General features: G+C 50.4%; 4 protein-coding genes, 1 long non-coding RNA gene and 1 other non-coding gene across 12 annotated transcripts in view; 5 read left to right on the top strand and 1 right to left on the bottom strand.

Annotated features, from left to right (window-relative positions):
- Positions 1-10,634, top strand: part of LOC100028103 (receptor tyrosine-protein kinase erbB-3) — a 16,406-nt gene extending 5,772 nt beyond the window's left edge. Inside the window, exons 4-28 of the mRNA XM_001378179.5 lie at positions 275-400; positions 999-1,064; positions 1,250-1,368; positions 1,512-1,653; positions 2,154-2,267; positions 2,392-2,512; positions 2,877-2,950; positions 3,108-3,198; positions 3,400-3,605; positions 3,753-3,885; positions 4,095-4,185; positions 4,482-4,636; positions 5,002-5,055; positions 5,345-5,486; positions 6,048-6,167; positions 6,481-6,579; positions 6,777-6,962; positions 7,041-7,196; positions 7,368-7,443; positions 7,606-7,752; positions 7,885-7,982; positions 8,068-8,256; positions 8,376-8,447; positions 8,637-8,937; positions 9,128-10,634. Coding sequence (XP_001378216.1) covers positions 275-400; positions 999-1,064; positions 1,250-1,368; positions 1,512-1,653; positions 2,154-2,267; positions 2,392-2,512; positions 2,877-2,950; positions 3,108-3,198; positions 3,400-3,605; positions 3,753-3,885; positions 4,095-4,185; positions 4,482-4,636; positions 5,002-5,055; positions 5,345-5,486; positions 6,048-6,167; positions 6,481-6,579; positions 6,777-6,962; positions 7,041-7,196; positions 7,368-7,443; positions 7,606-7,752; positions 7,885-7,982; positions 8,068-8,256; positions 8,376-8,447; positions 8,637-8,937; positions 9,128-9,660 — 3,611 coding nt within the window. The 3' untranslated portion in view covers positions 9,661-10,634. The remainder of the gene's footprint in view (positions 1-274; positions 401-998; positions 1,065-1,249; positions 1,369-1,511; positions 1,654-2,153; positions 2,268-2,391; positions 2,513-2,876; positions 2,951-3,107; positions 3,199-3,399; positions 3,606-3,752; positions 3,886-4,094; positions 4,186-4,481; positions 4,637-5,001; positions 5,056-5,344; positions 5,487-6,047; positions 6,168-6,480; positions 6,580-6,776; positions 6,963-7,040; positions 7,197-7,367; positions 7,444-7,605; positions 7,753-7,884; positions 7,983-8,067; positions 8,257-8,375; positions 8,448-8,636; positions 8,938-9,127) is intronic.
- On the top strand, positions 9,602-9,659 carry MIR12397 (microRNA mir-12397). The gene has a single exon (NR_162971.1). It is a non-coding gene; the product is annotated as a microRNA mir-12397 (primary transcript).
- Positions 10,635-11,922: 1,288 nt separating the features above from the next.
- On the top strand, positions 11,923-19,179 carry PA2G4 (proliferation-associated 2G4). The gene is made up of 13 exons (XM_001363534.5): positions 11,923-12,300; positions 13,910-14,038; positions 14,292-14,397; positions 14,550-14,619; positions 14,889-14,981; positions 15,648-15,711; positions 15,914-15,992; positions 16,080-16,158; positions 16,282-16,415; positions 16,897-16,991; positions 17,144-17,271; positions 17,395-17,448; positions 17,677-19,179. Exons 1-13 carry the CDS (start codon positions 12,213-12,215, stop codon positions 17,740-17,742), a joined length of 1,185 nt encoding a protein of 394 aa, XP_001363571.1. The 5' UTR covers positions 11,923-12,212; the 3' UTR covers positions 17,743-19,179.
- Positions 19,180-25,162: 5,983 nt separating this feature from the next.
- On the top strand, positions 25,163-26,921 carry RPL41 (ribosomal protein L41). Its single transcript, XM_056800612.1, has 5 exons — positions 25,163-25,239; positions 25,408-25,584; positions 25,705-25,729; positions 26,255-26,277; positions 26,566-26,921. The coding sequence occupies exons 1-5, from the start codon at positions 25,163-25,165 to the stop codon at positions 26,606-26,608; spliced, it is 345 nt and encodes a 114-aa protein (XP_056656590.1). The 3' UTR covers positions 26,609-26,921.
- A 2,119-nt stretch (positions 26,922-29,040) lies between these two features.
- LOC130454351 (uncharacterized) lies at positions 29,041-45,653 on the bottom strand. 7 transcript variants are annotated; one of them, XR_008912000.1, is made up of 8 exons: positions 44,629-45,128; positions 41,082-41,275; positions 40,231-40,945; positions 39,844-40,068; positions 39,603-39,744; positions 38,311-38,580; positions 33,127-33,378; positions 29,041-32,380 (listed from the first exon to the last, which is right to left on the bottom strand). It is a non-coding gene; the product is annotated as an uncharacterized LOC130454351 (long non-coding RNA). The 7 variants fall into 7 exon arrangements; XR_008911996.1 differs by lacking the exon at positions 44,629-45,128 and having other exon boundaries at positions 41,082-41,925; XR_008912001.1 differs by having other exon boundaries at positions 33,127-38,580; positions 39,603-40,068; positions 41,082-41,278; positions 44,629-45,653.
- On the top strand, positions 45,342-64,336 carry ESYT1 (extended synaptotagmin 1). The gene is made up of 31 exons (XM_056797915.1): positions 45,342-45,719; positions 47,590-47,631; positions 47,909-48,043; positions 48,168-48,241; positions 48,395-48,467; positions 48,635-48,724; positions 49,121-49,176; positions 53,326-53,449; positions 53,545-53,721; positions 53,890-53,972; positions 54,163-54,211; positions 54,327-54,413; positions 54,512-54,604; positions 54,842-54,913; positions 55,309-55,395; positions 56,465-56,614; positions 56,802-56,957; positions 57,282-57,458; positions 57,564-57,646; positions 58,033-58,081; positions 59,352-59,441; positions 59,556-59,651; positions 59,744-59,815; positions 59,893-59,979; positions 60,128-60,268; positions 60,381-60,523; positions 60,637-60,735; positions 60,828-60,959; positions 61,052-61,157; positions 62,464-62,513; positions 63,223-64,336. The coding sequence occupies exons 1-31, from the start codon at positions 45,342-45,344 to the stop codon at positions 63,260-63,262; spliced, it is 3,291 nt and encodes a 1,096-aa protein (XP_056653893.1). The 3' UTR covers positions 63,263-64,336.
- Positions 64,337-67,399: the final 3,063 nt, after the last annotated feature.

The raw sequence follows: 67,399 nt of genomic DNA, 5'->3' as shown, positions 1-67,399 counted from the left end.
CTTGCTCCATTCCTCTTCTACTGGCTAAACCAGATCTAGGACAGGTGTCTGGGGAACCAAGAGATGCTTCAGCCTCATTCCCTGTCCCCTATCCCAAACCAGAGCCCTCTCCTTTGCAAGTTGGGCCACTTCTAGCCAAGCCCATTTCCTTGCCCCCTGTGCCCTTTCAAATACCATCTCAAAGCCAGGGGAAGCTGGTATGGAGAAGAGCTCTAACAAGCAAGTCACTTTGGTCCTAGAGATTTCAACTGCCCCTACTAATCTTTCCCTCCAGAGATCCTGGCTGGGGGTGTTTACATTGAAAGGAATGATAAACTTTGTCACATGGACACAATTGACTGGAGGGACATCGTGAGGGACCCACAGGCTGAGATTGTGGTCAAGGATAATGGCAAAAACTGTGAGTCGCTCCCCCACATTCCCATGAAGTCTCCCCTCCCTTCATCCTCAGGACCCTAACCCCTGGATCCATGGCCCTAGATGGGTTCATCCCTCATGATAGTCCTCAGGCCCCAGTGTGGTCTAACATCTCCTACAAGAAGATGGGTAAATTCCCAGTATGCAATACTTCTTAATGGCCCAGCACTGCTCTTCCTTCCCCCTCTGGAAAGTAGCAGAAATAATCCTGCATGTTCCCTGGCAGTTCTACCCAGCCAGCTGTCCTACCCCCAGGACATTCATGTGGGCCCTTGAAGACTCTTAAATCAGCCCTACACACACACACATCAAATGAGCATGCCTACCTCCTTCCTTCCTATTGGGCAGTCCTCTCCCATCCCCTCTGACCTCCTCCTCTGCTGGCATGCCCTCCTCCACAGTGGGCCCTCACACCAAGCTGACTTAAGTACTTGAAGGAGGTGTTAAGGGAATTGAGTCTGGACAAGGCTGAAGGGAGGGTGACTAGCCTTCCTAGCTCCATCCCTCTGGAAGGCACAGCTACACAAGACATGGACAGGAATGCTGACGGTTTCCTTGTTTCTGCCTCTTTCCCCAACCAGGTCCCCCTTGTCACGAGTCCTGTGGGGGGAAATGCTGGGGTCCTGGACCAGAAGACTGCCAGACATGTGCGTACCCTTCAACTTCCATGTCCCAAGTCTTCCCCTATGGCTTGAGCTAGCTAGGGAGAAGGGTAGGGAACAGGCTAGGGGGCTGGGAGGACAGTGGATTGGGGATGAGCCCAGGTGGGTGTTCCATTTGTGGTGGGAGAGATCCTGTAGGTCACAGCTTTTCCCTTTCTTCCCCAAACCAGTGACAAAGACAATCTGTGCCCCACAATGCAATGGCCACTGCTTTGGACCCAACCCCAACCAGTGCTGCCATGATGAGTGTGCAGGTGGATGTGGAGGTCCCCGGGAGACAGACTGCTTTGTATGTACTGGGGTGGTGGCTGGGGCCTTTTTGGTGTGGGCCTGGGCCTGGGCTAGTGTTGGAGTGGGAGGCCTGGGGCTGGGGCTGGGGGGAGCGAATGAGTGGGCAGCAAACTTCATCCCAACTCTGTCCACCTTTCCTAGGCATGCCGACACTTCAATAACAGTGGAGCCTGTGTGTCTCTGTGCCCACAGCCCCTGGTCTACAACAAGCTCACCTTCCAACTGGAGCCCAATCCTCACACTAAATACCAGTATGGAGGGGTCTGTGTGGCCAGCTGCCCCCGTAAGTGGCTGCAACTGGCAGAGAGAAGAAACCTGGGCAGACTTGGGTGGAGTAGGAAGAGGGGAAGTCCCTCCAGGGTGGTATGTGTGTTCATGGGGACAGTGGCAAGTAGAGTGGAGAGAAGGTTCCAAAAGGGAGAGGCACACGGATTAGGACCCCAAGAGGGGGGACTCTTGGGGAGGAGCTCAAGGGCCTTTTGCCAAGGACTCGGGGTAAAGGGGCCTACATCCTCTGGAGGCAATCAGGACACATGACTGGGGACAGGAGGGACAGGAGTTCTCTCTGTTCAGAGTATGCTGCATAGGGGACAAAACTCTGCTTTGGGAGCCAGAGGACCTTACAAGGGATGTTTAGCTCTTTGAGTTCTCTGATCTACCAAAAATGCAGGCAGCAGACTCCATGCCCTCTATGGGCCCCTTCAGCCTCAATCCCATGAAGGTCTGATGGAGGACCCTGCAGTTCCCCTCTCTCACTTCTCACCAACTTCTCTCCTTCCACAGATAACTTTGTGATAGATCACACCTCCTGTGTCAGGGCCTGTCCTGGGGACAAGATGGAGGTAGAAAAGAATGGATTGAAGATGTGTGAGCCCTGTGGAGGGCTGTGTCCAAAAGGTGAGTCTGTTCTTGTGGTGGGCAGACAAGATTTATTCCCCCCAAATCTCCTTGGAGTGCCTCCCATCAAATGGCTCTGAATTTCCCTTGAGTCCCCCTCATACAGCCCTTTTTGTGTTTGCAGCCTGTGAGGGGACAGGCTCAGGGAGCCGATTTCAGACTGTAGATTCCAGTAACATTGATGGGTTTGTGAACTGTACCAAGATCTTGGGCAACCTGGACTTCCTTATCACTGGACTCAATGGGTTAGATGCTTTCCTTCTTCAAGCCCCTTCTGGGTTCTCACACACCCTTCCCAGCCTCCTCCTTAGCCCAATTCTAAGAGAAGGAAGAATCCTGGGAAGTCAAGAATGCAATCTCCTCCCTGCTCCAACACTTCCTCTGAGGAGGGACTTGTGCTTTTCAGGGGGGCTGCCATTGTGGGAAAGCTCTTCCTTGACTTGGGCTCCTTCATTTGTATTCCCTCCTGTCTACCAGTTGCATCCAAGTGATGTCCCCTGGGGCTAGCTCTGGTCCTTAGAAGGAATGAAGATCTAATCCCTCTTTCAGCTCAGCTTGGAACTATCCCAGCAAGACACTCATGTTGTGTTGTCCCTTGTCCTCCCCCAGAGACCCCTGGCACAACATACCAGCCCTGGATCCTGAGAAGCTCAATGTTTTTCAGACAGTTCGGGAGATCACAGGTAAGTGGGGTCTGGGAAGAAGCAGCCCAGGAGCATGAAACACTGACTGCTGGGAGGATGGATTGTACCCCCAGGTGCCTGGGGAGAGACCCAAGTGAGGGGAGCTCCAGAGGGGAAAGAGGAGCAAGTCCATGGGGACATCTCCCTTCCTCTGCAGGTTACCTGAACATCCAGTCATGGCCTCCCCACATGCACAATTTCAGTGTCTTCTCCAACCTAACCACCATTGGAGGCCGGAGTCTCTACAAGTGAGTCTCTGACAAAGGCAGTATCGCCCGAATTTGGGGACACCTGTGTTTGGGGGGACCCTCTGGCGGGCATCGGGCTTACCCAAAGGAACCAGGCTCAGGAATTTGGGGTCATTGGGCAAAGGGACAGTCGTCGATGGTCATGGCCCCCCAAGAATTCTCGGGGACCATCTTCCTTATGTCGTCCTTCCCCCTCCCCAGTCGGGGCTTCTCACTGCTGATCATGAAAAACGTGAATGTGACATCCTTGGGCCTGAGGTCCCTGAAAGAAGTCAGTGCTGGGCGTGTCTATATCAGTGCCAACCGGCAGCTCTGCTACCACCACTCTCTGAACTGGACCAGGCTGCTTCGGGGACCAAAGGAAGGGAGGCTGGACATCAAGCACAACCGGTCCAAAAAGGACTGTGGTAAGGGGACAGGCAGTGGGGATGTGGAAGTCTGAAGGGCATGGGAGGAGGAGCAGGGCAGGAAAGATGCTGAGCTGGGAAGAGTGGGTGTGATTTGGGAGGCAGACTAAGGAGGGATCTTCTTCTGACCCTCTTCTCTTTCTCCAGTGGCAGAGGGCCGAGTGTGTGACCCGCTATGCTCCTCCGGGGGTTGCTGGGGCCCTGGGCCTGGCCAGTGCTTGTCCTGTCGCAACTACAGCCGAGGGGGAGTCTGTGTGACCCAATGCAACTTCCTGAATGGGTACTGAGGGAGGCTAGAAGGGCTTCATGGACACAAAGGGGCAGGCAGGAGGGGCTGTGTGGGTGTGGGTGTCATGTATATGGCTGGATGCCCCACAGTGACTCTGGGCCTCTTGATGGGGTGGGTATTCTAGAAGGCTGGGGAGTGTGCAAAGGCCTTATGAGGTCCAGAACCTGAAAATGACCCCCTCTCTTTGGCCCTACCTCCAGAGAACCTCGAGAGTTTGCTCACGAGGATGAGTGCTTCTCCTGCCATCCTGAGTGCCAGCCTGTGGAGGGCAATGTCACCTGCTATGGCTCGGTACAGTATAAGCCCCAGAGTTCCTTGGACAGGGAGGGGGCTACTGAAGGGGCTGCAGAGTCTTCATTTTGGCAGGAACTCTCCTGCCACTCTCCAAGCATTTACTAAGTGCCAGATAAGATGCCAAGACTAAGACTATCAACACAAAAGTGAGACAGGCAGACTGAACAATGTTGGTATTGGTGATAGAAGTGGTCACTACCTGGGCCCCTCACCCTGGCTGGGAAACCCCCTGGATCAGCTCAAAGGAATCTCAGGCATCAGTCCTTCTTGACCTTTTCTTCCAAATCCCCTAGGGCTCAGATGCTTGTGCTCAGTGTGTCCACTTCAGGGATGGGCCACACTGTGTGAATACCTGCCCCCATGGCCTCCTGGGTGCCAAAGGACCCATCTACAAGTACTCTGATGCTCATGGAGAGTGTCTACCTTGCCATGAGAACTGCACTCAAGGGTCAGTAGCCAAGTAGAGGAAACAGATGGAGGATGGAGAAGGGGCAAGAGGGTTCATAGCTCTGAGCAATAAAAAAGGTTAAGAAGAAGACAGGACCCAAACCCAAAAATAAGCTAAGAGATGTATGAGGGCTGGGATGGGGAGGTTCTGTCCCGTCAGAGAAATCAGGCCTCGGAACTAAGGTGAATATGGACAAGAAAAGGAAAAATGGGGCCCAGAGGGAAAAGAAAGGATCATTTATAAGCTCCAGAGTGGGTAAACCCTGGTCAGCTCTGGGACAAGTTTAGTGTGGAGGAGAGCTCATAGAATGGAATGCCTGTGGTCCAACTCCCGAGCCTACTAAGGTGGTTTTACTCTTATCCCAGGTGTAAGGGACCAGAGCTCCATGACTGTTTCGGTCAACCAGAGGGCTTCAGCAGGTAGGATGCAACTCATTGATGATAAGAAATTTGCAGGAGGGGAGGGGATACAGGAAAGGGAAGTCACTGAGAAGACATTGCTATTTTTAGGCACACCCTTGAATTTAACTTGGCGTAGGCTGGGTTATTCAGGAGTATGCTAACCTTTCGTATACAGAAGCAAATGTCTAGAAGATATGCAGGTGGGGGTCCTTCTCTGGCATCTCTCATTGTTATGGGGCTATATGTGGTTTATTATAAATACTGAAGCTTTATTTTGGGGTTGAGTATTGTTCCCTTTACCTTGCAGCAAGACCCATGTGGCTGTGGGCCTGGCTGTGGTAGCAGGGCTGGTGGTGATTACCTTGGTCTTATTGCTTGCCTTACTCTACTGGCGAGGGCGAAAGATTCAGAATAAGCGGGCAATGAGACGCTACCTGGAACGGGGTGAGGTAAATGCTTTTAGCATACTTCAGGGACCCCAGAAGTTCCCACTGAAGAACACCAGGCTATTGACCCATTATGTCAATTCTTAGTCCCCTCCCTTCAAGGAAATGGTATAGTGCATTAGAAAGAAAATTTGAACTGGGTTCAAGTACTAGTTGTGTGGCCTTGAACTCAGCAGGCCTCCCAAGCCTCAGTTTCCTCATCTATAAAATAGGGATAAGATCTGCCCTATCTCACACAATGGTTTCGAGGCTACAATGACATAATGTGATCGAGACTTCTTGCTCCCACCAAACCCCCCACACCCCCGCAGCCAGAAAAACTTCCCTTTAACCTCTGTTAACCCTTTCTTTTGATCCCTGACAATCTGGGGCCCTTTCTCAGCTAGCGCCCTTAGTACCTGCCCTCTGATCCTGGCAGATTCCCTTTCTCCCAAAGATTTTTATGATGTTCTTCCTTCTGCCACTGTGAGTGTTAGCTCCCTCTTCATTCCCTGCTCTCCTGGGTGATGGGAAAGGAGTCAGTCCAGGAAGATTTTCCTAATTGCTCATCTCTGTCTGCTACAGAGCTTGGAGCCTTTGGACCCTGGGGAGAAGGCCAACAAGGTCTTGGCCCGAATATTCAAGGAAACAGAGCTGAGAAAACTCAAAGTGCTTGGCTCAGGTGTCTTCGGAACTGTGCACAAGGTGAGGGGAGTACAAGAATTCCTAAGGAGAGAAGCTGAGGTACCAGGCCCAGAAAAGTAGGCATCATCAATGGGAGAGGAAGAATGGCAAGGGCTGATCTAGGGAGGATGCTGGCCTTAAACTGATGTGATGCTCCCTGGGCCAAAATAAAGGGAGACAGTCAGGATGGAGTCGAAAAAGCATTGCTGGTTCTGTCACCACTTGTGTGTGTGTGACTTTGTATAAATCATTTGCTCTCTTTCTGTAAAATGAGGATGTGGGCTGGGTGATCTCTAAGGTCTTTTACAATTCCAGAATCATATGGTTCTTCCAGGGCATTTGGATCCCAGAAGGCGAGTCTATCAAGATCCCAGTCTGCATTAAGGTCATTGAAGACAGGAGTGGTCGGCAAAGTTTCCAGGCTGTGACTGATGTGAGTGGAGAGATGGTGTGTCAGATGAAGCCTGGGGATGATGCTAGAAGAAAAAGCAGCATTAGGAATATTGATATTTGGAGGGGGGTGTGGAGGGAACAAGAGGGTGTTCCTATTCGTCGAGGTATGAAAAGGTATGTTTGTGAGCGTCCCGGCGCACATCTGCCTTTGCCTGAATCCATCTTTGTATTCTCTAGCACATGTTAGCCATTGGCAGCTTAGATCACACCCACATTGTTCGGCTGCTGGGGCTATGCCCAGGGTCATCGTTGCAGCTGGTCACCCAATTTCTGCCACTGGGATCACTGCTGGACCACGTACGACAACATCGAGGGGCTCTGGGACCTCAGCTACTGCTCAACTGGGGCGTGCAGATCGCCAAGGTGAGGACCTGGGGTGAAGAGTGGCAGATGGGCAGTCTCCTACGAGCTCTCGATTGAGCTCCACCTCCCCTCTTACAGGGCATGTACTACCTGGAGGAACACGGCATGGTGCACAGAAATCTGGCTGCCCGCAATGTGCTGCTCAAGTCTCCAAGTCAAGTGCAGGTGGCTGACTTTGGGGTGGCAGATCTGTTACCCCCTGACGATAAACAACTGCTGCACAGTGAAGCTAAGGTAGGGGTGGGCCTTGGGGTACAGAGGGCACTGGTGCTGAAGTAACTGGGTGTGCTGGAGCCTGGCCAGCTGGGACTCAGGAGGCCAAAGGGTATTGGGGTGGAGGAAGGAACGTGTTCAGGGGATCCCTGGAAATAACGGCTGACATCCTCTCCACCCCCAACTAACCAGACCCCAATCAAGTGGATGGCCCTGGAAAGCATCCATTTTGGAAAATATACACACCAGAGTGACGTCTGGAGTTACGGTCAGTGCTCACCATTTCCCCGACCCCACACATTTCAAACGTCCCCTGAACTCTCTGGTTTCTCTGCCCTATTAGGCACCAGATCCCTGTCTTAGGTTACCCCTTTCCCCAACCTAAATGCTGTGTCTGACGACTCCTCCTGACTGCCTTTGTTCTGGCCAGGTGTGACAATATGGGAACTGATGACATTCGGGGACATACCCTATAAAGGGCTTCGACTGACTGAGGTGCCTGACCTGCTGGAGAAGGGAGAGCGTCTCCCACAGCCACAGATTTGCACTATTGATGTCTACATGGTCATGGTTAAGTGTGAGTCATCCCCTTACCAATCTTTGCCCCCTCGGGGGCTTCACTGACCCTAACTCATTTGACTTTCTACCTTCCACAGGGCCTATGTTAACAATAGCTCTTTTTTATGCCCGTCTCCCTTATCTCAAAAAGGCTGGATGATTGATGAGAACATACGACCAACATTCAAAGAACTGGCTAATGAATTCACCCGAATGGCTCGGGATCCACCCCGCTATCTGGTCATCAAGGTGAGAAGCTGACCGTGGATAGAGATCAAGTGGGAGGGCTAAAGCCCCCAGTCCCTTTAACAACCTATCCCTCAACTCCAAACAGAGAGATAGTGGTTCTGGGCTGCCTCCTGGGGCTGAGCCCCCTGCCCTTACTGACAAAGAACTGGAGGAGGTGGAGACTCTGGAGCCAGAGCTGGAGCTGGAACTGGAGCTGGAGGAGGAGGAGGAACTGGCCACCACACTAGGCTCTGCCCTCAGCCTGCCACTTGGCACACTGTCCCGACCCCGTGGGGTAAGGCATTAGCTTCTCGCCCTCCCCCCAAAATGTCCAACACTGTATATAAATAGAACTAAGTTCATCAGCATCCCTGTTCTGGGTACCACTCTTGTCTTCTCCATTTTTCTCCCCAGAGTCAGAACTTTCTGAGTCCTTCCTCTGGATATATGCCAATGAATCAGAGTAACCTTGGAGCCACTAGACAGGTAAGACTTGCCAATCCCTATAGAAGGGAAAGCTGTTGGGAGACTGAAGATCCTTGGGATGTAGCAGGGAGTCCACTGAAAAGACAAGGGCTTAGGGATTGAAGGCTAGGATTATAGCCCTGAGGGACCAATGAACCGCCAGGCCACTTAACCTCAATCCCAACTATGAGCGTGTGTTTTCTTCCTTAGGGTTCTATGATGCGTGGGAGTGGTGAACGATGCCCTTGCCCAGCCTCTCTGCACCAGAACTCACGAGGCCGACTCGCATCAGAATCCTCAGAAGGCCGAGGGACAAGCTCTGAGGCTGAGTTCCAAGAGGCAGAGTCTGTATGTGGAAGCCGGAGCCGAAGCCGGAGCCCTCGGCCTCGAGGGGACAGTGCCTATCATTCCCAACGCCACAGCCTACTCACCCCACTCACCCCACTCACTCCACCAGGGCTAGAGGAAGAGGATGTCAATGGTTACGTTATGCCTGACACACATACCAAAGGTACCTGGATTTGGGTGGGGACTTCTAATGTTCTGAAATCTCCTCTGAATTTTTTCACTATCTTATTAACTCTCATTCTCTCTGATCCTCTCCCATCCTCATCTTTTCCATGACTCCATCCACAAAGCACTTTGTGGATACATCCCCCCCACTGCCCTACAAGTTCTTTCTCTATTCCTACTGCCCCCAGGTATTCCCTCTTCCCGGGATGGCACGCTGTCATCATCTGTGGGCCTCAGTTCCATTCTGGGTACAGAAGAGGAAGAGGAAGAAGATGAGGAGTACGAATATATGAATCAGAGAAGAAAGCAGAGTCTGCCAAGACCCCCTAGGCCAGGATCTCTGGAAGAGCTGGGCTATGAGTACATGGATGTGGGATCGGACCTCAGTGCCTCCTTAGGCAGTACCCACAGCTGCCCACTCCATCCTGTGCCTATCCTGCCTGCTACAGGAACTACTCCCGATGAAGATTATGAGTATATGAATCGTCGACATGGTGGAGGAACTCCGGGAGGGGATTATGCAGCCATGGGAGGTTGCCCAGAAGCAGAGCAAGGGTATGAGGAAATGGGGTCATTTCAGGGCACTGGGCACCATGCCCCTTGCATCCATGATGCCCACCTCAAGCCCCTTCGAAGCCTAGAGGCCACTCGCTCTGCTTTTGACAACCCTGACTACTGGCATAGTAGACTTTTCTCCAAGGCCAGTGCTCAGGGGACATAACACTTCCTCCTTGGGACATTATGGGGGATTTTTATGGCAGCTGGCACCTCTAGAGGGCACCCCTCTTTACTACCCTCTCAGTGCTATCTCCCAGTATTCCCTCTATCCTCAGGCTCTCCTCTCATCCCTTGGAGGTTGTCTTGATTCACTCCTACTTGGTGGGAGGGGGGATGCTTTTAAATACCCCCCCCCAAACAAATGTAGTGTTATCAATTCTGCACTTTCCTCTCTAGCTCCTCCAAAAGATCTGGTGAGGGTGGGAGGGTTTCCTTCATGCTGTGTGCCATCCCCACCTCTATGCTACCAAGATCCCTTAGGGGGAATCCCTGGAGATATGAAGAATTCCTGTGTCCTTATTCTGCTATTCAAGTTTTCCATTTAGTATTTCTGGGCTCTTAAGAAAACCTCTAGGTAAGGTGTAGCTATTTGGTAGGGAAGGGGACAATTTAATTCCTACCTACCCACACAAAGGCAGGAGCTGGACCAGCTACTTACTACCTCCCTAGTCAACAGAGCTCCAAGGACAGAAAGAAGAAGGAGGTATAGAAAACCATAAAGACAGGGCCCTTGAAAGTAATTTCTTTAAAGTTTACCATCACTGACCAAGCAGTCACACATACATAAAGCTGGAGCAGCAGAGAAGACCGGCCAGGAGGGAAAGGCCTCCTACCTCCTACATTTATACTTAACCACACTTCTGTGCATGTGAAAAAACTACCTTCATATAATCCAAGGGCTTCCTATTATCCCAAATCAGATTCACCAGAGTCCCTAAAAGCAATTTTCCTGGACCATGCCCAATCCAGTAATAGTGAGGGACCTCCAGTTGGCATGGTAGGAGGGTCCAAACTCCCCAATACCCATCTCTTTTTGGGGGAATGGGAGTGGGGTGGAGAATCTCAGGTGTGTCACTGAAGGAGCTGTATTTTTTTGTTTGTTTTTATACATGTTGGAATAAAAATGCCAAAGTTTTATCATCTTTCTATATATGACTAGTAGGAATTTACATATGGGACTTGATTAAGAAATCCCTCTTCTTTAACCTCTGCACCCCATCACAATAAGAACTCAAAGTTCCTGAAATTGGAGAATCAGAATCTAGGGCCTTTTAGGTCCTACTGTCAGTCAATAATCGTTTATTAAGCTAACGATTTAGTTCACAGCTTTAGATTAGAAGAAATTTAGTTCAACTCTCAGAAACGGAAGTTAAGATTCTTAAGTTTAGGTGACTTGTCCACGGATATGTGGGGACAAGTGGTAAGGGTGTGATAGAGCTGTGTCCTCTGACTCCAGATCCAGCCGTGTTTGGCACCAAAATCTGACCCTTTGCTAACAAGAATTTCCTAACTGTGCGCCACAAGTAGCCATTTGGCCCGTGCAGTGGGACTCCAGTGCTTCCCTCCCCTGTTATCACCAGTTTAGTGTAAGTTTGTTGGTACCTTCCGTGTTCCGGGCTGTCTTCTTCCATTCCTTGTAACCACAGGGTTTAGGACAATGTGTGGCACAGGGTAGGTGCTTCATAATAAGATGACTGGGGAGCACCCCACCCCGGCCCGGGCCGTCCCCTTTGGGGCAGTTCTTATCGGGACAAGCCTGGCCCGCCACCGCCCCCGGCCCATCCCACCCAAGATAGGTTCCCTGCAGCCAAGCCCACTGTGACTACGGGCCTTTACGGATCTCGGTCTCCTCCGTGGCGGGCTTCTCCGCAGCACTTGGGCCAGGGCCAGAACCCTCTCCATCCTCCCAGCCGGCTGGCACGTCCTCACAGGGGCTCGCCCGGTTTAGGCGAAACAGGTCCAGCCGGCGCCGGCAGCCCGGGCGTGGAAGGGGAGGAGCTCCGCCCTCCATGCCCGGCCCTCCCCTCTCCTCAGGGCCTCCAACCCATCCAGCCAGCCCAGCCAGACCTACCAGTTAGCAATCGAGGAAGCTACATCCGCCAACAGGATTCCGGAACGCGGGCCTTCCTCCGGACACACCCAGCTATCGGGGCCTCCGGGGTCCTCGGGGCTCGGGCCCGCCCTTGCCCCACCCCCCACGGACTCGTCCCCGCCTCCTGTGCATACGGGTTATTGCCGCGATTCCCTCTGGGAGGTGTAGTTTTCCTTCTGACGGAGAGGGCGGGACGCTCCCTTCTCTCTTCCTCCCACTTCCCACCAGCCCCGCCTTCCCGCCGGCCGACCAACTCTTCCCAGCGTGCCCGGCGTGTGGACAAGCGTGTATGGAAAGGCCCTGGGGCCTGACTTGGAGGGCGCGAGGCATGCCGGGGGTTGTAGTCCACATAGTGCCGCATATCGCTGGTGGCCCGCGGTGGCGGAGACTCGCCATCCCAGAGTGCCCCACGCTGTAACCCGCGCGCTTGCTCGCTCGCGCCTGCCCGCCCGCTCGCCCGCCCGCTCGCGCTTTCTCGCTCGCTCGCTCTCCCTCCTCCCTCACGTACCGCGGGGGCTCCGGCCACAGGCGGCGGCGGCGGCGGCTGAGCAGGAGGCGACCGCGACGGCGGCGGCGGCAGCAGTAGCAGCACCGGCGGCGGCGGCAGCGGAGGCGGCGGGAAGATGTCGGGCGAGGACGAGCAGCAGGAGCAGACGATCGCCGAAGACCTGGTGGTGACCAAGTACAAGATGGGGGGCGACATCGCCAACCGTGAGTGCGGCCCGGGGGGCTGAGGCGAGCGGGCGGGCGGAACCCAGCGGAAGCGATTCCGTGGCCCCGGGGCCGCGGCTGCGGCCGCGGCCGTGCGGAGCGGCTGGCCAGGGGCCGAGCGTAGGGACCCTGGGCGGTTGGGGCGCCGGGCAGTTGGCAGCGAGAGAAGGGCGCGCCCCTCTCGGGCTCCGGGGGCCTCGAGGGAAACGGCGCCGGTGCTGGGGGGTCAGGCTGGCCTCCGCATCTGGCCGGGGCGCTGGAGCCGGCCCGGGCACGTGTTGCCCAGTGCCCCATGCGGGGCTATGCCGCCGCCACTGACACCAGCTGCCCCGCCACGTGCTTCGATGGGGCCTTTTCTTCTCCGCGCCTCCGCCTCCCGAGGGGGGCTCCCCCAAAGCTCTGGGCTACTGCAGCCAGCCCAATGCCCCTGAGCGGTGTTCCAGCGCGCTCCTCTTTCCTGCCCTTCCCCCAGCTCCCCCCGAGCCATCCCAGGGACTGCCCGTATTAGCTTCCCTTTCCCCGGGCACTGACATTTCCTTGGGGCCATTCTCGGAGTCCCTCCGCACTCGGGCTGCGAGCTGAGGACAGGCAGGTGGAAAGCTGCTTCTGCTTTCCCAGCCCAGAGAAGTTTTTCCCTTTCTTTGGCTCTTGCTGACTTTGCCAGTGGTTGTCCCCTAGTTGTCCCTGCTGCCGGGCAGGTGTCTCCATTCTCCTCTCTCCAAAAGCCCCTTGGACTCTCACAGGACCCCTGACCACACTTGGGAGAGCAGCACTGGCTTTTTCTTTTGTTCTGGTGACTTTCGATAGGGAGGTGAATTGGTACTGTCTCTAGTACTTAATCCTGGCCTCAGAGACATCTCTCAGATTACTGAAAAGGTGGCTCCAGATTGGGGTTTGAGTATAATTGGAACCCAGACACTGGTTGCTTCTCTTAAGATCCATCTTCTTGTACACATTAAAACCCCCTACTAGGGTGTTTTTAGAACTTTTTGTAGGGTTTGGTTCTTTGAAGGTTAGAGGATGAAGAAAATGATTCACTCCACCTGGTTCTATTGAGTGTTTAGAATTCTCGGCTGCTTCTGACCCATGTGCTCAGCATCTAATTTCATTCAACTTTTTCGTAGGAACTTTGGGAGGAATGGGGAAGCTTTTGTGCTTACCAACACACACCTAATTTGAAGATATCCGAAGATAGAGGGAGGCATTTAACAAGGCATCAGTCTCAATAGTTAGCTCTGGCTTCTTTCTGTTCTTGATGCCTATAAACTGCCTTTTAGTTTGCTTTCTTCTGCATGGGTTCTTTTTAAAGTTCATAAACCCTATCCTACTACATAATCAAAGGTGCCACCCACCTAAGTAGGGATGGAGTAAAAAGGTCAGGCTGTAACTGCACTTGTCATTAAGTCTGTTCGGTTCTGACTGAAAGTTGTTTTTATAAAGGGAAGGATATAGTTTACTTTTGGGGGGAGGCAATGTCTAGGTTTTCTAGCAGTTTTTATGGGATGTGAGACCCAAGGGCATTACTAAAATTGAGGGGCTCTATCTCTACCTTGTTTTACCAAGACTGAAGTGGTGGGATTCTAAGTAAGGTACCCATCTATCCTACCAGGAGTCCTTCGGGTGGTGGTGGAGGCATCAACCTCCGGTGCATCAGTGCTGGGTCTGTGTGAGAAGGGTGATGCCATGATCATGGAAGAAACAGGAAAGATCTTCAAGAAAGAAAAGGAGATGAAGAAAGGTAACCAGCGCCCTCCCCCCTAGTTTTCCTAAGTTTCTCCTGAACTCATATGACCAGAAACTTAAGTAATCATCTCTGGGGTTGAAATACTTTGGAGTATAGGTGGGGCAGGGGACCCAGAGACCTGTCTTACCCAATTCAAAGTGGCTAAGCCTGGGTGGAGGCTCTGGTGGAGGCCCTATTCCCATTTGGCTTCGGGGTACTGGAACTAGGGAAAAGCAGGCACTAGGGCTGATGGTCACTTTTTTTACAGGTATTGCCTTCCCTACAAGCATCTCGGTAAATAACTGTGTCTGTCACTTCTCCCCCTTGAAGAGCGACCAGGACTACATCCTCAAGGAGGGTGACTTAGTAAAAATGTAAGTTGCTGACTCGTCAGAGGTTCTCCCTCTCCTCAGCTTTGGTCCAGTCTCTCTTTCCCTATGGTACCAAGGCTGATCCCAGAGCCCCATGTAGGGGCACGTCATTTGTGGAATTATGTTCATAACACTGTTCCATCTGTGTTTTTTAGTGACCTGGGAGTCCATGTGGATGGCTTCATTGCAAATGTGGCTCACAGCTTCGTGGTTAATGCTTCTAAGGTATGTAACTTGACCTTGAGGAGGCTCTCCTTGTTTGGTTCAAAAAGGAAGCTGTGTGGGTGTGACTGCATCGTCAAAGTCCTCCCCCACCCAAATCCAAGCCATTAAAATATATAGACTTCTGTTTGTGCTGGCAGAAAAACTAGGGCCTTGTTTAAAGTACCCCTTCCCTAAGTTCCTTCTCTGATCTAGGAAGAAAAAGGGTAGCAATTACATGGTCACAAGGGTCTTGCTCAAGGGAAGGTACTGATTGCTCCTCTTTGTTGCAGGGCACCCCAGTGACAGGAAGGAAAGCAGATGTGATCAGAGCAGCTCACCTGTGTGCTGAGGCAGCCCTTCGTCTGGTCAAGCCTGGAAACCAGGTATGGGACATGCTTCATAAGATTGTATCAAGGCTTGTGCCTTCCCTTCTCTTCTGCCCCAAAATGAACTGATTCTGAACAGTTGCCTCTTGAGGCAAGGTTTCTTAGCCTTGGTTCTCTGAGGGCCTTCCTGAAACCTATTCAGCCACTTTTGTCTGTCTCTCTTCCTTTTTTTCCTGCCACCTTTATAGCTTTGCAATCTGTTGCTTTCCATTTTCTCTCTTCATTCTTCTTTCTCATCTGGTCCATATCTGAAATGAACAGCTTGATGGGAATTTAACAAATGTGGCTTTAGGGTTCAAGGATCATAGGATTGATAAGAGAATGAAAAAGTAAAAGGGCATGGTTCTCAAAAGTAATTCAGCAACATCTTGGGGTCCCTTGAACCCTTTCTTCCAGGAGACTATTGTCATACTACTTAACATTTTTGTTTCTAATGTGACAAATATCAACAGATATTATCGATATAAACCAATGTTCTTTCAAAGGTCTTCAAAATTTTAAGAATATAAAGGGGTCCTGAGACCAAAAAAGTTTGAGAACCAGTGCTCTAGATGAGTTCCTATTTTTTTCCTTGCTCCTCTCTCTTGGTGTTGGCAAAGTGCTGAGACTTTTGACTTGTAAATTTTTGCCCTCTTGCCCTGATTTTGATCTTGTGCTTTCTAGAACACACAAGTTACAGATGCCTGGAACAAAGTTGCCCATTCATTTAACTGCACACCAATAGAAGGTGAGATTGTGGTTTAAAGGGTCTATGTGTCCAGGATGAGTGTTCCACTGGGAGATAAGACTCTCTTCTGCCCCAGAGCAGACACACCTCAGTCCTGAGTTCATCTGTACAGCTCTCTTAGAAACTGCTGAGGGGCGGGGATTCTACTTCCTCTTTGTGATACCAGGTACTAAAGTCTCACTCTTCCCCATTCTCCTTATAGGTATGTTGTCCCACCAATTGAAGCAACATGTCATCGATGGAGAAAAAACCATCATTCAAAACCCCACAGACCAGCAGAAGTAGGTCCAGACTTTTAAATCTTTCCATGTTCCTTCCTAGACTCCCTAACTCAATAGTTAATCCTCTTTTTCTTCTATTCCCAACAGGAAGGACCATGAAAAAGCTGAGTTTGAAGTCCATGAAGTCTATGCTGTGGATGTTCTAGTGAGCTCAGGAGAGGGGAAGGTGAGCTTCCTTCCAGAGATAGAAAGGGAGCAAAGGTGGAAGTTTCCTTCCATTGTTCATGAAGAAATAAAGTTTGGCTGGAGAAGGGCTCAATTAGAGACTTGTCCCTTGTTTCTTTTGTAGGCTAAGGATGCAGGACAGAGAACTACCATCTATAAGCGAGATCCTTCAAAGCAGTATGGTCTGAAAATGAAAACTTCCCGTGCCTTTTTTAGCGAGGTGGAGAGGCGATTTGATGCCATGCCATTCACTCTCAGGTACCTATCCTGTCGGGGACAAACTGGGGCTAGGAATGACTCAGACCCTGCCTGTACTAAACACCCGGCCTTCCTGGGATCCATGACCTGCCCAGGCTTGCCTCCCTCAAGCCAAAGGATTAGGGAGCAGGAATGATGATTCCTGAGTTTGGGATGAGAGAAGAGTTTTAGGGTCTGATGCTAAGAAGACACTCTTTAGCTCTTTCTCCAAATCTTTGTCCTCAAAGTTCAGCTCAGGTACACCTCTTTCCTGATCATCCCAGCTGTCATTATACTCTCCCTCTTCAAATTACCTTATATTGGTTGTGCACCTGTTGTATGACCCCCATATAAGCTCTTGAAGGGCTTTATTATTGTCTTTGTGTACTCGTCACCCAACATAGTGCCTTGAATGAATTAGGAGACTAGTTCTTGGTTGAATTATTGAAAGTACAGTTGGGGTGGGAAGGGTGCCTGAATCCCTAAATCTTCTCAAATATAGGGCATTTGAGGATGAAAAGAAAGCCCGGATGGGTGTGGTGGAATGTGCTAAACATGAGCTACTACAGCCATTCAATGTTCTCTATGAAAAGGAAGGTGAGTGTTGGCACCTCAGGGCTTTTACCAGCAATGATATGTTAAATTCTTGGCTCTTATGCCTTGACTTTGGGGTGGGATTTTCAGCATATCTGAGAGGGATAGCTCGCCTTCTATCTCCCTTTCCCTCACTTTTTTTCCTTCTTCCATAGGTGAGTTTGTTGCGCAGTTCAAATTCACAGTACTGCTCATGCCCAATGGTCCTATGCGGATAACCAGTGGTCCTTTCGAGCCTGAGCTCTACAAGTCTGAGTTAGAGGTCCAGGATGCAGAGCTTAAGGTCAGTAGTGGTAGGAAAAGGGAGAGGATCCAACACTTGTATATGTCTGCTGATCAGGAAGGAGAAGACTTAATGGGATTCAGGATAGGAAATGTTGAGTGTCATCTGCTTGCTTTCTTCTAGGCACTCCTTCAGAGTTCAGCCAGTCGGAAGACTCAGAAAAAGAAAAAAAAGAAGGTTAGTTATAATCCTTTTAGATTGGGTTCATAACAGTCATCTTGATTATGATTGTCAAGGTAATACTTCACTGAAAGCTGGGGATTGGGTGGGAGGCAAGGGATTCAGACTCTAGTTAGCCTTACTAGAAAACATTGGCCGGTTTGTCTCTTTGTGCCCTAACCCACCAAATTGACCCAGACACTAACCCAGCCCTTTAGAGGTTTTTAGTTGTCCTTTCCATTCCAGGCCTCCAAGACTGCAGAAAATGCCACCACCGGGGAAACAGTGGAAGAGAATGAAGCAGGGGACTGAGATGGTTTCCATCTCCCTAGCCCAATACTCCTCCCTACTTCCCCTCCTACTACACCCTGGGCTCCACCAAGAGCGGTTCATCTTTTCCACCCAGGACCGCTGGCAGAGGCGGGAGCCTCTCCCCCATCCCAATCCCTACAACCAACCCTCCTTCCAATGACTACCAGCTCCAACTGACTCTGGCCATGGGAGGCTAGGGCTCCTGGCCATCGCAGACTACTTTAAACAGAAATAAGAAATTGAATAATAAAATCAGGAGTCAAAACCTGTCTTCAAGCCCCTCTTTCTAACTTTTTGTATTGCTCTCTGCTCGGGCAAGGTTGCCCAGCTCTACAGGGAGAGGCAGATGGCCAATCTAGCTCCACTGCCTCCCCTGGAATTTTTTACTCTCATCTTTCCTATTGTCCGTATCTCATATTTGTCTGGGGTGCCAGCCCCTTTCTGCCTCTTCCAAGTCTTTGTCTTGCCTCAAAATGGGGTTGGGGAGGTGTCTTCCTCCATTACTCATTTTAATTCTTATGTAGCAGAATCTTATTCAGATCCAGGCTGTCTGGCCAGGCCCCTCCCATTTTGTAGGAGCGGGAGCCTAGAATTCACCTGGGATTCTCTTCTATTGAATGGATCCTCTTGTTTAAATTTTTAGTTTTTGCAAGGACAGGATCCATTTGTTTTCTCACAAAACTATAAAGAAATGACCCTTCCTGACTCAGCCTTGTACCTGGAATTGCCCATAATTCTCAATCTAGAGGTGAAAGCCCCATCTGCCAATGTGGTTCCCATGTGTGGTGCTCTAAGGGTCCTCTCCTGAGAGAGAGAGGGCAGGAGTCAGGGGAGCTGATTGACTCTTAAGGAGGGAGCTCCTCCTTTCAGAAGCTGTTGACTTGGATTGTACAGATTCTTGGGGCTTGGGAATTGTGGGAGGGGTGGTTAGTATGTGGGGTCTTGTCTTGGGGAGCTGGGGCTCCCACTAACTCGTGGGGTTTTTAAACGCAGTGAGATTGCGTCAATAAAAGAAATTGGATTTGCTGATGATTTTCTGATGTGCCATTTGTAATGCTGCTCATTTGGTGATGGGTTGGGGGGAGGGGTGGCCTGGGTAGAAGATGTATCTTGGGTAAACAAGTTCCAGTGAATTGGAACAAGTTCCCTCTGATATGATAGCTCCCCACTGTCCTAATAGGAGGGCCATTTATGCCATCTTAAGTTATATTCTGTTCTCTTTGGGAGCGATGAGAGTAATAAAAATCCCATTCATTTCTCTGGATTAGAATTTTAAGATTTGTCTGTAGGAAGTGGGAGATTTATAGTTGTTTAATTTTTCTGGAGTGGAAATGTACCTCTGGCTGAGTCCATTTGTTCACAAATAATAGGATTACCCCAACCCTCCTTCCAAGGAATGTTCTGTTATTTTTTAAAAAATAAAATTGATAAGTAATATTTGTGTTGAGTGTATGGATGGATTTGGTTGGAGGGAGGGCAGCAGGTAGATAAGGCTTTGGCAGTCGCACCACGTTCATTAACATGCCAATCTGTGAGTAAGACCTTCATGCTTGACCCATTCTACCCAACAGAAATAGCTATGATCTCAATGAGAGCATGGATAAAAGTTTCTGAGAAGCCAAGAAGGATGGCTAATTGTTGGATGACAGAATCTAGATCCAAAAAGATCCTGACAAGCTAAAAATTATCAGGTGAGGTTTACACTAACAGGAAGAATAAGTCCTATTTTTTCACTTGGGATTTTATTTTTTTACATAACTATGATCAGAAATTAATGGGTCTAGTGTACAGACATCCAACTTGCCCCTGTCACATGCCTAAGAAGTCCAATTCAATTCTGGATCCAACATTTTTTGGAAAAGCATTGAACAGAATTGTATCCAAAGGACTGCAGCCATAATGATGAGAAACCAGGAAACATGGCGTGAATAGTTGAGACAACTAAAGATAATCCATAGAAGACAGGGTGACTGTCTTGGGATAGTAAAAAGAAAGGTATTTGGAATCAACTGAGGTTTTCATCCTGGCAGCAACTTAGAGGGCCCTGTGGATAGGGTGCTGGATATAGAGTCAGGAAGCCCTGGGTTCAAAATGGTCTCGGACACTAGTTAGGTGACCCTGGACAAGTAAGTAATTTGTGTCTGCCTCAGTTTCCTCATGTCAAAGATGGGATGATAATAATACAACTGCTTCCCAGGTTTGTGAGGATAAAATAAGATAGAGTACTTAAAAAATGCTTTGTAAACCTTAACATGTACGTGCTAATTAGAATTCCATGACCTTAAAAGTCTCATTATCTGGGCCCCGGGATTTTGAACTGGAAGAGACCTTGGAGATTATTCATTTCCCTCTGTAAAATAAAGGATCAGCTCTAAGTTCTATGAAACCCTATGAAGTTTCTTGGGTACTTTTGGGAGATAAGAGATTTGTTTTCCTGACTAAAGGTCTGTACTAGCAGCCCCAGGTGACTGGAACAAGATGGAAAGAGGCTAGGATTTTGCTCTGAGTCATCCAAATAGCAAAGATTCCAACATTCCCCCCCCAGTTCTAAAGTCAATGCTCTTTTAGCACGCCAAACTGATTCTGGGTCAAAACGCCTCTACCTAAGGGTCAGAGCTTTCAAAAAGGTCGAATGGACAATTAAGTTTCTAATCAATAGAGATCTCCATGGATGCCCATTTAGTGGGGACATTGAAGATGAGATTCATGGCTAGATGACTTCTTGTTTCCTTTGTTTCCTGCAGAAGGGGGGCAGTAGAGTTGAAAGGGGCTGGGATATGGGGGGTTTATTCACAAGGGGCAAGGGATGATGATGTCATGATCTTTTGCTACTTAGATTACAAGTTATTACAATTCTAGCTTTACCAGCTGGAATTTGTTTTCCCTTGCAGAACTGTATTTAGTTCTGATTCTGAATTTAACAACTATAACAATCAGCTTGTCTTTTTTGATCCTAAAGTTCAAGCACTTAGAGGAAGAAATATCTGAAGTAGCACTGAGAGTGATAAATAGAGATACTAATTCAGCCCGGTGACCTTGCATCTCCATTGGGCTGAAAAAACAGGCCCCTCAGCTATCTGGGTCTAGGAGAGGGAGAGAGAGAGAGAGACAGAGTGTGTGTGTGTGTGTGTGTTGGGGGGGGGGGGGGGGCAATTTTTTTCTGAAAGCTGAAAGACCAAATGAGAACATATAGAAAGTGCTATATAAATAAAAGCTTTATTATTGTTTTTAAGTTGCCTATTCCCCTTCAGATAGAACTATCTCTCCTCTTTTCCTTGAGGAAGATGATATCCCATTAAGTTTCTCTTGATTTCTGAGTTGCCTCCTTCTATCAATTAAACTTTGAGAATGCTCCCAATAAGAATTTGTATTTACACAATGGTTTAAAATTTACAAAGCATTTACACATGTTGTCTCATGTGCCCTTCTTTGCTCCCCATACCTGTGAAGGAGGTATCCCTATTTTACAGATGGGGAGACTGGAGGTCCAGAAAATGTCTTGCCCAGAGAAAGCTTGGGATGATTGTTCTGTTGTGGTCCCCTTTCTCTTTTTTCTACACTTTCTCACTTTTGCAGATCTCTTCAGTTCTCAGGTGTTCAATTATGATCTTGATGTGGATGATTCCTGAATCTTTATATTCATCCTTCTCTTTCCTGAGCTCCAGTCCTGTATCACCAGAGCTCTACTGGACATTTCAAACTAGATGTCCTGTTGTTTTCAATCACTTCTCAGTCATGTCTGACTGACCCTATTTGGAGCTTTCTTGGCAAAGATACCGGAGTGGTTTGCCATTTCCTTCTCCAGATCACTTTACTGTTGAGGAAACTGAGGCCCACAAGGTTAAATGACTTGTTCCTTGCCCAGGTTCACACAGCTAGGAAGTATCTGAAGCCAAATTTGAACTCAGGATGATGGATGAGAAGTCTTTCTGACTCCAGGTCCAGCACTCTCTCCTATAGTCATCTCAAAATCAAGTCCAAAGCGATACAGCAAACCGACCTCTCATTTCTATCAAGCGCATCACGGTCCTGGTCACTGAGGTTCAAAACTTTGGTGTCTTCGATGTCTCAGTCTCACTCTCCCTACAAATCCAGTTGCTGAATTTTGTTTTTTCTCTCTCCACAACATCCCTGGTCCATTCTTCTCACTCATACAGACACCATTCTGATTCCGAACTTTATCACCTCACCTGAACACTACTGGCCTTTCTTCCTCAAGTGTATTTCCTAAAATACAGCTCTATTGATATCATTCAGCAAACACTTAGGAAGGTGGATTAGGAGCTGAGGACAGAAACAGGCCTTACCCTCAAGTTGCTGACCATCTTATGAGAGGAAGACCACAAAAGGAAAATTAAAGAGGGGGGAAGGAGTACTTGGAGCGATTGGGGCAGCCATGTGGGAACAAAGATGGTTCACCCGGATGCCTTCATTAAGTGAAGGTTTTAGAAGGAATTCATCTCTCCTTCCTCCAATCAGAGGGGCCTTCCAGGGACTTGAGGTGTGAATATTTAATGAATTCTGGTGGCTCTTGATTCCCTCTATGAAAAAGAAACTCATCTGCTTGGCATTTAGAACTCTTCACTTGGTTCCATGCTACCTTTTTCTGTCTTATGACACATGATTCCCCACCATTTTACTCCCTAGTCCTACCCAACTGACCTTTTTTTCCAGGTCCTCATACACCTGCAATGCTTTCCCTCCTTACCTCAGCCTTTTGGAATACCTCCTGGTCTCCCCAGCTTGCAGTTCCTTCCCCAATACCAGATGACTACATGTGGCTGTATACACATATGTAGATTTCTTGAGGACTGGGGCTACTTCGCTTTTGTTTTTATAAACCCAACATCTAGCACAAAGCTAGGCACTTGGTAATACTAGCTCCCTCTAGAGTGAGCAATCTATCTGGAAAAGAGGGATTACATGTGTTCACAGATAAAATAAATACATTGTATATACAAAATAAATAGAAGTCGATGGAAGGGAAGAACCAGCAACTGAAGGAATCTGGATAAGGGGGCGACAATTGACTGGAGCCTTCAAGTCATTCTGTAGTTGCCAGAAGGAGAGGCAAGAAGAAAACATTCGGAACAAAAGCAAAGAGGCAGAAAGTGGTGTGTGGTATAAATAATGCAGGTCATTTTGACTAGAGGGGAGAGATGTATAACCCTCCTGGAAAGATATGCTGGAGCTAGATTGTGAAACATTTTAAATGCCAAATTTAGGATTTGGGGTTTTATCTTAGAGGCAAGCATCAAAAAGCTTTCTGAACAAAAATGTCAGAACTGGGTTTTAAGAAAATCATTTTAGCAATCCTGTGGAAGATGGATTAGAGAAGGGAGAGACAGAAGGCAGGGGAGAGGCCATTGCAATATCTAGGCAGGAAGATGGATGAGAGAGATATTGAGAAGGTAGACAAGGCCGTCAAGAGGAAAGGACCCACTGTGAGGCTAGGTTGTGAACCTGAGTGATCAGAAGCATATGGATGCCCTGGATATCAGAGGAAAAAAAAACATGGGAGGAGGGAGGTTAAAGTGTGCCTATCAACATCTGGGGTCATAGAGGGAGTTTGAGAAATAGAGATGGATCTCTATTTCTCGATTAACTTAAGATGGAAAGAGAAGGGGAGAGGAAGGAGGTGGGAAGGAGGAAAAGGGAAAGGAAAGTTAAGGAAAACTATTAAACATCATCAGGGTAAGCCAGTAGATGTATACAAAGACAGGACGCAGGGATATGGAAAAGTTGGCTGACATTTGAACATTACTAGTTAAAGGAGAGAAGACTATATATATTTATTTTTATCTATTTTAAATTAATTTATTTAGTCAACTTAAAACATTATTCCTTGGTTACAATAATCATATCATTTCACTCCCTCCCCTCCACCCACCCTTCTTCCCACAGCAGGTGAGCAATTTCATTGGGTATTACATATTTCCTTGATCAAAACCTATTTCCATGTTGTTGGTGTTTGCATTAGGATGTTCATTTAGAGTCTACATCCCAGTCATATCCCCTCAACCCATGTACCCAAGCAGTTGTTTTTCTTCTGTGTTTCTACTCCCAATTTTTCCTCTGAATGTGGATAGTGGTAGATTCCTTCAAGACTATATATAATATATATATATATATATATATATATATATATAATTATAATATATGTAATATATATTATTATTATATATATAATATAATATATATATAATTGGCACAAAAATACAATTCACTCTTCAAGGGAAAAGGGAGAATTAGTGGAAGGGTAATAGAAGGGGAAAATTAGACAAAAAAATTCTAAGAATGTGCAAATATATATCTCTTCTTGAGGTGGCAAAGAATAGAAATCTGGAGAATAAACAAATTATAGTACATAAATGTAATTGAGTATTATTGTCCTGTAAGGGAAAAAAATGCTCTAGGAGATGATTTCAAAGAAACCCAAGAAGCCTTATATTAACTGATACAGAATGAACAGAACCAGGATAATGAATGATAGCAATATGATAAAGATAACTTTTCCTAAAGTCCTAAGTTCCTTAAGAATTAGGAATTGTTATTAATATAATGACCAATTGAAACTGAAGAGAACTAAATGAAGAAACATGCTATCCCTCCTGACAAAGAGGTGAAGGACTCAGAATACAGAATAAGAAATTGTTTTGGCCAAAGCAGACATTTATTTTGAACTTGAAATCTGGAGACCCCAGAATTCGATCTAAGGGAAGTCCCCATTTCAGACAAACAATAGACCCTGACCTATACTTAAATCAAAGGTTGAGTGCCCTTTTGTCTTAGTAGTTCCTTCCTTTGTATCAAAGTCCTCTAGAGCCCAGGTAGCCCAGACCCTTTTGTATCCTTTGTAAAGGATCATACTCTCCCTGATAATCCTGTCTTGGATTTCTCTTTCCCTTGTAGCCTAGGTTATGCCAATCAACCATATTTCCCCATCCTTAGTTCCCCAAAAGATAAATAAATTCCCCAAGTTCTATTCTTTGGAGAAATGGGTATTGACTCAGAGTAGTTTTTGGCGCTGGACTCTGTGAGAGCAGCCTAACACTGGGCCTATCCCTTTCGTGATTAAAGACTTGTTTTTTCTGACTGCTTTAGTTTTAGTAGTTCTGTGTCTTTTCCCAAGTTAACCTTGTTTATTAACATTGATTTTGATTTTCTTTCATTTTTACTCTGGAGGAGTAGAGGATTGGAGTGGGTGTGGGAAGGAGGTGACAGCCAGCAGATTGTTGCTGACATTAAATATTTATTGTTTAAAAGATCAGTTCAGTTTTGTACATATTCCTTTTTTAAGAATGTGATTTTCTTAAAAGTGGTAAGCACTGGAGATGGAAACTGAAACATGAAGGAGGCAATTTCACACTCTCTCTTCTCTGGTCTCACCTACATGTGAAGTTGGACCATCCACGGTAAAATGGCGGGTGCCAAGGCGAACTACAATTCCCACGAAGCAATTCGAGTGAGGGCGGAAGTACACTTTGTTTCCCCAAAGTCCGCATTGAAAAAGGGCAGCTGCTCAATTATCGAAATAATGGGAAGCTCTGGATAAGGACAATGTAGTGAAAAAAGCTGGCGGGGTAGAGAGCCGTGTGGATGTGTTCGTGGACATTCCTCAAGGCGTTCCCCAAGGATTTCCCGTAGATACGTTGGCTAACCCAGCTCCCACGATTTCCCACGGAAAAAAGCAGGCCGCCATTGTTCCCGTCCTAGGGAGCTCCGCCCCTGGTGGGGGGCCGGACGCGAGCGAGATTCGGCAGGAAGTGACGACACGATCTCATCATTAAATAAGACGCGCGAGCGGCGTTCTCCCTCTTGTTCTTTACGCCATCTTGTTGAGTGAGTATCTGCTACTGATTCCTCTGCCCATAGCCGGGATTCACAATCCGCTGCCATCTGGACTCGGCATTTGCCGCCCGCTTTCCAGACTAATCTTGTTTTTTTCCTTTCTCCTTACAGCTTCCACTGCGCCATGAGGGCCAAGGTAAGTGGGGCGGCCTGGGTCTCTGGCCGGCGAGGGAGGCCTGTGCTTCATCTGGGGACCGGGAGCGGGAAGCGGCCTGGGACTTGGCCCGCTGAAACCCCGAGGGCCCCGGGAGCTGGCTGAAGAGTAGAAATTGTTTGCGAGAGGAGGAAGGCAGGGAGAAGGGAGCCAGAGGTGGCGGGGACAGATACTGTTGGGGGGCGGGGAAAGCGGTGGCTTGCTTGGACCTTCGAGTTCCTCTGCTCAGTGGCGTTCGTAGTAATTCAAAAAGCCGGAAAGGGTTGCACCCTATCTAGATAAGGCATTCATGTGTCTGGGGGAGACTCGATTTCGAGGAGAGATGCGGCATTTTTGGTAAAGCTTCAGGAAGAGGAAAAGAGCATGCGCCCTGATTTGTTGTGGAAAACGTAGGCGGTGTAAAGCAGAATCGTGGTGTGGGTTCTGTGGCCTTCTTTGGGTGTCTATAATATCGTTATTGGTATTAACTGAGTTTTTATTCTACTCCCGGCTCGCTTTGGACTACAGTGGAGGAAGAAGCGAATGCGTAGGTAGGTAGAAATCCCTACCAAGATGGGAGGTGGTGGGTGGCTTGCAAAAAGAAAAACTCCTTGGTCGTTGGATTGAAATTGTTCACGACTTTTAAGAATAAATCTTGAAAAAGCAGTGGGAAACGAAACTGGGACTCATTCGTGATTCCCAGTTTTTTGTTCCTACGTGTAACTGCTGTTGTTGGGGGACAAAAATAATGGACTTCTAAGAGGGAGCTTTTTATTGCAATCCACTCCCATTATCTCGGGCTAAGAAGTTGAGAGCTTTACTCCGTTTCCCCTTCACAGGCTGAAACGCAAGAGGAGAAAGATGAGGCAGAGGTCCAAGTAATCAGACTGCTGATCACCGGCCACAGGAGCAGAAATGGAATGACCGTTGGTGACATTTTCAGGAAGGCAGGAATCTTCGAGAGCCATCACCACCCCAAGGAGGACTGCCGATACCATCTGATAGAGGGCTCAACACCATCATCGATGAGCCGCCTCCAGGACCGAAGGACGAGCCACTTTTTTCATGCGAATTCCACCCGCCTGCCTTTTGATTGGGTGCCACGGGACTCTGGTCTTTCCGGACTGCTTTGTTTTGTGGCTGAGTGTATAGCACCTGTATAATAAATCCTCAGTACTTTCTTGGTCGAAAACAATGAGCTTGTGTGTTATTTCAAGGTTTTTTCTGTCCTGTTGTCACCACAATTGCTGTGAGGGGATATTGAGGAAATGAAAATGACAGGGAGTTGGCATGCTGGAATACTTGGGGAGTAGGGCAACCTAGATGTGTGGTCGGCAATGCAATGACTATAGCTAAGGTCAGAGGCCATTTAAGGCCATGGGGTGGAAAGAGGCAGTGGGTGAGGGAAAGCGATAAAATGACTACTTCTCCCGGGCACTTCAGGGAGGGTTGGGGATAGGCCAGATTCAAGATAACGTGAGGGCCCGTTCCTAGAGTCGTTTACTTCCTGGTCGGCCGCGCGGAGCGTTCTGTTACCATCGTGACGCGCAGAGCCTGCTGGGAGCTTCCTGGGGGCCAAACGCGCAGGTACCGGGTCGATGGCGTTTGGTTCCGGGGCCGCTTCCTAGAGCGTCGCCTCTTCCGTAGGAAGCGGAAGTTCCTCTAGGTGGGCGGCTCTTTGTCGAAGTCGGAGGAGCCGGCAGGCGGTTCTGGCGGCTGCAGCAGGGACAGCGGAGGTTCGGGCTGCAGGTGAAGGAGGGGGAGGCGGCGCCCGAAGGGGAGGAGCCGAGGCTGGGCTGGCCAGGCCGCGGGCTGGCGGGCTGGCGGGCTGGCCAGCTCGCCGGCTCGCCGGCGGGGCCGCGAGGGGATCCCATGCCCCCTTTGGCAGCTTCTTGAGCGCAGGTACTCGCCTGTCCCCAGCACACCCCTCTCCTCCGTGACGTCACGCAGCCCTAGGCTTCCGACTGGGGGGTTCTGCTCATCCCGGGAACGCTGCTGGGCTCCTGCTCACAGCTTCTCCCAGCCTGCCACAGCCTCGCAGTTTTCCCCGGGCTCCTCCTGGCGGTCCAAAGTTCTGCCTCTGAGCGTGGTGCCTTGTCCCCGTACCCCTTTCTAACCCCCATCTCCTCTCTTTGACAGGTAAGGAATCGGAACAGCCTGGAAGTCCGAGGGACCTAGCAGCCCAAGACAAGACTCCTCAGAGTGCCGGAGCCCCCCCAGATCCTCCCCAGATCCTCCTGCCCTTCTGGAAACCTGGCTCCATGGAAACCTCAGGCCCCCCGCTGAGGCCCTGCCCCATGCTTCGATCCCATCAGTGATGTGGCCCTGGAGGCGGGCAGCGGCCCCACACTTTCCCTGAACTAACTTCTTCGGTATCTGCCTGTCTGGGAGACTGCTACTTAGGGGGTTCCGAGGGAGGGGAGGCTTAGGCTTAGCATGGAGATGGCTTCTTTTAACCAGGCACCTTGCCATCTCTTTTGCCCAATTCTTTCCAGTCCTACTTAAGTGTAGTTATTGCCACCCAGTGCCTCCTGCTGCATCTTGGGCCAGTTATGTGCTGATTGGCCAACTTGAAGGAAGGCTAAAGATGGAGCCGGGCAAGGAGAGGAAAAGCAGGAAGGGCTTCCCCTGATTTCAGGGGAAGGAGTCATGGTGTTGCCCTCCTTGGGCAGCAGGGGGGCGCCTGAGCAAGACTTGGGGTAAGGCCTGGTGAGCAGCAAATCTGGGCCTGAGGGGGAAGGCAGGAGATGGACCTGATAGCTCAAATGTCCCTTGAGGAAAGAAGATTTAAGAGGATTTTATAGAGTCTATAAATAAGTAGGAACTTTATGAGTATGAGGAGTAGCCTGGCTTAGTGTTAAGTCAAACCTCTCATCCATCTGAGCAGGGGTGGGGTTTGAGGAGTGGGAGGTGAGAAGGACTATTGGTGCTGGAGGAGGGACAGAAAGGAGGTTTCTGTGGAGTCACAGCAACTTCCTCCTCCCATTTTGGCCTTGTTTTCCAAACGGCTTTTTGTCCTGAGGGTGGGGAGAGAACAGCTGTTGAATCCCTCTCCTCCCTGTGTAATAGACACCCAGAAAGGTTTGGGGGCTTCCCAAGCTGGTGACACTTCTCCCTTTCTCCAGGGCTCCAGAAAGTCTGGAGATTTGGAATCTAGAAACCACCACCCCACTCCTTTGGGAAAGTTGCACCATAGATCAGGGGGGAAAATGACAGTTGTCTTTTTGTCCTTTTTCCTATGCCCTCAGCATCCTGTCACCAACTCCTCCCTCCCTACTCTACTGCCCAAGCTTATTGAAAACACTTATGAAAAGTTTTGATTTCATTCCCATGACTTTAATAAGGTCAGTGAGAGGGGGAGGCAAAATCCCACACTACCCTTCTCTTCAGCTTACCCTCATTAATCAGCAGGTGGGTGGCTTAACCCTACACCATTCCTCCCCATGTTCCCCCCTCCCCGCAGCCTTTATTCCTCTTGCCTTGCCCAGAATAAGCCCAGCAAGATCAGTTGCATAAGGGGTTGGGCAGGACCTCTCCTAGTACCCTTCATATCCCAGCAGCAGCATTTCCATTCTGTAAGGACTGTAGGCACAGAATTCATTACCCCTCGCCACTTTCACTGCCAGGAATAGGGAGAGGCAGGGTCCTCTTCCAGGGCTCCCTTTACCTGATGCCTGTTCTCCTTTTCCCTAGTTGTACTCAAGGGTGGCGGCAAAGGAAGAAGCCACTCATTTGGAGTGGGACCAGAATGCCTGACCGAGACAGCTATACCAATGGCACAGGGAACAGCAATGGAGGCTCTGGAGGTGGTGGCAGTGAGGAGATCAGCGGAGCTGGGTCAGGAGCCAATGTGGGCAGCTCAGATGCGATCTGCCGGGACTTTCTGAGGAACGTGTGTAAGCGGGGCAAGCGCTGCCGCTACCGACACCCGGACATTAGCGAGGTCTCCAACCTAGGTGTGAGTAAGAATGAGTTTATCTTCTGCCATGACTTCCAGAACAAGGAGTGTAGTCGTCTGAACTGCCGATTCATCCATGGCTCCAAGGAGGATGAGGATGGCTACAAGAAGACAGGTGAACTCCCCCCTCGGCTAAGGCAGAAAGTGGCGGCCGGCCTGGGCCTTTCCCCAGCTGACCTCCCCAATGGGAAAGAGGAAGTCCCCATCTGCCGGGACTTCCTCAAAGGGGATTGCCAGCGAGGAGCCAAGTGCAAGTTCCGCCACCTGCAGCGGGATTTTGAGTTTGAAGCTCGAGGTGGTGGGGGTGCTGGTGGAGGGGGTCCTGCAGGGCCAGTGCCCACCAGTCGTCGCCATGATCTGTATGACACGTATGATCTTCCAGACCGGGGCTTTGAGGACCACGAGCCATGCCCCAAACGCCGACGGGGAGGGGGCGGGTGCCCCTCCGATGGTTCCCATTTTGAGACGTTTGAATACAGTCTGGCCCCACCTCGGGGTTTGGAGTGCCGATTGCTAGAGGAGGAGAATGCTATGCTCAGGAAGCGAGTGGAAGAGCTAAAGAAGCAGGTCAGCAACTTATTGGCCACCAATGAGGTCCTGTTGGAGCAAAATGCCCAGTTCCGTAACCAGGCCAAGGTCATGACCCTGAGCTCCACAGCACCAGCCACAGAACAAACATTGGCGCCCAGCGTGGGCACCGTCACCAACTACAACCATGGCATTGCTCAGACACACACCACACTCAGCAGCCAGGCCCTGCAGCCTAGACCCGTGTCCCAACAAGAGCTTGTAGCCCCCACGGGTGCCCCGGCTGCCCCACCAACTAATGCAGCTCCTCCCACGGCACCACCCCCACCTCCCCCACCCCCCCACCTGAACCCAGAGATCACACCTCTCTCCGCTGCTCTGGCCCAGACAATTGCTCAAGGCATGGCCCCACCTCCAGTCTCCATGGCCCCTGTGGCTGTATCTGTTGCCCCTGTGGCTGTTTCGATGGCCCAGCCACTAGCAGGAATCACAATGAGCCACGCCACTACACCCATGGTGACTTACCCCATTGCCTCACAGAGCATGCGTATCACTGCCATGCCACACTGACCAGTTCACTGGACACTTCTCTGATATTGCCTCCCTGGCAAAGGGGATAGGAGAAGAGGGTGGATCCATCTCTTCTCATGTGCATGGAAGGGAGCTCATGAGGGAATGAGGAGAACAGAAGGCAAGTGCTAGGTGCTGGGCTCCTAGAGGAGCGGAGGGAATGGTAGATTTTCCCAAGCCTCATCCTCCTAAGAAGCATTCTTTCCAGCTTCCCTGGAGGCCAACTAGAGGGGCCTGCAAAGGGATTGAGGACTGTAGGCTGCCAGGGATGACTGAAGGGTTTTGGGGTTCTCAGAAAGACTTGGCTGATGGGATATTGAGCTCTCCCAAACACTGCCCCTCCACCTCCCCACTCCCCACCCCCAGCCTAGACCCTTGCACTGATTTTTGAAAATGAGCCCAAACCCTGTAAAGGGAGGGGAATGGAGGCAAGGAGGGTCAGAATACAGAGCTTTCAGACTCTGGAGACTTGCCCATTCACAAATGTGAAAACTCCTCTGGGCCTAGGGTTAAGGAGAGGAATACCAGGAGGCCCCAATGTTTCAGGGCAGTGGGCTAGGGAATTGTTAACCCAGGTAGGGTTAGGAATCCACAGAGCAAGGGCCCCGCCATTTTCCAAAGAAATAAAATTATTTTTAACGAAAGGAGGCAATGGAGACTTACTTGGAAGTTATGTGTGATGGGAGGACTGCTTTAAAATCTGAACACAACCCACCCCTGGGTAATATGGACATGGCTTTGTTAGGAGACTATGGGAAGAGCCATGGATCCCAGGACAGGAGGCCCTGTGGGTCTATAAAGATTCAAGTTGGGGGTTAGGGGGCTGGTGACACTTGGTAAGGTGTTGTTTTTTTTTAAACCCTCACCTTCTGTCTTGGAGCCAATACTGTGTATTGGCTCCAAGGCAGAAGAAGTGGTAAGGGCTAGGCAATGGGGGTCAAGGGACTTGCCCAGGGTCACACAGCTGGGAAGTGTCTGAGGCCAGATTTGAACCTAGGACCTCCCATCTCTAGGTCTGGCTCTCAATCCACTGAGTTACCCAGCTGCCCCCAGACACTTGGTAAGGTTTAAAAATAACCCTGTCTGTGTCTTCAATGCAGTGTTGTTATTCCCAGGCAGTCTTGCTAACAGGGCTCCTAGGGTCATTGGTGGAGGAGGGGCAGTGGAAGGTATTGCTGGGAAGCTGGGATGGGGTGTCCATCTAGCTGACAGATTCTGCCCTTCCCTCCCTGATTTTGAAATAGCAGGTGCTAGAGAACTTGGTGGGGGAAGGGGAGAGATAGCCATGGCTGTTGTACTGTAACAGAGCCAAGCAAGGTTTCGTTCCCTCTCCAGCTGCATCTGATGATCACTGAGGCCTCTCCTGCCCCCTCCGAACCCCAGAAGCCAAATTCCAAGCTTTAAAACCTTGAATGGTATTTGGGTAGGAAGGCCATTTCGTACAAGGTGAATCTCCACTGTTTGCAGCTGATCCCCACTCCTGCTCTTTCCGTGGAGGTCTAAGGAGATCCTTGGCATCCCCTAAGGTTACCAGTGTGGGGCTTCGTTAGCTGCTATCAGCTCCTCTGGACAAGTTGAAGCCTCAATAGTTGGATGACCTGAGGAAAAATTAAGAAGCGTCCTCTCTTACTGGGTATTGTAAGTGTGTTAGCAGGGAAGGGTGAGGTTGTGTTGAACTTCCCTGCCCTATCTTTTAAGACCTTTAAAATAGATCCGAACCCCCGATTCCTTCTTTCTCTGTGTCCCTATGATTTCCTCTCAGAGTCAGAAGCCAAATATAAACTGAGATTGGAAATGGCCAGATGTTCCAGTTTTTAAAAATAATACATTCTGGAAACCAGACCAGTAATCTTGGCACTGATCCCTGTACAAATTCTAAAAATGGATTATTAAACAATTGTTTATGAGCACTTGTAAAAGAATGTGGTGTACACTAGGAGCCAGCCTGGGCTCACTGGCAGGGTGAACTTGTCCCGTTAATCTCCAGCCCCGGTTACTCCCTACCATCTGCCTTTTCTGCCCCCACTCACAAGCTGACACATTTGAGCCCTTAAACTCTCGATCCTCGGCTTCACAATCACCCCAATCCTTCCCCTTATCTCTGTTGTTCCCTATCAAGTTTCCCCAAGCAGCGGTTCTAAATCTCCTTTATTCTTTTGTGAACCTTGCTTACCGAGTTCCCAAGAAGACTGAAGCCATCTCCCTTGACATCTCCACACCTTAAGATCTCTCTGTCCTCTCTCATCCTTTGATAGAATGTAGGGCCCTTGGGAACAGGGACTGTTTGTTGGGGGGGGGTTGCTTGGTATTTTTGTCAGGACCCCAGCACCTGGATCATACTCACTCAATGTGTCCAATGCTCGATTCCTCCTGGGGATAAGGTGCGCTGTGGCCAAAGCTAACCCCTCTCTGAATGCCCATTTCTACATTCCCTTCGCTCTCTTCTGGACCTTGTTCCACTGATCCATCCTCTCACTATTTTATCTTCATTCTCCTTCCTCTTAACACACTCAGGTATGCTTTATCCTAGTGAAAACGCGCCTTTGACCATCTGCCATGCTGTGAACTGCCTTTCTGACTCCTGTTCGATGCTGACCTAGAAGAGAAAAAAGTCTTCATGTTCCTGCTTTCTTCCTTGCGCCATACCCACTCCCCCTCAATCTGCCTTTCAACTGGACCCTGGTCCTGAAACTATACTGAATCACCAGAGAGCTAATTCCATAGTCTGGTGGCTGCTTCTCAAGCAATGTGACATTGATCAGCCCCTCCTCTTTGCTCCAGACTCCTTTGACTTTGGTGTCTCTTACCTTTCTAACTTATCTTTGTGCCTTCTTCACTGCTTTTTCATACCCCTTCCCCCTCTGAAGTGTGTGTATGTGTCTCCCAAGACTGTTTTTGTCTCCTTTTTCTCCATGGTCTCAGTTGGCAAATTTGATTCACTTCCCATGTCTTCCAGTTTTTGAGTCTATGTCGATGACTTCCAGACCCGTATCTCTGATAAACTTCTTCCCTAATTCCCTTAGCTAGAAGCAACCTTTATTTCCTAGACCAAACCTTTTTTTCTTTTTTTTTTGGAATGGACACCTTTGGCGCAGTGTGTTTGAAGGCTATGAACCAGTTTTTCAGAGGGGATTTAACAAAACATTAAATAAGGCACATAGGGTCAAGAGAAAACCAATTTATGTTGAAATACAGCTGTCACAATGTTTTCAAAACAGATTCATGAACCTCCCAGATTAAGAAACCACCCCGCCTTAGATTTTTCCATGCCCCACTTACCTTTCCTATGGACTCAATCATTTTCTTCCTTGTATCTTATATATTTATTTGTGTACATGTCTCACTCAGCCTTGTTATTATACTAGAACACCCTCCCCTTGAGGGTGGAGACTTTGTAATTTCTCTTTCTGAGCACCTAGCAAGCAAGTGCCTTGCACACACAGTAGGTGCTTAATAAATGTTTGTTGTATTGAGCTAAAAACAAGTCACATTAAACTAGCCTTATTTCATTTGCTTTCCTTTTTTGGATAGGATAACCGGATTTGTAGAGCAGCCATAGGAGCATGATTTTAGCAAGGCATTTGACACTGATGACAGCCTTGTGGATGAACTGGAAAAATAGGGTTCTCTATGCTAAATGTTTCTTTGGGCCTATCCAAAGTGTTGATTGCTGCCCAGGAAGAAGGCATTCCTCAGGACTCTGCTCCTTCTCAATCTTCTGGTGACTTGGATAGTAAAAATATTAATTGGCAGATGTGTCAGTGACATCAAGTGAGACAGAATCAAAACAATGGCTTCTGACACGCTCAAATGCTGGGCTCTTTCCCTCTGCTGGCTCCCTGTGACTAGAGTGTGTCCCTTTTCTCTGATCCTTAGAATCCCTAGTTTTCCTCCAAAGTTCTAATCAAACTCACTCCACTTCCTACTTGAGGTCTTTCCCATTTCCTCAGCTGCTAATGCCTCTTCTTAGACACTTCTGTGTATATGTTCTGTCTGTAGTTCTCCGTATGCCCCACCCTTGGCACAATGCTAGGCACAGAGTTGGCGCTTAATAAATGTTTATCAATTGATTGATTGAGCCAAAAGATGAATAGGAATTTGACAATTCAATTTAAATAAACATTTACTGAGCATTTCTACTGTGTGCATCGAGGCCCCTGGGGAAATATAAGATTTGGACAAAACATGGGCTCCCCTCTCTTTCAGGTTACAGTCTGGGTGTGACACCCTAATAATTATAATGATAAATATATAGGAGAGAGGAATGAGGGAAGATAATTTACCAATTAGGTGATCAGGAAGAAGCTGGCATTTGAGTTGAGCTCTAAAGAACAGAGAGGATTTTGTTGTTGTTGTTTTACTAAACCCTTATCCTCTGTCTTGGAATTGAAATTAAGTATTGGTTCCAAGATAGAAGAGCAGGCAAGTTTTTTTCTTTTTTTTTTAAACCCCTCACCTTCCGTCTTGGAGTCAATGCTGTGTATTGGCTCCAAGGCAGAAGAGTGGTAAGGGCTAGGCAATGGGGGTCAAGTGACCTGTCCAGGGTCACACAGCTGGGACGTGTCTGAGGCCGGGTTTGAATCCAGGATCTTTTCTCTGTCCCCTGCCCCGATGGGTTTTTAATTGAGGTGAGGAGAGCAGCATTCCAGATTCTGAGAACACCTTCCACAGACTCTACTCAGAAAGTACAGCCCATATAAGGAAAGTGGCAACAAAAATGGTTTGGCTAGAATATCCCAGTAGAAAGGCACCATTAGCTAGTTGGAGATGCAAGTTTGTAACTCGAGAGACCAAAGCTAGAGACAGAGATTGGGGAGTTGCATATGTATTATGACACATAAAACAATAACTTTAAAATGCATTTTTACGAATTCATTCCTTGATGGCTAATGCTTTAGGGAAATGAGATTGCCGAAGGAGATGGAGAGAAAGAACAGAACCAAAGATCAGACTTTGGAAAAGGCTCGAGGACAGGACAAGGAAGAAGAGACCAGACTGGCTAGAGAGGTAGTGAAATGAGGAAGCTAAAAGGAAAGGATGTCCAGAAGGAGAAGGGGATCCTCAATGGCAAGGAAGATGGAAGAAAGACCATTCAAGTTCACTTGACTTTTCCTGAGACCACGTCTTCCTGTCTTGCCAGTGGCCACTCAGCTAGACCACTGCTGATCAGTGTAAAGACTTTTTTGGGTTTGTTTTTTCAGTGTAAACATTTTAGCTTGGTTCTCCTCTCCTTAAGCAGCCCAGTGCCTCACGCCTCGCCTCCAGGGGGTCTTCCCACATAAGAGTTAGTGTGGACACCTGATGACCTTTCTCCTCCTGTGCCTCAGAATTCCCAAACTCAAGCAATCAATCCACCAGCCTCAGGTTCCCCATAAGTGGGTGTCTTCATGCCTCGCTATTGATTATTGCCGTTCCAGAGAAGTGGTGCAGAGGGAAGCCAAATCACAAGAGGCAGTGATAAAGGATCAAGTGTTAACTCCTTGGAAAGCAAATTGACCAGGATGGAGAGGAGAGGTTACAGCAGATGGATGGAATAGGAGGTTTGAGGGAAGATTTTAGGACATTTGTACACAAAAGAGAGGAGAGATGAAAAATTCATGAAAAGGCAGCAGGCAAGCTAAAACCCTAGGCTTGGAATCAGGAGAGATTTTTTTTAAAAGGCAAACAGGGTAGGGGGCAATAGAGTGGCTCAGTGAATTGAGAGCCAGGCCTAGAGATGGGAGGTCCTAGGTTCAAATCTGACCTCAGACACTTCCCAGCTGTGTGACCCTGGGCAAGTCACTTGACCCCCATTGCCTAGCCCTTACCACTCTTCTGCCTTGGAACCAATACACAGTATTGATTCCAAGATGGAAGGTAAGGGTTTTAAAAAAATAAGGCAAACAGGGTTAAGAAACTTGCTGGGGGTGGTGGGGAGAGCTGGGGAGCTCAGTGGATTGAGAGCTAGGCCTAGAGATGGGAGGTCTATTGACTCCAAGACAGAAGGTGAGGGTTTAAAAAAAAAAAAGGAAAGAAAAACTTGCCTAGGATCACATAGGCAGTAGGAGTGTGAGGCCAGATTTGACCTCAGAAAAATACATCTAGGGGGCAGCTGGGTAGCTCAGTGGATGGAGAGCCAGGCCAAGAGATGGGAGGTCCTAGGTTTCAATCTGGCCTCAGCCACTTCCCAGCTGTGTGACCCTGGGCAAGTCACTTGACCCCCATTGCCTAGCCCTTACCACTCTTCTGCCTTGGAGCTAATACACAACATTGACTCCAAGATGGAAGGTGAAGGGTTTTATTTTTAAAAAAAAAAGAAAGAAAGAAAAGAAAAATGCATCTTCCTGACTTCAGGCCTGGCACTCTATCTACTTTACCACCAAACTATCTCTCAGGGGAGACCTTAGATTGAAGGTCTAATAGTGTGATCTTGGGCGAGTCACAGCCTCCCTGAGCCACAAAATTTCTCCATCTGCAAAATTGGGATAATAATAAAATAATAATAAAAAATAATAAAATATGAGTTATTGTTACAAGAAAGAAGAAATGAATTCCAGAACATTCACAGCGAAGGGAGGAAGAAACAGAATGAAGGCTGGAGTGATTACTCTTAACAAGAATTCTTCTTTTGATACAGGAAAAAAGAATGAATGAAAAGAAGGAGGAATTTTTAGACTCAAAGAGGAAAGTTGAAGGAGCTTCAACAATCTCAGTCTTCTCAGAGTGGAATAGACTGCGCCCACCTCTTATAATTGTGAGGGTGTGACCGGAAGGGAAGTTTGGAGGAACCCCTGTTGGAGTTGAGATGGAAGGACAATAAGAACAGAATAAAATTAATGTCAAGCAATAGTGATGGCCCATGGGGGCACTATAAATGTGTATGAAAGGAAATCAATTTATTTCGCATGCGACATTTTGTCTATAGAGTTCACGTGATACTTTATATGTCCCAGAAAGGCAATGGGTCCTTATGTTAATTAGCCAGTAGAACTCAAGCCTAGTTGCCCAGGGAATGACACTCTCCTTGAGCCAGTAGCTCGCCCAGCACCCAGTTCAGGTCCTCTCCTGCACGTGGATGATCTTCCTAGAGACTGTATTATCCTCACTGGCCACCAGACGGCCACACCATATCCTTTAGCCAAGCAGCCTAAGACCCAACCCTGGTGACGCTCAGATTCTGGTCAAAAAGACAACATTTGGGCCCTGTGAGGACATCTGGAATTTTCTCTCAATCAACACCCCCCACTCCAACAGACACGGAATGGAAGTACTCGAGCTACTGTGGCTGGATGACCTCGGCCAAAATGAAAGCAAAATGCTGACACCCTCATCTCCCAAAGCTTCCTCCCAGTTGGCCCTCTCAGTTCTTTAGGGAGGTGAGGGAAACTCAAGGCACTCCTACTTACTGATCATGAGAAGGCCCACGCGTGTCCCGTCTTAGTTCAGCTTTCTGAGGCTGAAGATTCAAGGGAGGATCCAGCATGATGGTGCCGTCTCCTCTCCTGGTTCTAATCCTTAGCAAGTAGTCATCACTCAGCAATTTCCTCACCTGGTGCAGCTCTGCCTGGCAGGAGTTCCACCATTCTTTGCACAAGAAGCAGGAAATCCAGAATCCCCAAAGGCAACAGAAACAGTTAACCAGTTCTGGTCCCCAAAGACCAGGTCTTCTCTGCTCTATCTTCTTGTCTTGGTCAAGTGCAAGATCCCCGATTTCCCTGGGAGGGGAAAGTTTGGTCCTCAGGCTCGCTTCACTCTGGGCCCGACTCATTTATGGATGGACACAAGTTACACAAAACTTTCTCCAGTAACACGCAACAGCCTAGGAGCAAGAGAGGGAAAATCACACCAAGAATTCATCGAGGTTGACGATTAAAAAGCTCAGTGAGAGATGGGGGAGACTGAGGGACAATTTTGGCTCTGTGACAGGGCAGTTAGTGGTTCATTAAGGTGTCATCAAATGAGGTCAAGACTTGACAAAGAAGCAAGTTCAACTGCTGTAAATTTAAAGTGAGTCAAAGGACCAGAGAGCGAGGTGAGAAAATATATAAAGTCCTTCAAATGCATCTAACAAAGCACTTGTATGAGTTTGGGTAGGGCAGGCAAGGAAGGGAAGAGCCTTGCCTTGAGAGCAGTTTGTGTAAAAAAGACAAGGAACAAAAGGATGAACTCAACATTAGTTTGTCTAAAAAGCTAATTCATTATTCATTTGTTTGTTTGTTTTTTAACCTTTACCTTCTCTCTTAGACTGGAAACTAAGTATTGGTTCCAAGGCAGAAGAGTGGTAAGGGCTAGGCAGTGGGGGTTCGGTGACTTACCCAGGGTCACACAGCTAGGAAATGTCTGAGGTCACATTTGAACCCAGGACCTCCTATCTCAAGGCCTATCTATTGAGCCACTTAGTTGCCCCAAAGCTAATTTATTTTTAAGCAGCATTTGGGGAAGTAAAGGCTTAAAAGTAAAAGGAATCTTCTTCTAGAATAGCGGTTCTCAACCTCTCCATTTGTAGCGATGAGAATACATAATGCATATCAGGTATTTACATTCTGAATCATAACTGTAGCAAAATGACAGTTTTGAAGTAGCCACCAAAATCATTTTTTGGTTTGGGGTCACCGCAACATGAGGAAGTGTATTGCGGGGTCACGGCATCAGAACGGTTGAGAACCACTGTTCTAGAACAAGTTCTAGACTTCTAACTTGCCCCCCAGGTCACACAGGAAGTATAATGGAGCCAGGATTTGAACTCAGGTCTTCTGACTTCAAATCTAGGACTCTTTCCATTATGCCACAGTAGCTTATGGAAGGGATCTGAAATCACAGCATCAGGAATGATTGCCAAACCTGGGGATGGTTAGCTTGGACAAGATGAGTGTGGGGAGATGATAGGGAGAGTCCTATTAGTGGAAAGTGACTGTCCAACTGTCCTCTGTCCTGGTCAGACGACATCTGTATTTAGCTTCCAGCTGGAGTCTGGGTGCTCCATCTAAAGAGGGATTTTAACAAATCTAAACTGGACGGCAAAGACTCTCATTTTTGATTCATTTAATTAGGTAGGTGCTTAATGAACCGTTTGTTGACTGACTATCAAAGTAATTTGAGTTAAAGCAGAGATCCCTGGGATCGACGGACACCTGGTTCCTGCTCCATTTCCTACCACCATCTGCCCGCCAGACCATTCCTCAGAATGCCCTGGATCTGTCGTCTTGCCAACATGGCCACTGTGTCTTTGGCCCCGGCTGTGGCCCCAGCTTCCCTGAGCTTAGTGAATGGTGTTCGAGAACCTCGTGGCTGAAAAGCCAATCAGCTTCTGCCTAATGGTTAAGGAACTTGCGAATGGGTGGTCTTCAGCCCAGGATAACCCCGACCCCGATCGAGGCATTGGGAAAGGATTTGAGTGCAGGTCCCAGAACCCTCTGTAAAGTATGGCCCGTGGACAATGGGTTTGCCATCATGGGCTATTGAAGGATACAACCCTAGAGCTGGACAGGGCTTTAGAGACCCCGGGGCCCCTTTCCTTTGACAGACCAGGAAACTGGAGTCCAAGTGCATGCCGGTAGTGGAGAGCCATTTGCAAATGATGATCCAAAGCAAAAACTGCTCGGCAAAGCTGGGATCCTCGGAAGTTCCACTCCGAAGGAGTGGTGCAGCCAGCAAAGAGCCACCCGCTCCCTCCCTTCTCCCCGCCACCTTCCCAGGCTTCCCATTACCTCCAACCACCGCCAGATGGCGCCTGGGCAGTAGGGATGCCAAGGAGAGGCAGGAAGATGAGGTGTTTATAGAGCAGATGACTGCATTGCAGCTTCTGGGCTTGGGTACTTGGGGCTCCAGCTGGGGGAGGGGCCTGGAGGAGTCCAGGCTCTCGGTCCCATTTGCCCACCGGGGCTCTGCTGGGTCGGGGAGCCGAGCCAGTCTGCTCTAAGAGGGCCGGCAAGGACTGCCCCCTTGCTGAGAACTCTTCCAGGAATGGTATATCCCTGGCCTCCCCCCTTATCCCTTACCTTGAGAGCTTCTCCTCTCCCTGCAACAAAGCTGCTTCCTTTTGGAATGGAGCCACCAGCCACATGCAGCCTGCCCTTCCCTCCTCCTCCCACCTCCCTCCTTGGGGCGCGGAGGGCTGGAGGCCAAGAGGTAGGAAGCCGGAACCCGCCTGGGTCCTGAGCAGACTGTGCAGCCTGAGCAAAGCCCTGGGGAGTCAGAAAAAAGGGAAGTGGGAACCCCAGATTAGAGAATTGAGGTTAGCCCATTGGGCGGGGACTGACTGAGCAGCTCTGATGAAACACTGCCGGGGGCTCGGAGTAGATGGTGGAGAAAAATCCACACCTCGAAGAGCCAGCTTCATCCTCGGCGAGGGTGGTGCATCCTCTCCGCCACCCAACTGTGCTCCCGCCCAGAGCGCAGAGGAGGAGGAGAAGGGCTGCCTGCCCATGATGCTCCCTGGCAGCCTTGCAGAGATCTCCCTCTCCACGGAGACCTTCCAAACCAGCTCTGCCTCCGTAGGTGGTTTTCAAAGGCTCCTGCTAAAACCAAAACAAACATATCAGCCTTTAGCCAGTTCAGCCCACCGAACAGGACGTTAGCTCAAAGGTCTGCGGTCCGGTGGAAGGGGCATTCCCACCACCCAGTGCCCTTGTTGTCCCACAGATTGTCCATAAAGGATCCTAATGACTCCGCTTCATGAGCAACGCTTTTCCTGGCCATCTGTTAGACCTCACTCTCCCTACATAATCAGCCCATTTCCTTTCTCCTCCCTCCTTCTAGTGAACCACACCGCCTGGTGGGCTGAATAACTGACATTTGTAGACTTGTACAAAGTCTCTCCATTATCTCTCCCATTTGGGTCTCCTAACAACCACAGGGTTTGTGTTAAGCAAGTGGGATCATCTTCATTTTATGGGTGAAGAACCTGAGGTTCAGAGAGAGTACACAATTTGTCTAGTGTTACCCAGCTAATCTTTTCATTTAGTTAGTTTTTTTTTAAACCCTTACTTTCTGTTTTAGTAAGACAGAAGAATTCTAAGACAGAAGCTAGGCAATCCAGGTTAAGTGACTTGCCCAGGGTCACACAGCTAAGGAAATGTCTGAGGCCAAATTTGAACCCCAGGACTTCCAGTCTCTAGGCTTGGCTCTCTATCTACTGAGCAACCTGGCTGCCCTGAAGTTATTCTTTTTTTATTTATTTTTTAACCCTTACCTTCCCTCTTGGAGTCAATACTGTGTATTGGCTCCAAGGCAGAAGAGTGGTAAGGGCTAGGCAATGGGGGTCAAGTGACTTGCCCAGGGTCACACAGCTAGGAAGTGTCTGAGGCCACATTTGAACCTAGGACCTCCCATCTCTAGGCCTGGCTCTCAATCCACTGAGCTACCCAGCTGCCCCCCCTGAAGTTATTCTTAAGAGAATTGCAGGAGGCATTGAGTAGTCAAATGATTTATCCAGAGTCACTCAATTAATATGTGTCAGAGGTGAGTCTTGAACCTGGCTTGTTTTGACTCAGAAAAGAGTCTCTCTCAGCATCAGGAAAAACATCTTCATCATGCCAGTTCCTTTGCCCTATTTGAGTGATAACCAAATTTACCCATCTGATTGAGCAGGCAATTTTTAGATTCTTAGAAACTCTTTAAGAGGAAGCATTACTCAGTGTGGCCATTCAGTGTGATATCTATCAATTTATACATCTTAGGCAAGATTTGAAAATGTTTACCCCTTTATTTGAAAATTGTTCCCATGTTCCTAAGAGACTTTGAGCTACTGCTCTCCTAGCCTGGAAGCTGGAAGAAGGGATCTTCAAAACCATCATTTTACAGATAAAGAAACTGAGGCTGAGAGTGGAGAAGTAAATTGCTCAAGATCAAAAGCTGTAAGTAGGAGAAAATGAAGGAAACAGCTAGATGGCTCAGGGGATAAAAAGTCAAACCGAGAGATGGGAGATCCCGGGCTTTAGATACTCCTTAGCTGTGTGACCCTGGGCAAGTCACTTAACCTCAACTGCCCACCCCTTTTCATTCTTCTGCTTTGGAACCAATACTCGATTCTCAGACAAAAGGTAAGGATTGAAAAAAAAAATGGCTGTAAATGGCAGAGTCAATTCAAACTGGAGTCTAACTGGATACAGTGCTCTTAAAAAAAAATATTTACTATGGAGAATGGAACTTTATGGCATTGAACTATTGACATTTATGTTAACAATAGATTTTCATTATCTTTTTGCTTTATGTCACCGAGGTTCCCCCCATGTAAGGCTAAACCCACCTCTCCCAGATAGCTAAAGCATTTTTTTTTTTAAAGAGGAAGAGAAAAAAAATCGTCAAAACCTATCTGATAGCCTCAGACACTTCCTAGCTGATTGGCACAGAGCAAGTCACTTAACCCCATTTTCTCTTCTGTCTTAGAGTTGTTACTAAGACCGAAAATATGGGTTTAAAAAAAACTCTCTGACACATTGAAAAACATAGAAAAAAATACATTATAAGAAATGTAAATTCAGGGACAATATACTTCTGCAAAGAATGGGAGGAAATATCTTCTCATATCTCTCTTCTTTGAGGTCAAGCTTGTTTTTTCACAACAATCTCATCATTCTTTTTAAAATATATTTTTTGGGGGCAGTTGGGAGGCTTAGTGGATGGAGAGCCAGGCCTGGAGACAGAAGGTCTTGGGTTCAAATGTAACTTCGGAAACTTCCTAGCTAGGACAGAATTTAAGGGTTAAAAATGTTTTTTAAATATATTTTTGTGGTTATTGTTCTTTCTATATACATTGTTGTAACCATCTTGTGTATTGTTTTCCTGGCTCTGCTTATTTTACGTTTAATCACACTTTATCATGTTCAGTGTTTCTTATAGCACAGTAATATTCTATTACATTCATATCTTACAATTTGTTTAGCCAGTCCTCAGTTATTGGACATCTACTTTGTTTCCAATTCTTTTCTACCAGAAAAAAAGTGCTGCTATAAATATTTTGGAACCTTTATTTTTTGTGAAAAGGGTTGGTCACTTTTTTTCAAGGATACTTTCCAGAATCATTGTGCCAATGTGCAGCTCCACCAACAATGCCCTTGTATGCCTGTTTTCCCCTAACATCTCCAAACTTTGATTATTTGAATGTTTTACCTTCTTTGCCAGTTTGCTTGGTGTGAGGTGAACCTCAGGGTTGCTTGAATTTGTATTTCACTATTACTGCTTTGGAGCATTCTTTCTTATGGCTGTTACTAATTTGTGATTCTCCTTTTGAGAATTCTTTGCCCATACACTTTTACCACTTCTCTATTGGGGAAGAGCTTTTAGAAATATAGAAATTTATTTTTTAATTTAAAAAAATTTTTCTTGCTGGACAACCCCCCTGCCTTCCTGAATGTTGTTTCCTAACCCCTCACCAGGGTGCCTGGCACAGTGTAGGAACCTAATAAATGCTTGTTGGTTTATTTGATTGACTGGTATCTCTGCTTACCTATTCACTATGAAGGACAAAGACTTAACCAACTCTTTTTTCCTGTTTTAGTATTACTTTTAAGACAGAAAAAAAGAAAAAGTAATCAGGGTTGAGTCTTGCCCAGGGTCACACAGCTAAGAGTGTCTGCAGTCAGATTTGAACCTAGACCCTCCAGACTGCAGACCCATCGCTCTAGCTCTAACTACTGTTATCTAATTGTCCCTCATCCTCTCCTGTTGCGGTTGGGTCCATTTCTTCCCAAACTGCCCATGGCAGAGACAAAAAGATCATCTCTCTTCAAGGATTTAAAAAAGGTCATTTTTCATGAACCACCTTCTCCAGGTTGCATTGTCCCAGCCCTTGGTCATTTCTTCTGGGCCCTGATATAGTAGCTTTCCCAGATTTGGGATTAGACACAATCGAGACGAGCCCTCTAACCTGACAGTAGAAGTCACGGAGGTAGCAAATGGCAATGCCAGGAGTTGAACCGAGGTCCAAGAGCTCCAAACCCAATGCTCTCTTTCTAGTTCTGAGGCTGATGGCAGATGAAGATGGTGGTAAAACCTTTCATTCCAGTCTTGACCTCTGAAAGACTCTCTGGAAGCAATGGGTTTTGGCATTCTTGGCTTGCGGAGAGGGGAAAGGCAGAATTCCCAACCCATCCATATTTGGGGGGAATGGCGCCTCTAGACGTCTACAAAACTTTAATTTAGTCAAGTTTGCTCAGCCTAAACCAGAGCAATTGGGGAGAGGGGAAACTCAGTTCGGCGTCACCCATCAGCCCCACCCATCCCACGTGTGGACACCTCCTACTCCGGCCTTCCCTCTTTAGAGGATCCGCCACGCCTCCTCCTCTCCTTCAGACCAATCAGATGCTCTTCTCCCCATATCTCCGGAACGCCCCCTCCCCAGTGTAGCATGACCCAATCAGAGAAGTCTCTGCCCCTCTGTATTCCACGCCTCCCTGCCAGTGGGGCGGGGTCTCGACCTATGGCTCCGCCCCAGTATTGGGGCATGAACCAATGGACGGTGCCCGAAGGGGGCGTGGTCTGAAGTAGCCGCCCCGCCTCCGGAGTTTTCGGTTTGCTTAGGGGATCCGGGTGGCCAGGCGGGGCAGCGCGGAGCTGGCCTCCAGTGCGGGCGTTGGCACCATGGAGCGGCCAGTTGGAAAGGGTCCCGGCCCCGTGGAGAGCCCCGCTGACCAACTTCCCGCGGCTCCGGATAAGCAGGACCCCAGCCCCACGAAGCCTCCACCTCCAAAGCAGCAGCACCCCGGGGCAGCGGGCGAGGCGCTAGCCGTGCTGAGTTCCTTCGGGCGGAGGCTGCTCGTGCTGGTGCCGGTGTATCTGGCTGGGGCCCTGGGGCTCAGCGTGGGCTTCGTGCTCTTCGGCCTAGCCCTCTACCTGGGCTGGCGCCGGGTCCGCGGCGAGAAAGAGCGGAGCCTGCGGGCGGCGCGGCAGCTGCTGGACAATGAGGAGCAGCTCACCTCGCAGACCCTCTACCTGAGTCATCGCGAGCTGCCAGCTTGGGTGAGACAGTCCTCCGCCCCCCACCTCCCACCGCCCCTGGCTGGCCGGTCCCCCTCGGGAACACCCCTGGCTCTCCCTGGGGAGACTCCCCCCCGCCCCCAGCCCTCTACTCTGGCGCATCGCCATCCCCAGGACAGCTCCCCCCCGACTTCACTCCAGCCCAATAGCCCTGCCTCCCGTAACTCCTGCGGGATCCCGATCTCCAGGGATCCACCCCCGCTCCCGCCAGGATTCTCTTCTTTACCCCTTCCACTGGTCACTACCTAGGTCCCCTAGCTCCGAAGCTGTTAACTTCTCTCATCTTCCCTCTCCGGAGCCCTGAACGCCCCCCTCCTCCCCACAACACTTAGGCACCCCACGTCCGGCATCCCCAGACTGTAGACCACCCCCACCTCCCACCGTGGATGCTACCTCATCCGCCCTCTCTGGATGGCACTTTCTTCCCCTCCCCCACAGGCATCTCCGTCACCTTCCCCAACTGGTTCTGATCCAAGGGATTTCCCTGTCGTTCCCCCCCTCCCCCTTACTGGGACATTTTTTACCTACTTCATAGTATCGATTCCCCTCCAAACTCTGAGGCTACTAGGACCCAGGCCCGGAAACATCACCCTGTCATGCTCCCCCTCCCTCGTACCTTCTTGGGCATCCCCAATCCCCTGGCAAGACCCTCTTCAGTTCCTCATCATCTAAGCACCAGGCCCCCAGCCTGGACTGCAGTGGTGGTGGTTGGCTGCAGGACTGGGGGAGGGGGGAGGGAGGGGAGGGGGATGTGTGCAGATGCTGCAGTGTCTGCGGTCCACACCCTTCCCCCACCTCCTGGCTTCAGCCCCACCCTGTTCTTCAGACCCCCAGGCTAGAAGGGTCTCCGGCTGTAGGGAGCAGAGGGTGGGGACGCAGAAATAGTCCCCTTCCCTGCAGTGAAGGGACAGACCGGATGTAGCAGCGAAGAAGGCCAGGAGGAGCATTAGCGGGAAACGGAGCCGAAGCCCAGAACCAAGGCGGGCCCCTCCCTGTGCCACCCCCAGCAGAGTTGACTGACTAGAAGGGAATCCAAGCTAGTGCAGACCGAGTTCAAGTAGGCTTCTCGGAGCGTGGCTCTGCTCGGAGGCTGGCAGCTCTGAGCTGGAGTTGTGCCCCGGAGCCCTCTCCTTTGGGCTGGGACTGCCCCGCGGGCTCCTTCTCCCCACCCCCTCCTCCTTCCAGCTTTCTTCTCTACCAGCTCCACTACTCTGCCACTCCCTGGGCTCCGGCCCTGGAAACTTCTCCCTAGGGCTGCAGAAAAGGGGGGCCTCGGGCTAATTCCCTTCTGTGGCCCTGAAAGCAACTTGGACGTCCCCCTGCCCCCCTGTCGGGCTCCTCCTCCCTCACCCCAGCAGCTGAGACTGCCACCTCCTACGCACAGGAGCCATTAGGAAACAAAGGGGCTTTGGTGCTGCTTGAGCCCTGACTTAGTGCCCCCACAGAAATCACCACTGCCCCACACACCCCTACAAGTGCCTGCCAGGAGTCTTTGGGGGAACTGAAACCACCCTGTCGCTCTGCCCCGACCTACCTACGCAGCCTCCAAAATGTTGCTGCCAGGGAGTATCCTTTCACATAGGCCGGTACTTCCTGTCCCAGGCATAGACCACGGATGGGGAAAGTTCTAATTCAGGGGTCCGGGGGCCTTCAGTGAACTTGGGGGGGGGGACACACCGTCATCCCCACTTCCACCTGGCTCCTTTGCTCTGCCTCCCTGTCTGTGTCTCTTGTCCCTTTACCAAACCCTGGGAGAAGAGTTCCACGGGCCTCACTAAGAAGACCTAGAAGAAGGTTAAGGGGCCCTGGGCTGAATGATGGTACCAATGCATGCCCTCATCCTTCCCTCCAGGTCAGCTTCCCTGATGTGGAAAAGGTGGAATGGTTGAACAAGGTGAGTTTCTAGTGGCTGGGCAAATCCTCTGGCTTGGTACCGAGAATTTTATAATGCAGCCAGTCAAGAGAGGATGTGGACCCCATAACTCCCAGTTTAAACCCAGTGTTCTCCCCAGTGGGGTGGAGCCAAGATGGCGGCTTAGTAGCATGGAAAGCCCAAAGCTCTCTAGGAATCCTCTGTAGCAGCTGTTTGGGGAAGTGGGTTCTCAGAGGGGCGCTGACTATGGGAGGAGGAGGCAGGCTGTTCCTATGACACCCCATTCTATTATCTCAAGATTGTGGCCCAGGCCTGGCCTTTTCTGGGACAATATATGGAGAAGCTCTTGGCTGAAACAGTGGCCCCAGCTGTTCGGGCATCCAATACTCACCTACAGACTTTCACATTTACTCGTGTGGAACTAGGAGAAAAGGTAAGGTGGCTGGCTCATGTCATGGGGAGACAGAGGGTCCAATTTGGGGGGTCAGTGCACAGGGGAAACGCAGAATGCTGCCTTGTACCTACTGGCCCTTCCCTTCTATCTGTTCCCTTCTCAGCCTTTACGAATCCTAGGAGTCAAGGTTCACACTGGTCAGAACAAACAGCAGATCCTGCTGGACCTTAACGTCAGGTAGCTTCTTCCCCATCACCCCACTCCACTTGATCTATCCTGGGTTCTCTCTTCTCTTCTTAGGCTCCCTTAGCCTTTTCAACCTTAAAGTCCTAATATTATTTGTTTTCTCCTATCTCTTCCTTTTTTCTCCCTCTATCCCCACCCCAAAAGCTATGTGGGTGATGTGCAGATCGATGTAGAAGTGAAGAAATATTTCTGCAAAGCTGGAGTCAAGGGCATGCAGGTGAGTTAAAGGGTCGTATCCTCTCTGCTGGGGTATCCTCGCTCTAAGTCGTGAGAAGCTGTGGGAAAGTAGAGGGTTGGAGTTGGGAAAACCCAGTTAAGTATGTTGGGGAGGGGTTATGGCTAGGCAAAGCATGATTGGAGATTGGCCTTCTCTCTCTGCTCCAGCTACATGGCATCCTAAGGGTGATCCTTGAACCACTTATGGGGGACCTTCCTATCGTTGGGGCTGTTTCCATGTTCTTCATCCGCCGCCCGGTAAGGAGAAGTTGCAGGGGAAAGGGTCAGGTGGGCGGTTAGAAACAGGCAGAGACCAGGAGAAAGATGGTAACCCACAGCTATGGGGAGGTAGTCAACCCTACATATAGTTTGCATGGTAAAACTAGCTGGAGGGTGGATGCTGGATAGAGTGGATGGTGACACTTCCTAGCCCTGTGATGTGACCCTGGGCAAGTCACTTAATCCCATTTTCCTAGCCCTTGACCTTCTGTCTTAGAGCTGTTCAAACCCAACTACTAGAGAAGATCCCAAAGGAAGCAAGATCTCAGAGAAAGAGAATTGCCATCTGGGGGAGGGGAGTGAAGGAAAGAAGTGAAGGATCAACGCAAAGTCTCACCTAAAAATATGATATTTGCCCTACTCTTTCCATTTCAGACTTTGGACATCAACTGGACAGGGATGACAAACCTGCTGGATATCCCAGGCCTTAGGTATGAATGAACAATTGTTTATTGAGTGCTTGGGAAGTGCTGTGGAGTTATAGGGTCGGCCCAGAAGTATAAGAAGGACAATACCTTCCTCAGGAGTTCACTCTCTGATTAGAGGAGACAAGATGGCATAGGCTTTGTGGAGAAGAGCCTAGGGTTGTGGAAGTCACGGAAAGTCAGGATAAGTGCTGAATTCATCCTGTTGACGTAGAATCTTCCCCTTCCTTCAAGATTCAGGCCAAGCACCACCTACTGGGCCCCCATTTCCTCATCTTGAAAATGAGGGCATTTGGGCTCGTTCAGTCGTTTTCAGATGTGCCTGGTTCTCTGTGATGCTATTCTCTAGTTTTCTCAGCAAAGATTCTGGAGTGACTTGCCATTTCTCTTTTTTTTTACACATGAGGAAACTGAGGTACACAGTGAGTGTTAAGTGATTTGTCCACAGGCACACAGCTAGGAAGTTTAATCTAGATGGCTTCTAAGGTCCCTTCCAGCTCTAAATGAATGTTCTTAGGGTTATGGAGGTCCTTAAAAGCCAGAGTAGATTGAGACACCAACCTATAGATAGAGGAGCCATGTAGGAAATCTATTCAAAGGAGTGACATGGTGATAAAAGAGCTTCAGGCAGATTAATCTGAACAGGCTGGATAAGGAGATCATTTAACTCAGTGCAGTAGTCTGGGTGTGAGGCTATGGATGTGGAGTGTTGTCTACACCATCAGAAGACGCTTTGTTTATCTGGTTTTCTTATTAATGTGTATATGGGAGGATCATATATTGGAAAGTGATTATGATGCCCAAAAAGCCTCCCAGAAAACATTCCACCAGTTGTCTAAATGGGAAGGATAGATGTGGAAAAGAAAGAATGGTGGGGCCTCTCTGGTGCAACATGAGGATGAAGATCATCGCTTTTCTCAAAACAATCCTGGGAGGTGGCCAGAGTGGTTTTATTTCCCTTTTACGTGTGAAGAACCCAAGACTCAAAAGATGAAATGATTTGCCCATGAAGTCGCTCAGGCCCCAGACTTGTGCCCAGGCTTCCTCAGTGCTCAGTTTTATATGTGTGTGCTTGTGTGCATTTAAAAAAAAAGAAAAAAGAGAGAGAGTGTATAAAATATGTTCGTATAGTATGTTAAATGCATGTATTAGATATCTACATGGAACATGTACCGTATAGAAAAATGTGTCTACATGTTATATATAACATGTATATTACATATAAAATGTCTATTGTGTATAAAACATGCGTACTACTATATATAAAACAGGTTTTATGTATATATACGATATATTTTATATAGAGACAGATTATGTCTATATTCTTGTATATCCCCAAATATCAGCATTGAAACGTCCCATCTTTGATTCTTATTCGTCTAAGAAAACTCCCCATTCCAATGCGTTGCCAAGACTTGTCCACTTTGCCTTTGGAAGCAGCAGGCTCTCCTCGGCTCCTCTTTGCAGGCAGCCACTGCCCTGCCTCCATTTTTTCCTTGGCTGCATGCAATAAATAGCATTCCTGTGAGTCTTCCTGGTTCATCTAAACAGCTGCCAGTGTTGTCTTTCTAAGGCAAGGGCTGACCCCCGCCCTCCCATGGGCAAAGCTCTTCGGACTAGTCTAATGCTTCTAGGAGCAACTGGGAACTTCTTGGCCTGACATTGAGAACTTCGGCTTCTGACAACTTTCCCAGTCTTTGTCTGGAGCAATTCTTGCTCACAATTCTGCATTCCTTCCAAATGGATCTACTGGTTGTTCCTGGAACCCAGCATTCCCAGCTCTTGCCTCAGTGACTTTGCCCGGCATTCCCCCTCTTAGAATTCTCTTAGAATCCTCTCTCGTTCATGGGCCACCTCCTCCAGGAAGCCTTTTCTGTCCTGCCTAGCCTCTATTAGAGCTAGGCACCTAGCTCTAGCCTCTGCCCCAGATAGAATGTCAGCTTCTCGAAGGCGGCCACAATTTTCATCATGTCTTTCTTTCTAGTGTTGTATATAGGATAGCACCTTGCACATAGTAGGGGCTTAATAAACCCCTGTTGGATTAGGTTTGGGAGGTTTTGTTACTTGTTGTTGTTTTGATCTCGGAGCAGGGAGAGGGGCAGCTCTGAACCCTTGGCTTTGGCTAAAAAATACAGAGGAAAGCTGATAAGTCTTGCTGAAGGAAATCCCCCTCCAGAAGCTCCCTACACCCCTAGCTCCTGCTCCTGACCAGTAGAGCATCGAAGGCTGAGGGCAGCCACCTTCATGAGGAGGGAGCACCATCATCCATTGACTCAATTAGCTAACTGCTCTGTGCCTGGCACTGTGTTAGCCATCCAAAGACAAGAGCCCAAGGAGCTTCCATTCTACTGGGTAGAAAAGCCTTGGCGCCACTCAAAGCGCCAAGGAAGGGTCAGGAGAGCCTTCTTGTAGGAAAGGATGTTGGAGCTGAGCCAGGAAGGGATGTGGGGCTCCCAGGGGTGGGAGTGAGAGCACTCCAGGCATGACTCCGGGGCAGAAACACCGAGGCAAGCATGGGAACGGCAAGGAAGCCAAACCAGCTGGAGCATGGAGTAAATGTGGATCTAAGAGTGATGCATAGTGGAAAGCTAGAAGGAACCAATTACGTCGGAATACAGAGTGATTGGTGGCAGAGTGAAGGGCTGTGAGTGGCAAATAAGAGTTTGTATTTTACTGTAAAGACTATAGAGAGGGAGGAGCTGGGCAGCTCAGTAGATAGAGAGCCAGGCTGAGAGATGGAAGGTCCTGGGTTCCAATGTGGCCCCAGATACTTCCTAGCTTTGCGATCCTGGGCAAGTCACTTAACTTTCATTGCCCAGATGGAAGGGAAAGCCCTAGCCCGAATCTGACTGAAATCTCTGACGTGGGTGACTGAGAAAGTGAATGATGCTTTCATAGATGGCCAGAAATGGAGAAGGAAGGAGGAGGGAGGGGAGGAGTGCTGCGGGCAGGGTCCAGGAGTTGTGGTCTGATAGCTCCCAGCAGAGGAGGAGAAGGAGGAAGGGGGGGGACCAAGCGTGTAATTTCCATTTAGAATCACTGAGTTTGACAGCACACTCAAGTGAAAATACATAACTGTCATCCGAAAGTCTGAAAGCTGGACTGTACTTCACCTGCCTCTTAGAATCCTTCAAAGCATACCCTGACCTTCCATCTTAGAATCAGTGGCGAGTGTAGGTTCTGAGGCAGAAGAAGAGGGGTCATGGGCTAGGCAGTAGGGGTTAAGTGACTTGTCCAGGGTCACACCACTAGGAAGTGTCAGAGGCCAGATTCTAAGTGCCACTTTCTATCTGAGATCTTTCCTGTTCTCCATTCCTTCCTACCCTCTCCCCAATCCTACCCCTAACTTCTAGTGTCTTCCCCTGGAATTTCCTTGTATTTATTTTGTATTTACTCATGTATGTACATGTTTACATGTTATCTTCCCCCCATATGTAGAATATGTACTGGGGGTAGAAGGGTGGAGGAAAAGGAGGGGGTTTTTAATTGTTATAGGGACAGTTAAGTGGCATGGTGAATAGAGAGCCAGGCCTGGAGATGGGAAGTCCTGAGTACAAATCCAGCCTTAAGACCCTTCCTAGCTGTGTTTGCCTAGCCCTTATCTGTCTTCTGCCTTCATACCAATACTTAGTATCCATTCAAAGATAGAAGGTAAAGGGATTTAAAAACAACAATAAATAAATTGTTAGAAAAACATTGTATCCCTCTTGCCTTTCCCTTTAATGTTTGTTGATTGATCAAAGACCAAAAGAGACTTCAGAGCCAGAGATGGCCTTTTTTGTATGCTGGTGGGACCTCTGGCCCCTTTTTCAGAATAATGTTTTCAAATGCCTAAAATAAAATAAATCAGATCGTAAGGGAAAAACAGTTCTTGGACCCTGGGTGAAGGACCTCTATTGAGATTAGGAGAGTGGGAGAGAAGAGAAGGTTTTGCCAGTGGTTAGGGATCATGGGGAGGAAAAGCAAACGGGTAAAGGAGTCTCCTCACAGAAAGAGAGATCAAGAGGAAACCTGAGCAGAAACAGGGGAGCTGAGGGTTGAGGAGGGCAGGGTTGGGCCAAAAGCTCCCCTCCCTCTCCAGGTGAGGGGACCAGAAAATCGGGAGACCAAAACAGAGCTCTAGGGACCTAGCTCTCCTCCCTGTTCCTTCCTCAGTTCTCTGTCCGACACAATGATCATGGACTCCATCGCTGCTTTCCTTGTTCTGCCCAATCGCCTGCTGGTGCCTCTTGTGCCAGACTTGCAGGATGTGGCCCAGCTTCGATCTCCCCTCCCTCGGGTATGTTCCTACCCAAACCCCCTGTTCTCAGGACCTCACCTCCGGAGGGCTCTCCTTGTCTGAGCTGCCCTCTCTCTGCCCCTCTCCTCCCCCAGGGTATTGTCCGGATCCACTTGCTTGCTGCCCGGGCACTGAGCTCCAAGGACACCTACGTGCCAGGGTTGATCAAAGGCAAATCAGACCCATACGCCATAGTGCGCGTAGGGACCCAAGTGTTCTGCAGCCGCGTCATTAATGAAGACCTCAACCCCCAATGGGGAGAGACCTATGAGGTAGGAAGGCTGGGGAAGCAGAGTCCGGGAGAGAGGGATGAGGGGAACCCGGAAAGTTGGGGTGGTAGACCAGGAGAGGAGCTCACAAAGAAAGGGGGTTGCTGGAGAAGGTCCCAGGCCCCTCAGAAAATACTCCTTAATGGCCAAGTTTCCCCTTCCCCTCCTCAGGTGATGGTACACGAGGTCCCAGGACAGGAGGCAGAAGTGGAAGTATTTGACAAGGATCCTGACAAAGATGACTTTCTAGGCAGGTGAGACCATGAACGAGGGCCCCGTGGCTGTCCTAGACCCAGTGCCATTACTTCTCCCCATCCTGACACGTTAAATTCTCCTCAAGACAAGGGAAGGAGGCTTGGAGAGATGGGCTTTGCTGAGTGAGGTACCCAGAGAAGAGCTAATTACCAAATAATAATGCCATCTCCCCCTCCTCCCCTCTCTCAGACTGAAGCTGGACCTGGGGAAGGTGCTAGAGGCTCAAGTGTTGGATAATGTGAGTGAGGAGAGCTGGGTGGGAAGGACTGGGGAGATGGGCCTCAGCCGTGGAGCATCAGGGAGTCTGACTCCACGGCCGCCTCGGCATCTCTCCCGTCTCCTCTCACCCCCAGTGGTTCCCCCTACAAGGAGGGCAGGGCCAAGTTCACCTTCGGCTAGAGTGGCTGTCGCTGTTGCCAGATGCTGACAAGCTGGAACAGGTAATGGATGCTGGGAACAAACAGCAGTAGCTACCTCGAAGGGAAGGAGCCTGTAGCTAAAGGAACTGAATTCTGTCGCTCTCCATCTTTCCGCTCAGGTACTGCAGTGGAACAGAGGCATCTCTTCCCGACCGGAACCTCCTTCGGCTGCCATCTTGGTTGTCTACTTGGACAGGGCTCAGGATCTACCAGTGAGTTTGGGGATTGGCAAGGGACCTAGGGGTTGGGGAGAGATGGGGTAAAGATTCGGGCATTCTCTGATGTTTCCTGGGTATGTCCCAGCTAATTCTAGGAGCTGCTCTTTCAGTACAGCAGGAGGGAGGCTGGGACTTAGCAGGGATTTCCCTGGCCCCATGGCCAACCTGCCTCCCTCCTGGATAAAAATACCAAAAGGGAGCTCTCTGATCTTTGCTTTACCTCCTTCCCAGCTGAAGAAGGGGAACAAGGAACCCAACCCAATGGTGCAGTTCTCTGTGCAGGACGTGACTCGCGAGAGCAAGGTGAGGGCTTGGGAAAAGATCCATCGTGGACCTGTTTCTTTCGGCTTTTAAAAATAGATATTATTGATTTTCTTTTAAGAGGGGGAAATGACTGGTCACACCCTGTTTAATGACCTTTCCTGCAGTCAGGCGGAGTTTCTTTTAAGAGTTTTTAAAATGAGGAAGAGCAAAAAGAATTGCCCAAACAGATAAATGCAGTGCTCAAAATGACCGAACGGGCAATTGTCCTCCCTTGTGGACCCTCCCCACCAGCCCTCCGTACCCTCCAGGTAGGGGGAGCAGGTGTGCGGGGCTGCCCCAGCCCCTCTTTGGGGCCAGGCTCGATCCTTTGTCATTTCAAATGGGCTTTCACCTACTTCCTGGTGTTTACACTCCCTTCTCCCTCTCCTTCCCAGGCTGCCTATAACACCAACTCCCCAGTATGGGAGGAAGCCTTCCGGTTCTTCCTGCAGGACCCAAGAAGCCAAGAGCTTGAAGTGCAGGTGAGAGTTCTCCACTGGCATGGAAGGGAAAGTGACTGATGAGCCCCCTGGCTCACTCCAAGGACTGTGGGAAATGTAGAGAGAAACGAGGCCCTCCAAGAGCCTGAAAACCAGAAGGATAAGCCGCGTGCCGAAAAATAAGACAGAGGTCTAGCTGGGAGGCTCCCACCCTGAGTCCCCATGTCGTTCTGTTCCTCTCCAAGGCTCTCTGCAGCCTGCTCTTTGCCTTTCGCTCTTTTAAATTTCCTCGTGTGGATTTCTAGTGGTCTTTGTCCACCTTTCTCTTCTTACTCTCTTTTCTCTTTTGAGGATTGTGAAGAAACTTCCCCCTAAATAAGTTGGGCATTTGAGTTCTCAGCAGCAAGCCAGATACCCTGGGGAAACACCAGGAAAACCGAGGACCAGGTGCTTTCAGCTCAGGAAGGAAGCGTAGCTTTAGGCCCCTGACACAACGGAAGAACAATTAAGCACTAACCTGTAAAGGGCGCGAAGGAGTTTAGAGGAGGAAGGGAGAGTGATGTTGGGCTTCTTCTGCATTTGGTCTGGTCAGGAAGAGCTGGGCTTGGATGGCCAGAGAGAGGGAAGAAATGGCAGGAGCAGAATCTTGGGGGTAGCAATGAGCTAGGCAGTGCTGTTGATCTCAGCTAGAAAGAGATCCCAGCCTGCTGCTGCCTGTTACCTTAGAAAACTACAAATTAGCACTATCTACATTATATTGTAATTTTTATTAATCATCACTATGTATTGGCTCCAAGGCAGAAGAGGGATAAGGGCTAGGCAATGGGGGTGAAGTGACTTGCCCAGGGTCACCCAGCTGGGAAGTGTCTGAGGCCAGAGTTGAACCCAGGACCTCCCATCTCGTCTCTAGGTCTGGCTCTCCATCCCCTGAGCCACCCAGCTGACCCCCACCCCTATATTTTGATGTGGCTGGGGCTGCTCTTAGAAGTCCAGCCAGCCGAATGCATCTTGGACGTAAGGGTGGGAGCAGAGTATGGTCTTCTCACTTCCCCTTCGTCTCCTCCCACATTTTTCTGCTCTTCTCGGGCTCCTCCATGGTATTTCCCCACAGGTGAAGGACGACTCGAGGGCCCTGACGTTGGGAGCCCTGACGCTGCCCCTGGCCCGCCTGCTCGCTGCTCCTGACCTCACCCTGGACCAGTGGTTCCAGCTCTCCAGTTCTGGCCCGAACTCCCGACTCTACATGAAGCTGGTTCTGAGGGTACGCGGGCTCTGGTGGGAGGGCGTAAACAGGAGTGGCTGGTTTGCCACTTGAAAAACGTGTCTGATGGATGGGAATAACAGTGGGACGGACAGATGGATGGACAACTTGTGGGCAAGAGCTTGCCGGGGCCGGAGGCTGGTGTGGGGGTAGCCAGGCCGACGCAGTGACCCTCACCCCTCCGTAGATTCTTTATTCGGACACATCCCACCTGCACTTCCCCACCATGCCAAGCTCTCCTGGCCTCCTGGACACAGCCAGTGAGAGCATCCAGATGGGCAGCAGTGTGGACATCCCACCCCGGCCAAGCCACTGTACTCCAGACGGCCATTTTGGGACCGAGGTAAGTGGGAATCCCTCCCGTGCAGAGTCAGCCACGGATCCTAGATTTAGAGGCAGGAGAGAACTCCAAGGCCCTCAAATCCAACCTTCAGTTTTATAAATGAGCATCTGGATCCCACAGAGATTAAATGACTTACCCAAGGCCACTTGACTATTAAGGCTTTGAGGTGGGATTTGAACCCAGAACTTCCTGATTCTGCCATCCTAGGATGCTGTGCATGTAGCTCTCCTGCTACTTGTCCGTGGGTTCATCTGCCCATCCTAAATGGCCCAGAGCCTTCCCAGGAAAAGCTATGGGATGAGTCTTCCTGTTTGCTCCCTACAGAGTGTGCTTCGAATCCACGTGTTGGAAGCCCAGGACTTGATCGCCAAAGACCGCTTCTTGGGAGGGCTGGTGAAAGGCAAGTCAGACCCCTACGTGAAGCTTCGGGTGGCCGGACGGAGCTTCCGGAGCCGCGTGGTACGAGAGGAGCTCAACCCACGCTGGAACGAGGTCTTTGAGGTCAGGATTCCAGAGCTGCCCCACACCACAGAACGCCTCTGAACCAAGGGGCCTGGCCTCAGGCAGGGCAGTCACGGAGCCCCTCTCCTTTCCTCTCCCCGACAGGTGATTGTCACAGCCATTCCAGGCCAGGAGCTGGAGGTGGATGTCTTTGACAAGGACCTGGACAAGGATGACTTCCTGGGCCGGTGAGGGATGGAGGGATGGAGGGATGGACAGATGAAGGGATGGAGGGACAGAGGGATGGAGGGATGGACAGACGGAGGGATGGACAAATGGAAGGACAGAGGGATCGAGGGATGGAGGGGATGGATGGATGGACAGATGGAAGGACAGAGGGATCGAGGGATGGAGGGGATGGATAGATGGACAGATGAAAGGATGGAGGGATTGAGGGATGGAGAGACGGAGGGATGGAGAGACAGAGGGAAGGAGGGACAGAGGGATGGAGGGATGGAGGAGCAGAAGGACAAAGGGATGGAGGGACAGATGGATGGATGGACAGAGGGATGGAGGGATGGAGGGAGGTCAGGAAATTCCTGGAGCCTGGAGCTCTCTTCCTCCTATCTCTCAGGTGCAAAGTGAGTCTCAGCAGGGTCCTCAGCAGCGGCTTCATTGATGAGGTGAGCTCCACTAGCTGCAATGCTCAGTCCTGGGTTACACAAAGGCCAGTGTCCCGGTCCCTGCCCTCGAGGAACTCACAGTCTAATAATGGGGGCTACCCACATAAATAAAGCAAGCTAGCAGCAGGTTAAATAGGACAAAATGAACAGAGGGAAGAGACGAGGATGACGGGGCTCAGGGGAGGGCTTCCTGTAAGAAGAGGGCCTTTTAGTTGGGGAAATTAGAAGTGGAGGGGGGAAGGGAGAGGGTTTTAGGCATGGGAGACAGCTGGAGAGCGCCTGGAGCTCCGAGATCAGCATCCCTGGAATGAAGGGGAGTGATGGAATCTGCTGGGAGGCAGGGAGGGTCTGCTCGAGGGAGGTGCAAAGGTTCGATGAGCTGCCTTGGTAGCGGCTTAGATATGGGGGTTGAGGGGGTGGCAGAGTCCTGGCTGCGTCAGAGGCTGGCATGGCATGCCCCAGGCATCAGGAAAGTGGGAGGAGGCGGGATTAGGGGGAAGATAAGTTTTGTTTTGGACATAGCCAGCTTTCCCAAGCTGGGCATCCAGCTCAAAGTGTTGGAAGGGCAGGAGAGAGCTGGGGCAGGGCAGATAGATCTGAGAGAATAAGAGCCTGCCTGGGAGCTGGGGGGCTCACCCAGTGAGGGAGTACAGAGAGGAAGGAGAGAGCCCCCACGGACATCTTTGATCTGGGTGCGGATTTGGAAAAGGAGCCCGAAGGGGCAGTCAGAGAGGGAGGAAGAAAACGAGGACACGACGATGTCCTGAAGCCTGGAGAGAAGCCAGGATAGGACCGGGGCAGAGAGAGGGATGTGAGACAGGGAGGAGGAGGATTGAGCTTCGGCCACCTTGGAGAGAACAAGCTCAGGGCAAGGATAAGGCCAGAAGCTGAATCCTAATGGCTTAAGAAGAGAATGAGAGAGGGAAAAAGTGGAGGCTCCCATTATAAATCTGTAGATGGCCTTTTTGAGAAGTTCTTTAACAAAGGGCAAGAGATGGAGGAGGGGGGTGGCTGGATGGCTCAGTGGATGGAGAGCCAGGCCTGGAGACGGGAGGTCCTGGCTCCAATCTGGCCTCAGACTTTTCCTAGCTGGGTGACCCTGGGCAAGTCACTTGACCCCCCTTGCCCATCCCTTAAGGCTGGTCTGCCTTGCACTCTAAGCCAGAACGTGCGGCTTAAACGAAACAGAGATGGGAGGAAGCTGAGCATTTGTGACTCCAGAGGTGCCAGGTAGCGGCCCTGGAGCCCCAACCGCTGCCTTGTTTCCCAGTGGTTGCCCCTGGAGGAGGTGCCGTCGGGCCGCCTGCACCTGCGCCTGGAGCGTCTGACCCCCCGGCCGACCGCGGCGGAGCTGGAGGAGGTAAACCGAGACCCCGCAGAGGACGGAGGGGGGAGGGGGGGGGCCTCCCTTAGGGAAGGTTGTCCAGCTTCCAGGGCCGGCGCCAAGGCTTTCTCAGCCGCTTTCTCCTACCAGGTGCTGCAGGTGAATAGTCTTATCCAGACCCAGAAGAGCGCGGAACTGGCAGCTGCCCTTCTCTCTGTCTACCTGGAGCGGGCTGAAGACCTGCCGGTGAGAGCTGCCCCTCCCTGCCTTCCCCCCTTGTCCGCTCGGGGTGCCGGAGCCCTGAGGCTGTCCTGACTGATGCCACCTTTGCCTCCTAGCTCCGGAAGGGCACCAAGCCCCCCAGCCCGTATGCCAGCCTCACTGTCGGGGACGCCTCTTACAAGACCAAGGTAACGAGCAAGGATGAAGGGCCGGAATGGTGGGGGGTCTTTCTGCCCGCTGACGGCCGCCCCCTTGTCTCCTCTAGACGTGCCCCCAGACCGCAGCCCCAATATGGGACGAGAGTTTCTCCTTCCTCATCAGAAAGCCAAACGTCGAGAGCCTGGAGCTTCAGGTACTTTTCCTCCTCCTGGATCTCTGGTCCTCACTCCCAGGGGAAAGCGGGGAGACGCCACCCCCATTCCTTCCAGCACTCTCAGTTCAGGTGCCAGAGAGGACGCGCCTGGCCCGCTGTCCAGCCCCGTCACCTTGGCTCTCCCTAGGTTCGGGGAGAGGGGACCGGCGCCCTGGGCTCAGTCTCCTTGCAGCTCTCCGAGCTCCTCCTCGCTGACCAACTGTGCCTGGATCGGTGGTTTCCCCTTAGCCATGGGCAGGGGCAGGTGCTCCTCAGAGCGCAGCTGGGGGTGAGTATCTTTGGGGGGGACTGAGAGGGGACCAGGAAGGAGGGAGGGAGGACCTGCGAAACAGACCAAGGTGAGGGTGGCCCAGCTAACAACTCTGCTCCCCATCCTCCAGATCCTCGTGTCCCAGCACTCGGGGGTGGAAGCCCACAGCCACAGTCCTTCTCCCCTGATGGAGGAGACAGAGCCGTGGGGGACGCCACCCCTTATCTCCTCCTCAGCCCCTGAACTCCGACAGCGCCTGCCACGCAGTGATAGGTACGGGCTGGGAATCTTGGAGGTGGAGGGGTTTGGGGTGTGCATAGAGCAGGGGCCCTGATGGCCTTCTCCTCCCTGACTCTCTCCCTGTCTGTCTGTCTGTCTGTCCCTAGCCCATCTGAAGCCTCAGCTGGGCCTTTAGGCCAAGTGAAGCTGACTGTTTGGTATTACAGCGAGGAGCGCAAGCTGGTTAGCATTGTCCACAGCTGTCGGTGAGCCCCCAATTCCTCCCAGCCCCCACTTTCATGCTCTGCCCTCTCCTTCCCCCTCTCCTCCAGACTCTTCTTTTCCCTCTTTCTTATAGGAGCTTGCGACAGAGTAGCCGGGATCCACCTGACCCCTATGTGTCACTGCTGTTGCTACCGGACAAGAACCGGGGCTCTAAGAGAAAGACCTCCCAAAAGAAGAGAACTCTGAATCCCGAATTCAGTGAGAGGTTAGCAGGCATGGGCCAGGATGTTGTCAGGTGACAGTGGAGGGGCCCTGCTCTCCCTGTTGATCCTTTCCCTCCTTCTGCCCCTGCCCCAGGTTTGAGTGGGAATTGCCCCTGGATGAAGCCCTCCGGCGAAAGCTGGATGTCTCCGTGAAGTCCAATAGCTCCTTCATGTCAAGGGATCGGGAACTGTTGGGGAAGGTGAGAGGGCTGGGTGGGGCGAGGCAGAGGGAATGCCTTAAAGGTCCCTGTCCTCTGTCCCCCATGCTCCATCCCCTGTCCCCCATCCTCTGTCCCCCATCCTCTGTCCCCTGTCCCCTTATCCTCTGTCCCCCATCCTCTGTCCCCATGTCCTCTGTCCCCTTATCCTCTGTCCCCTATCCTCTGTCCCCCATCCCCCATCCCCTGTCCCCCATCCTCTGTCCCCCATCCCCTGTCTCCCATCCTCTGTCCCCTATCCTCTGTCCCCTGTCCCTCTGTCCCCATGTCCTCCATCCCCCATCCTCCATCCCCTGTCCCCCATCCCCTGTCCCCCATCCTCTGACCCCCATCCCCTGTCCCCTTATCCTCTATCCCCCATCCTCTATCCCCCATCCTCCATCCCCTGTCCCCCATCCCCTGTCCCCCATCCTCTGACCCCCATCCCCTGTCCCCTTATCCTCTATCCCCCATCCTCCATCCCCTGTCCCCCATCCTCTGTCCCCCATCCTCCATCCCCTGTCCCCCATCCTCTGTCCCCCATCCTCTGTCCCCCATCCTCTGTCCCCTGTCCCCTTATCCCCTGTCCCCATCCTCTGTCCCCCATCCTCTGTCCCCCATCCTCTGTCCCCTGTCCCCTTATCCCCTGTCCCCATCCTCTGTCCCCCATCCTCTGTCCCCCATCCTCTGTCCCCATCCCCTGTCCCCTTATCCTCTATCCCCCATCCTCCATCCCCTGTCCCCCATCCTCTATCCCCCATCCTCCATCCCCTGTCCCCATCCTCTGTCCCCCATCCTCTGTCCCCCATCCTCTGACCCCCATCCCCTGTCCCCTTATCCTCTATCCCCCATCCTCCATCCCCCATCCTCCATCCCCTGTCCCCTTATCCTCTATCCCCCATCCTCCATCCCCTGTCCCCTTATCCTCTATCCCCCATCCTCCATCCCCCATCCTCCATCCCCTGTCCCCTTATCCTCTATCCCCCATCCTCCATCCCCCATCCTCCATCCCCTGTCCCCTTATCCTCTATCCCCCATCCTCCATCCCCTGTCCCCTTATCCTCTATCCCCCATCCTCCATCCCCCATCCTCCATCCCCTGTCCCCTTATCCTCTATCCCCCATCCTCCATCCCCCATCCTCCATCCCCTGTCCCCTTATCCTCTATCCCCCATCCTCCATCCCCCATCCTCCATCCCCTGTCCCCATCCTCTGTCCCCCCATCCTCTGTCCCCTGTTCTCTGTCCCCCATCCTCTGTCCCCTGTTGCCTGGGGAGGAGAGATTGGTAGAGCATCCTCTCCCCTACCAGGTGCAGCTCGACCTCGCTGAGATGGACCTGTCCCAGGGTGCTGCTCAATGGTAAGTCTATGGAGTGGTGCAGTACTAGCTGGCAGCTGCCACATCTCCCAGCTATGTGGGGGCTTCTGAGCCCTGGGAGAGAGAGAGGCGACTTCTTGGGTTGGCGGTTTGGGAAGTGAGAAATCTCGGTCCTCCGAAGTCTAGAGAACCTCGTCGTCGAGCTGGGAAATGTGTCCTGGAAGGGCCACATCCCACACCGGTGCTGCCTTCCAACGAAGGAATTAGAGCAGGGCACAGTAGGAAAAGCTCTGGTCTGGAAGTCGGGAGACCTGGGTTCAAGTTCCCAGCTCTGACTGTACTCGCTCTGTGACCTTCTCAGTCCTTTTCCTTTTTTTTCTAAACCCTGACCTTTCTTAGACTCAGTACGGTGTATTGGCTCCAAGGCAGAAGAGCAGTAAGGGCTAGGCAATGGGGGTCAAGTGACTTGCCCAGGGTCACCCAGCTGGGAAGTGTCTGAGGCCAGATTTGAGCCCAGGACCTCCCATCTCTGGGCCTGGCTCTCCATCCACTGAGCTGCCCAGCTGCCCCCAGCCCTTTGCCTTTTTTTATAAAAGGGAGGCCTCCCAGCACTAAGTTCTGGGAGTCTATGACAGGCTGCTGCACAGCTTATTTTCTTCAAAGCCTGAACAGCACCGGCCCAGCAGGAGACTAGTGGATGTTTGATGATTGACCCCCGAGCTGTCCTCTCTCCCTTGTTCCCTCACTGCAGGTATGACCTCATGGAGGACAAGGACAGGAACGGCTGCTAGAAGCCTGGAGCTACCCAGCCCTGAGACAGTGCCCGGCCCTCTCCTGACGCACTGCATCTCCGCCTCAATGTGAAGAGCCCAGAGCTGGGGGCTGAGGCTAAGCCCCCCTTCCCTCCTTCCCCCTTGGGCTGGGTTGAGGCTGAGCCCTCCTTTCCCCCCTTGGGCTGGGCTGAGGCTGAGCCCCCCTTTCCCCCCTTGGGCCGGGCTGAGGCTGAGCCCCCCTTTCCCCCCTTGGGCCAGGTTGAGGCTGAGCCCCCCTTTCCCCCCTTGGGCCGGGCTGAGGCTGAGCCCCCCTTTCCCCCCTTGGGCCGGACTGAGGCTGAGCCCCCCTTTCCCCCCTTGGGCCGGGCTGAGGCTGAGCCCCCCTTTCCCCCCTTGGGCCGGGCTGAGGCTGAGCCCCCCTTTCCCCCCTTGGGCCGGGCTGAGGCTGAGCCCCCCTTTCCCCCCTTGGGCCGGGCTGAGGCTGAGCCCCCCTTTCCCCCCTTGGGCCGGGCTGAGGCTGAGCCCCCCTTTCCCCCCTTGGGCCGGGCTGAGGCTGAGCCCCCCTTTCCCCCCTTGGGCCGGGCTGAGGCTGAGCCTCCCTTCCCCCCTTGGGCCGGACTGAGGCTGAGCCCCCCTCCCTCCTCGGGCCCTGGCCGAGGGCCGTTGTCTGACCAAAGAGAAGGACCTCGTCCCCCCTGCACACGCCGCCCCCTGCACGGCCTGACCTCCTCTGGGGCTCCTGGGGCAGGTAGCTGAGCTGGCCTCCCCACCCCGTGCACCTGTGCCTGGCGGCTGGCAACCCACGCCAAGGTAATAGCTTATGCCAAATGCTGCTTTTTCTCAGACCTCTGTTTTTATTTAAGTGCAGTGGTGGGCTGCGGAGGTGGCGCCTCCCCCAGGACTGCTGCATGTGGGGGCCTGACAGCACGGAGCCCCCTTCCTCCCGCCAGCCTGCTGCCCACACGGGCTGCTCGGCTTGTGCTTGAAGTGCCTGAGCTGTCCACTCAGCGGCCAGAGCGGCTTCTGGTCCCCTTTATTTGCCTCCACGCTGCCCGTCTACTGTATACCTTCTATTAAAATGCCGAGAACGTCCCCCTGGCTGGGCCTTTTCCTCCTGGGAGCGATGGAATCCCCGACAGTCCGGGGGGACCCTGGGCTTAGCGCTTGGGGAGCCCCCCCCCCCGAGCCGACGCCCCCTCGTCCCACACTCATGATTCCATCTTCTGGAAAGTGTCTGGTGTGGGGAAGCCGGCGAGGCGGCTCGCGGCTCCCGGCTAGACGACCGGCCCAAGCGCCCACCTCGGGTGAAGGAGAGGAGGAGGAGGCAGGACCAAAACATCAGGAAAAACACGCCGAGCCGCTGGCCTGGGGACCCTTTAAGGCAGACTGCAGGGGGAAGAGACCCCCATCCCCTCCGCTCTGGACGGCAGGCTGGGGGCCCTGGCACCTTAGAGCGGTTCTCCCATTCTCAGCAATGGACTTGGACACTCCCTGGAGGGATGCATTCTGGGAGAATGGCGCTGCCCAATCAGGGGAGAGGGAGAGGGAGAAGGGGAGACTGTGGTCCAGGGATGAGGAGCCTTGGCTCTGGAGTCTGAGGATGCAGGTTCAAATCCCACTTCTCTTGCTTCCTGTGACCTCGGATGAATTGTTGGCCTCAGTTTCCCCCCTCTAAAACAAAGACATGCCCGAATGGCCTCCATGTTCAGTGCACCCATCTAAGAGAACCCCCACCCCAGCACTATTGAGCTAAAAAAATTCTCTGTTCTTAGAATCAACACTGGGTATCAGTTCTGAGTCAGAAGAGTGATAAAGGTTCGGCCATGGGGGTCAAGTGACTTGCCCAGGGTCACCCAGCTGGTCTGAGGCCAGATTTGAATCCAGGACCCCCATCTCTAAGCCTGGCTCTCCACCCCCTGAGCCACCCAGTTGCCCCTGTTACAGCCCCATGATCTCTTGTTGCAAATATTAAAGAGGGAAAATTTTTTTCAAAATTAACCACCATGCTGAGCAGTAGCTCACCGTCCCGGCACAATTGCACACCCGCAATCCCTGCCTTCTGCGGTGAAGGGAGGGAGATGGAATTCTCTCATTTCACAGCATCCAGGGGCAGTTCTGTGGTTAGTTCTTGCCATTGGCCTCTTTGTGGTACTTCCGGATGTTGTTTTCCGGAGTCTGCGTCAGCTCTCCGAGGCCTTCCCTCAATTCTCCATAATCATGCCATTCGATGCTTCTCAGGACACCACAATTTGTCTTTCTCAGTCAATGGGCGTCTGCTTATTTCCAGGGCTTTGCTATCACAAAAAGTGCGGCTGGGTGTATTTGAGAAGTCTTCTGGTCCTTGGCAGCTCTGTGGCTATAAAAGGCTGACTTTTCTAGCTGGCTTCAGATAAGCCAAGAATCTTGGGATTCTCCAGGCCAGAACCTCCCAGTTCAGCACTTCAGCCAAAAAAACCTCTAGGAAGTCGGACAACTTGGCACAAAATCTCCCCTCTCTGCACAGTCCTCAACTTCCAACATTTCCCAACCTCTCCCAGTGCCAGGATAGACCAGAAGGAGGTTGTTTGCTTCCTCTGCCCCCCAGAATCCAGGTATCTGCCATCTGTGTGGCCACATGAGATAGGGAGAGAGAGGAAGGATGGAAGGGAAGGAAGGAAAAAGGGAAGGAAGAAAGGAAGGAAAGAAGGGAGGAAGGAAGGAAAGAGAGAAGGAAGGACAGAAGGGAAGAAATAGGAGGAGGAGCATTTATTAAACATTTATTAAGTACCTACAATGTTCCAGGCACTGTGCTAAGTACCAACAGAGGGCCATTAGAGATCTCTCAGAGAAACGCAATGATTTTGCACAAAAGGAAAAAACACTGATGTTTGCAAAAGGTTTGGCACACGAACTCCCCAATGTCTTGGGTCGTTCTGCATTTCTGGGAAGCTTACACTTCCGCCATTTTCCACAAGAAGAAATCTGGGGGAACCCAGGAGCCCAACACTTGCCTGTGACCTCCCCAAGGTCTCATCAAGTTAAACTGAACAGCCCAAAAGAAATCAAATGACGGGGCATCTCACTGTAGATCCGGCTGGTTATTAACACCAGACTGTTGCCATAGGGAAAAGCAATAGTTAGCAACCTTTCAAGGGTGAGAATGCTGTGTCACCACCCTTCACAACAACAATAAAACTCCACCAACAAACCACGGCCCAGGGTCACTGGAGCTGGGAACAATGGCTCCCCATGCGTTAATTCCAGGTCTGTCTGGTCAGTTGCTGTTCTGAGGTCAACAGGATGTGCTGCCCCACCAGGAAGAATTATGCCTATTCCCGTGTCCCCACGGATGCAGCAGTGGCCAGCCATGTATTGTGGTAAAGAGGAAGTTTGGTTTATTTGGTTGGAGAATACTTCACCAAGTAAGCAGAGCCAAAAATATGCACAATGATTACATAAATGAAAAGAACAACCACACACCAAGAAGCGGACATCAGTGTCGCAAAATTACAAAGAATAAGCAGAGTCCCAGAGAAGAGCTAGGAGAAGGTCTTCCCACTCCATTCCCCCCGGAGTGTAGTACTGGAGATATTTTCAGACATTTTCAATGCATTCATCTGTTTTGCTGATTCCTCACTCTTTTTTTCCCCTTGAAAATATATTTCCCCCCCCTGTGGAATAGAAAGGGATCCCAGAGAGGGATACTGGGAGAAATTCTGGTGACATAAAAACAAAAGATATCCATAAAAATCTATGTAGAAATAGAAAAACTTTTTATGAAAAGGCAATATGGGCCATCTTTAATCAAACTTTGCAAGACTTAACATCAACACCCTAGGGTGGGCAAACAGATTTCTGGCTAATGCTTTCAGGGACTTTATTGAGTAGGTAAGGGGTATTATGGGAAACCCTCTCTGCCACTAAAGCTCTATTCTCCTCAGGGTTACTGGTCCTGTTATAGCCTTCTACCATGTGGGATGTCCAAGACAGCTCCAGTGACCGCCATTTTTGTCTTACAAAGTTTTTCAGATGGGCTCCGAGCACACCATCATGGAATCATAGACTTAGGGTTGGAGAGATTCTTCAGAGTAATTTAGCCAAGGACAGCTAGGTGGTTCAGAGAATAGAGAACCAGGCCTGGAGATGGGTTCAAATTTGACCTCAGATACTTCCTAG

Source organism: Monodelphis domestica, chromosome 5, assembly GCF_027887165.1.
Source record: "Monodelphis domestica isolate mMonDom1 chromosome 5, mMonDom1.pri, whole genome shotgun sequence".
Classification (NCBI taxonomy): domain Eukaryota; kingdom Metazoa; phylum Chordata; class Mammalia; order Didelphimorphia; family Didelphidae; genus Monodelphis; species Monodelphis domestica.
This window is presented reverse-complemented; position numbering and strand designations above follow the sequence as displayed.

Bases quoted from the DNA above. Each gene is read 5' to 3' on its own strand.
- PA2G4 (XM_001363534.5), top strand. From the start codon at position 12,213: ATGTCGGGCGAGGACGAGCAGCAGGAGCAGACGATCGCCGAAGACCTG. The intron at 14,398-14,549 runs GTAAGTTGCTGA...TGTGTTTTTTAG, and splicing joins GAGGGTGACTTAGTAAAAAT to TGACCTGGGAGTCCATGTGG. The intron at 16,992-17,143 runs GTGAGTGTTGGC...CTTCTTCCATAG, and splicing joins TGTTCTCTATGAAAAGGAAG to GTGAGTTTGTTGCGCAGTTC.
- RPL41 (XM_056800612.1), top strand. From the start codon at position 25,163: ATGGCGGGTGCCAAGGCGAACTACAATTCCCACGAAGCAATTCGAGTG. The intron at 25,240-25,407 runs GTCCGCATTGAA...TGGCTAACCCAG, and splicing joins GTACACTTTGTTTCCCCAAA to CTCCCACGATTTCCCACGGA. The intron at 26,278-26,565 runs GTAGGTAGAAAT...TCCCCTTCACAG, and splicing joins AGGAAGAAGCGAATGCGTAG to GCTGAAACGCAAGAGGAGAA.
- ESYT1 (XM_056797915.1), top strand. From the start codon at position 45,342: ATGGAGCGGCCAGTTGGAAAGGGTCCCGGCCCCGTGGAGAGCCCCGCT. The intron at 48,242-48,394 runs GTAGCTTCTTCC...CCACCCCAAAAG, and splicing joins CTGCTGGACCTTAACGTCAG to CTATGTGGGTGATGTGCAGA. The intron at 60,269-60,380 runs GTGAGTATCTTT...CCCATCCTCCAG, and splicing joins TCCTCAGAGCGCAGCTGGGG to ATCCTCGTGTCCCAGCACTC.